Source organism: Chiloscyllium plagiosum, unplaced genomic scaffold (genome assembly GCF_037043375.1).
Source record: "Chiloscyllium plagiosum isolate Xiang-an unplaced genomic scaffold, Cpla_swu_hap1 HiC_scaffold_35, whole genome shotgun sequence".
NCBI lineage: Eukaryota > Metazoa > Chordata > Chondrichthyes > Orectolobiformes > Hemiscylliidae > Chiloscyllium > Chiloscyllium plagiosum.
In genome coordinates this window covers 6,142,693-6,203,640 of record NW_028270173.1, presented here as the reverse complement: position 1 = coordinate 6,203,640, position 60,948 = coordinate 6,142,693, and the positions used below count along the sequence as shown (strand labels likewise).

Genomic DNA, 60,948 nt, shown 5'->3' with positions numbered 1-60,948 from the left:
TTGCAGTGTGGGAGTAGGTTTTCGGGCTACCATGATGCCTTGGGGTAGTAGTAGTCTGGTGGTCATCTCTGCAATGTTTTTGTGTAGTAGGGTGACTAGAGTCACTGGGCATGTTGAACGTGTCTGGCGTTGACATCCCACTGGAGATGAAATAAATGGCACCTTATGATTCTTTGGATGCAGAGGACAGTGTCAAAAGTAGGCACAAGGGGGACCCTGTCGTTGTGGGAGGGAAGGGAAGGAGCGATGGCAGAATTGTGGGAATTGGGTTGGATACGGCTGAATGCCCTGTTAATCATGGTGCTGGGGAATGCTCGGTTGAGGACATGGATATCTCTGTGGTCCCTCTGCGGAAGTTGGCGTCATCAGAACAGATGTGATGGAGACAGAGAATGGAATGTGGTTCTTAAATAAAGCAGGATATGTGAGTGTATATTCGATGGAACTGTGGGAGTTGCTGGATTAGGGATGGTTATTGGTGACCTGCCAGTCTCAGAAATGGAAACAGAGATGTGGAGGAAGGGAAGGGAGGAGTCAGAGATGGACCAGGTGAAGGTGAGAGCAGGATTGGTCACATCTACTGTATTCGCTGCTGACAATGTCAGCTCCTCTATATTAGGGAGACAAAGTGCAGGCTGGGTGATCACTTTGCAGAACACCTACTCTCTGTAAAAATGACCTTGAGCTTCCACTTACCTGCCACTTCAACACCTCTATCCCCCATGTTGCCATTTCTGTCTCAGACCTGTTGCAGTACTCCAGTGAAGCTCATCAAAAGCTGGTGGAACAACTCCTCATCTTCCCCCTCGATATCTTACAGCCTGCAGGGCTCAGCAATGGGCTTAACAATTTCAGAGCTTGACCACCTTGTTCATTTCCCATCCCATACCACCATGTCCTGTTCCCTATGGGTTACACTCAGCATGTACAACCCATTTTCACCTGTTCCCAATTCCCATTTGTATCCCCTCAGCATTTCTCTCTCATGAATTATCATCAGTAATCCCTTTGTCTGCTACCCCATCTTTTCTCTCTCTGGGCACAGACTCCCATCAATTTTGACTTTGAGTGCGAGCAGCAGCTAAGGTAAGACAGTTTGTTTTAAAATTACTTACCGGTAGCGGGCAGCGGTTTTTTTTTCTCTCTTTACAGAAAGAGCGGGAGCAGCAGGGGGAAGTGACGAAGACCGGAGGGGCAGCCGGGTAGGTTTTTTTTCCCTTTAAAAGCTCGCAGGAGAAGAACCTGAGGCACTACAGAGGTAGTGTCTCCCACCCGCCCTCCTCCTCTAACCTAAATAATAAGACCCGTTGTGGTAAGTAGGTAAGTGTTGCATTTTGCTTGTTGTACTCTTTAGACCCAGTTTTTTTTTATAAAAGGTTACTTTCAGAGGGATGGCAGTGAAGGCAGTGCAATGTTCCTCTTGCAACATGTTTGAGGTGAGGGATGCCATGGACGTCCCTGCTGATAACACTTGCAGGAAGTGCACCCATCTCCAGCTCCTCCAAGACCGTGTTAGGGAACTGGAGCTGGAGTTGGATGAACTTAGGATCATTCGGGAGGCAGAGGGGGTCATAGATCGGAGCTTTAGGGAAGTAGTAACTCCAAATGGCAGATAGATGGGTAACAGTGAGGGGGACTGGGAGGAAGCAGCCAGTGCAGGGACCCCCTGCGGCCGTTCCCCTCAAGAACAAGTATACCGTTTTGGATACTTGTGGGGGGGGACGACTTACCAGGGGCAAGTAACGGGGCTCAGGCCTCTGGCACGGAGCCTGTCCCCGTTACTCAGAAGGGAAGGGTGGAGAAGAGCAGAGCAATAGTAATTGGGGACTCGATAGTTCGGGGCACAGATAGGAGGTTTTGTGGGAATGAGAGAGACTCACGTTTGGTATGTTGCCTCCCAGGTGCAAGGGTACGTGATGTCTCTGATCGTGTTTTCCGGGTCCTTAAGGGGGAGGGGGAGCAGCCCGAAGTCGTGGTCCACATTGGCACCAATGACATAGGTAGGAGGAGCGCTGAGGATGTTAGGCAGGCTTTCAGGGAGCTAGGTTGGAAGCTCAGAGTTAGAACAAACAGAGTTGTTGTCTCTGGTTTGTTACCCATGCCACGTGATAGAGAGTCGAGGAATAGGGAGAGAGAACAGTTAAATGCGTGGCTACAGGGATGGTGCAGGAGGGAGGGATTCCGGTATTTGGATAACTGGGGTTCCTTCTGGGGAAGGTGGGACCTCTATAAACAGGATGGTCTACATCTGAACCTGAGGGGCACCAGTATCCTTGGTGGGAGGTTTGCTAGTGCTCTTGGGGGGGGTTTAAACTAACTCTGCAGGGGCATGGGAACCCAGACTGTAGCTTTAGGGTGCAGGACCTGGAATGTAGGGAGGTTCGGAACATGGCATCAATTTCAAAGGAGGGTGCCTGTAAACAGGAAAGTGGTTTGAAGTGTGTATACTTCAATGCAAGAAGTATATGAAATAAGGTAGGTGAACTTGCAGCGTGGGTTGGTACCTGGGACTTCGATGTTGTGGCTATTACGGAGACATGGGTAGAACAGGGACAGGATTGGCTGTTGCAGGTTCCAGGGTTTAAATGTTTTAGTAGGGTCAGAGGTGGGGGTAAAAGAGGGGGAGGTGTGGCATTGCTTGTCAAAGATAGTATTACAGCTGTGGAAAGGACGATGGATGAAGACTCGCCATCTGAGGTAGTTTGGGCTGAGGTTAGGAATAGGAAAGGTGAGCTCACCCTGTTAGGAGTTTTTTACAGGCCTCCTAATAGTCCTAGAAACGTAGAAGAAAGGATTGCGAGGATGATTCAAGAGAAGAGTGAAAGTAATAGGGTGGTTGTTATGGGGGACTTTAACTTTCCTGATATTAATTGGGAAAGCTATAGCTCAAGTTCGTTAGATGGGTCAGTGTTTGTCCAATGTGTGCAGGAGGGTTTCCTGACACAATATGTAGATAGGCCAACAAGAGGTGAGGCCATACTGGATTTGGTTCTGGGTAATGAACCAGGCCAGGTGTTAGAATTAGAGGTAGGTGAGCACTTTGGGGACAGTGACCACAATTCGGTGACCTTTACTCTAGTGATGGAGAGGGATAAGTGTGCACTACAGGGCAAGAGTTATAGATGGGGGCAGGGAAATTATGATGCTGTGAGGCATGACTTAGGATGTGTGGCCTGGAAAAGTAAGCTTCAAGGCAAGGGTGTAATTGATATGTGGAGCTTGTTCAAGGAGCAACTATTGAGTGTCCTTGATAAGTATGTGCCCGTCAGACAGGGAGGAAAGGATCGTGTGAGGGAGCCGTGGTTTAATAAGGAATTGGAATCTCTTGTTAAATGGAAGAGGGCGGCCTATGTAAAGATGAGGCGTGAAGGTTCAATTGGGGCGATTGAGAGTTATAAGGTAGCCAGGAAGGACCTGAAGAGAGAGCTAAGAGCAGCAAGGAGGGGACATGAAAGGTCCTTAGTTGGTAGGATTAGGGAAAACCCTAAGGCTTTCTATAGGTATGTCAGGAATAAAAGAATGACTAGGGTAGGAATAGGTCCAGTCAAGGATAGTAGTGGGAAGTTGCGTGTGGAGGCTGAAGAGATTGGGGAGACACTGAATGAATACTTTTCGTCAGTATTCAATCAGGAACAGGACATTGTTGTCAATGTGAGTATTGAGTCACAATTAAGTAGAATGGATGGCTTTGAGGTATGTAGAGAAGAGGTGTTGGAAATTCTGGAAAGGGTGAAAATAGATACGTCCCCTGGGCCTGATGGCATTTATCCTAGGATTCTCTGGGAAGCAAGGGAAGAGATTGCAGAGCCATTGGCCTTGATTTTTATGTCCTCGTTGTCTACAGGAGTAGTGCCAGAAGATTGGAGGCTAGCAAATGTGGTTCCCTTGTTCAAGAAGGGGAGTAGGGATAACCCTAGTAACTATAGGCCGGTGAGTCTCACTTCTGTTGTGGGAAAAATCTTAGAGAGAATTGTAAGGGATAGGATTTATGAACATCTGGATAGGAATAATGTGATCAAGGATAGTCAGCATGGTTTTGTGAAGGGCAGGTCGTGCCTCACAAACCTTATTGAATTCTTTGAGAAGGTGACTAAGGAGGTGGACGAGGGGAAAGCAGTAGATGTGGTGTATATGGATTTTAGTAAGGCGTTTGATAAGGTTCCCCATGGTAGACTACTGCAAAAAATACGGAGGTATGGCATTGAGGGTGAGTTGGAGGTTTGGATTAGGAGTTGGCTGGCTGGAAGAAGACAGAGGGTAGTAGTTGATGGCAAATGTTCATCTTGGAGTGCCGTCACTAGTGGTGTTCCGCAAGGATCTGTTTTGGGACCATTGCTGTTTGTCATTTTTATAAATGACCTGGAGGAGGGGTTAGAAGGTTGGGTGAGTAAGTTTGCGGATGATACGAAAGTCGGAGGAGTTGTAGACAGTGAGGAAGGATGTGGCAGGTTACAGCGGGATATAGATAAGCTGCAGAACTGGGCAGAAAGGTGGCAAATGGAGTTCAATGTAGCTAAGTGTGAGGTGATTCACTTTGGTAAGTGTAATAAAAAGATGGGGTACTGGGCTAACGGTCAGATACTTGGTAGTGTGGATGAGCAGAGGGATCTTGGTGTCCATGTACACAAATCTTTGAAAGTTGCCACCCAGGTAAATAGTGCGGTGAAGAAGGCATATGGCGTACTGGCTTTTATTGGTAGAGGAATTGAGTTCCGGAGTACTGAGGTCATGTTGCAGTTGTATAGGAATCTGGTGCGGCCACATCTGGAGTATTGTGTGCAGTTTTGGTCGCCATACTATAGGAAGGATGTGGAGGCACTGGAACGGGTGCAGAGGAGGTTTACCAGGATGTTGCCTGGTATGGTAGAAAGATCGTATGAGGAAAGGCTGAGGCACTTGGGGTTGTTTTCATCGGAGAAAAGAAGGTTTAGGGGTGACTTGATAGAGGTGTATAAGATGATTAGGGGTTTAGATAGGGTCGACAGTGAGAATCTTTTTCCACGTATGGAGTCAGCTATTACAAGGGGGCATAGCTTTAAATTAAGGGGGGGGTAGGTATAGGACAGATGTTAGGGGTAGGTTCATTACTCAGCGAGTCGTGAGTTCATGGAATGCCCTGCCAGTAGCAGTGGTGCACTCTCCCTCATTATGGGCATTTAAGCGGGCATTGGATAGGCATATGGAGGATAGTGGGCTAGTGTAGGTTAGGTGGGCTTGGATCGGCGCAACATCGAGGGCCGAAGGGCCTGTACTGCGCTGTATTCTTCTATGTTCTATGTTCTATGTTCTAATTTGATTGACAACTTTCTCGCACGGGCGCCTACATACAGCCATCTTGCCCAGACAAATACATTCCCCAATGAGCACACCTTCACATGTATATCCTCACAAATACCCATCTCCCACTCACACACATCCCTCCACACATGCCAAAATCCTCCTCCTCCTCTCTCTCTCTCTCTTTCTCTCTCTCTTTCTCTCACACCAAAAACAGGAACAGGAGTGACCCCTGGAGCTGGCTCTGTCATTCATAAAGATGGCGGCTGATCTGATTGTGACCCTAACTCCATTTTCCTGCCTGACTCCCACAACCTTCGACTCCCTCATTGATCAAAAACCGGTTTAACTCAGCTTTGAGTCTATTCAATGAACTGGCCTCCACTGCTCTCGAGGGGGAGAGAATTCCAAAGATTAATGATTCCCGAGACACAAAATCCCTCCCCATCTCCATGTTAATTGGCAGGGCCCTTACTTTGAAATTCTGTCCCTGGTTCCATGTTCCCCCACGATGGGAAACAGCCTCTCAATGTCTACTCTGTCAACGCCTTCACCATCTTATACATTTCAGTAAGAACCTCTCGTTGCTCTAAACTCCAATGAGTACATCCCCAGCCTGAAACCTTTCATCACGAGGGAACTGCTTCAACCCAGGAACCAACCGAGTGAGCATTCTCTGACCTGTCTCCACTGTTTCAATAAAGCACTTTCCTAATGTCCCCTATTTCAATCTAACCAGTACCAGCTGAATTTCTTTCTATGACATTGGACTTCAGGTGGTTTAATTTTTTTTTGAGATCAGATTCAGCATTTTCACTTTCAACTTTCAAAATCGACATTTCGGGCAGGAACCCTTCATCAGGAATCAGCTCCTGCCTGAAACGTTGATTTTTCTGCTCCTCGGAAGCTGCCTGACCTGCCGTTCTCTTCCAGCACCAATCTAATCTTGAGTCTGATCTCCAGCATCTGCAGTCCTCACTTTTGTCTTGAACAAACAGGGGCTTGTTCTCAGTGAGGCAGCTGGAGCAATATCCCATTGAGTGTCAACTCAGAGGAAAAGCTTGGAATAGGCTGGAATAATATAAAAACTGTGGAGTTTGAAATTTTTTTCCATTTGCAGCTGTAAAGATCCACATTTATTTGCCGCCTCACACTACACTTTACAATATAATGCTGACTCATATTCTTATGATCGAAGCACACTGTCCCCTGCTATTCACACATCCGCCACCCACATCTTCCTTCACACACACACACACACGTCCCTGCCCTCACCATACACATACACACACACACACCCCAACACACATCACCCACCCCACACACACATTCTCTCTCTCTCTCTCTCACACACACACGCAAAGATATGCCCTCCCCTTTCCCCCAAGGCACTGTCTCTTAATCTGTGTTTTCTCCCAGTCTCTTTCAGCGATCATTTAGAAGGATTGGTGGTTGAGAGAGACGACACCTAGTAAGCTTGTTGCACTCTTATCGTTCCTTAGCTGAAGACAAATGCATTCCGCCCTTGGACCTTGTGGGAAATCCACTTCCTCCAGATTTGGAATGCTCTCGGCTCACCAATACAGCCAGGCCTCCTCCATCCCATTATTTTCTGAACACCTTGTCATCAGGAATATTTAGCACTCAGACCTGCCCTTCCCAGAGGCATATCTCTTGTCGTGCCGTCTAGGCCAGCTTTACTGCCCTTCCCTAATTTTCCCTGAGAAGGTGCCTTATTGAACTGATACAATCTGTCTGTTTTGGGTAGACCCACAATGCTGTTAGCGAGAGGATTTTAGGATTTTGATCTATTGTCTCTGTTAGTGCTGTCTCTTTCTCTCTCTCTCTGTCTCAGCTTTTTGTGCTTTTATATATCCTTCACTAATATTCTCTCTTGGTTCCCATGGCCTCATTTGCAGTGATCAACATTGCCACCTACTGTCCTGGTAGGGAAACTGCTGCGGAAGCTGGTCTGGGATCGCTCTTGAATTCACTGCATTGGTGCCATAGAACATAGAACGCAGAACATTACAGTGCAGTACAGGCCCTTCGGCCCGCGATGTTGCGCCGCCCTGTCATACTAATCTGAAGCCCATCCCACCTACACTATTCCGTGTACGTCCATATGCCTGTCCAATGACGACTTAACTGCACTTAAACTTGGCAAATCTACTACCGTTGCTGGCAAAGCATTCCATACCATTACTACTCTCTGAGTAAAGAAACTACCTCTAACATCTGTCTTACACCTATCTCCCCTCACTTTAATGTTGTGTCCCCTTTGCTGTTCCCATACTTGGAAAAAGGCTCCCCCTGTCCACCCTATCTAACCCTCTGATGATTTTATATGTCTCTATTAAGTCACCTCTCAACCTTCTTCTCTAACGAAAACAGCCTCAAGGCCCTCAGCCATTCCTTGTAAGACATTCCTTCCATCCTGGGCAACATCCTAGTAAATCTCCCCTGCATCCTTTCCAAAGCTTCCACATCCTTCTTATAATGCGGTGACCAGAACTGTACACAATACTCCAAGTGTGGCCATACCAGAGCTTTGTACAGTTGCAGCATAACCTCATGGTTCTGGAACTCAATCCCTCTATTAGTAAAGGCCAAACACTGTATGCCTTCTTAACAACCCTGTCAATCTGGGTGGTAACTTTCAGGGATCTGCGTACATGGACACCGAGATCTCTCTGCTCATCTGCACTCCCAAGAATCTTGCCATTAGCCCAGTACTTTGTATTCTGATTGCTATGTCCAAAGTGTATTACCTCACACTTGTCCACATTAAACTCCATTTGCAACCTCTCAGCCCAGCTGTGCTTCGTATCTATGTCTCTCTGCAACCTACTACATCCTTCGTCACTATCCACAACTCCACTGACCTTAGTATCATTCGCAAATTTACTAACCCACCCTTTTAAGCCCTCATCCAGGTCATTTATGAAAATGACAAACAGCAGTGGATCCAACACCTACCCTTGCGGTACGCCGCTAGTAACTGGACACCAAGATGAACATGTTCCATCAACTACAACCCTTGTTTTCTTTCAGCAAGCCAATTACTGATCCAAACTGCTCTGTCTCCCACAATCCCATTCCTCTGCATTTTGTAAAATAGCCTACTGTGGGGAACCTTATCAAACGTCTTGCTGAAATCCATATACACCACATCAACCGGTTTACTCTCATCTACCTGTTTCCATCCGTCACAGTCCAGTAGAGCTGGTTCATAACACAGCATTTGTTCATGGTTGATGAATGACATTATACCTGGCGGATACTAGAGCTGTAATAAATCGGCAGACTATTCACAATCCAGACTATTTGGTTTAATTGGTCTGATTTTATATAATCTCTCAGCAAAAGGCATCATAAACTACGTCAGTGGTGAGCCTGCCAATTGTGCCAATGACTGGAACAACAACAACTTATATCTGTGCAGCTTAGCTTTGTAAAACATCTCAAGGCGTTTTGCTGTAGCATTACTGGGCAAATTGTGATGGAACCAGAAAGACACATTTGAATAAATGACCTAAACCTGGTCAAAGGTGAGCCAATTAGAATACAGAGGGTCCAAGAGATTTTGGGAAGTAAATTCCTGGCCACTTCATGCATGGCAAATTACAAATGGGGACAGTGTTGGGGAACGGACAGGTTCTGGTGCAGGTTATGATACAGTCAACAAGACACATCACTCTATGGATGTGCATTAACTGCAGTAGGGAACTCAGACCAGGATTTCTTATATAGTTTGCTTGTTAGCAGGGTGTGGGCATTGCTGGCTGGGTTTATTGCCGGTCATTACTTGCTGAGAGGACAGTTAAGAATCATCTCCTTTCCTCTCATTCTGGAATCACATCAGCTAAACCAGGTAAGGATGGCTGATTCTCCCCTAAATGACAAGAGGAAGCTAGAGGTTTTGAAACCACAGTTGACAGTGATGACTTGATTGGCATTGGGCCACAGCTGTATTCCATATCGGATTGAAACTAAAATATAATTTCTCCATCTCTGGTGGTTGGATTCAAACCTATGCCCCAGAGCTGTATTCTGAACTGACAGGCTGAATCCGCCAACCCCAGCCGATTATTCAACACCACGTAACCCCCACTTGGTCACCCTGTGATGCCATGGTTGTAGTCAGCTACTCAGCACATGGTCTATCTGTACACCTTCTAAAGATACAATTTATTAATCACAGAATTTATTAATCGCCGAAATGATAATTCTGAATTTGGGCGACAATCTTGCCTTTTTGCCATAAGCAAGATTTGTCCTGAAGTTCAGTTTGAATTGAAAATAAAACATCAACATGAGAAACAGCATGTGATCACAAGCAAGCAATTCTTAAATGGCCTTTGTACAGAACGACATAGAGTCATAGAGATGTACAGCACAAAAACAGACCCTTCAGTCCAACTCATCCATGCAGACCAAATATCCCAACCCAATGTAGTTCCACCTGCCAGCACCCAGCCCATATCCCTCCAAAACCTTCCTATTCATATATGCATCCAGATGCCTTTTATATGTTGTAATTGTACCAGCGTCCGCCATTTCCTCTGACAGCTCATTCCATACACCTATCACTCTCTGCATGAAAACATTGCCCCTTAGGTCTCTTTTATATCTTTCCCCTCCCCCCAGGGAAGATCTTTGGCGATTTATGCCCCTCGTGATTTTATAAACCTCTACAAGGTCACCCTTCAGTGTCTAACACTCAAGGGAAAACAGCCCAAGTTTATTCAACTTCTCCCTATGGCTCAAAATCTCCAATCCTGGCAAGATCCTTGTAAATCTTTCCTGATCCCTATCAAGTTTCACCATATACTTGCAAGAGGAAGGAGACCAGAAGGATTTTGAACTCAAGGAAATACTAACATTTCTCAGTTTTTGGTCAGGTCGCACTTTCAGTTCTGGTTGTGACACGACAGAAAAAATGTGGAGACTTTGAAGAGGGTTCAGCAGATGGTTACCAGGACGCTACCTGGATTAGAGAGTATGAGCTATAAGGAGATGCTGGATAGACTAGGGTGGTTTTCTCTGGAGCAACAGAAATAGAGGAGAAACATAAATAGGATTGACAGATAACACTTCTTCCCCAGATATGTCTAATACTGGAAGGCATGTATTTACGCTAAGGCGAGGTGCCTGGAATGGGCAGCCTGGGGTAGTGCAGGAGGTAGACACCATAGTGACTTTTAATGGGCTTTTAGATCAGCACACGAATAAACATGCAATGGAGGCAGATAGACCAGGGGGATTGCCAGGCAGAAGGGATGAGTTTAACTTGGAGCCGTGGACGACGCTACATCATGGGTCGAAAGGCCTGTTTCTGTGCTGTACTGTTCTATGTTTCGTAATCTGGAGTAAAAATAACTCAGTGCTGGTGCAAAAATGTGTCAGAAATGCTTTGCAGTAGGAAAACAAAGAAAAATCATTCACAGTATGTGTGTCAAATCATACACCTCAGAAAGAAACATGCAGAAATCAATAAGAACATTTATTTTTTTTAAAAAAAAAGTGAATTTGTAAACAAAAATAAATATTTTTCTGTACATTAAGAATTATCCCCTATATAAATCAAATATAACAAGATTATGTTCTTCCAGAGTATTCAAAAAATTAATTCACCACATTGACAAACATATTACAAAATGTCAACAGGCTCCAAGATCAGTGACATCGTAACTGTTACAGCTGGCAGTAATTTCTGCAGCAACCCTCTCCTCTCCCTGTCACTGAAAGAGAGAGATCTTGGTGCTGACCAAGTCCCAGTCTAAAGTTCAGTCCTGGATTGCGGAGGCTCTGACTTTCTAGTCCTTTAATCCATCTCCTCCACTGTTGGTCCTGTGGAAGTGGCACATCCAGCCTGGGCTCTGCAAGAACCCCCTGCTGCTGCTGCTCCTCCTTGGTACAAGTTGGCAATGATGGGACGGCAAAGCTTTTCCAGTTCTTTCAGCTGGTACTCAAACTCCTCGTCTGCCATCTGGTTGTTCTCCAGCCACAGGATTGCATGGTTACATTGTTCAAGAATTTTCTTCCGGTCTCCCTCACTGATCTTAGTTTTCACATTCTCATCCTCCACTGTGCTCTTCATGTTGAAGGCGTAGGACTCTAGACTGTTCTTGGCTCTGATCCTTTCCCGCTGGGCTTCATCCTCATTCTTGTACTTTTCCGCATCCTGCACCATCCTCTCAATCTCCTCCTTACTCAGCCTGCCCTTGTCATTGCTGATGGTGATCTTGTTCGATTTGCCAGTGCTCTTATCAACAGCAGAGACATTCAAGATGCCATTGGCATCGATATCAAAGGTGACCTCAATCTGGGGCACACCACGAGGGGCAGGAGCAATGCCACTCAACTCAAATTTACCCAGGAGATTGTTGTCCTTAGTCATGGCTCGCTCCCCTTCATACACCTGAATAAGGACACCAGGCTGGTTATCAGAGTAGGTGCTGAAGATCTGGGTCTGCTTGGTGGGAATGGTGGTGTTGCGCTTGATGAGTGCAGTCATGACACCTCCTGCTGTCTCGAGACCCAGAGACAGGGCAGCGACATCCAGGAGAAGTAGGTCCTGAACATTCTCTGACTTGTCCCCCATCAGAATAGCTGCTTGAACAGCTGCGCCATAGGCCACAGCCTCATCAGGATTGATGCTCTTGTTCAGCTCCTTGCCACTGAAGAAATCTTGCAGCAGTTTCTGGATCTTGGGGATGCGGGTGGAGCCCCCAACCAAGACAATATCATGGATCTGTGACTTGTCCAACTTGGCATCTCTCAGAGCTTTCTCCACTGGTTCCAGAGTCCCTCTGAACAGGTCAGCATTCAGCTCCTCAAACCGAGCCCTGGTGATGGAGGTGTAGAAGTCAATGCCTTCGAACAGACAGTCAATCTCAATACTGGCTTGTGTGCTGGAAGACAGGGTTCTCTTGGCTCTTTCACAGGCTGTCCTCAGCCTCCTGACTGCCCTCTTGTTCTGACTGATGTCCTTCTTGTATTTCCGCTTGAACTCTTCAATGAAGTGATTGACCATGCGGTTATCAAAGTCCTCTCCTCCCAAGTGGGTATCACCAGCCGTTGATTTCACTTCAAAGATACCATCGTCAATGGAGAGAATAGACACATCGAAGGTGCCACCCCCCAGGTCAAAGATGAGAACGTTGTGTTCTCCTCTGCCCTTCTTGTCCAGACCGTAGGCAATGGCAGCTGCCGTTGGCTCATTGATGACACGGAGGACATTGAGGCCAGCGATCACACCAGCATCTTTGGTTGCCTGGCGCTGGGAGTCATTGAAGTAAGCAGGCACCGTGATAACAGCATTGGTGACAGGGTGTCCCAGATAGGCCTCTGCTGTCTCCTTCATCTTGGTCAGCACCATGGAAGATATTTCCTCAGGATAAAAGGCTTTACTCTCCCCCTTGTACTCAACCTTGACCCTTGGCTTCCCTCCATCATTCATCACCTGGAAAGGCCAGTGCTTCATGTCAGTTTGGACAACTGGGTCATCGAACCTTCTCCCGATGAGCCTCTTGGCATCAAAGATGGTATTCTGAGGGTTCAGAGCCACCTGGTTCTTGGCAGCATCTCCGATGAGCCTCTCAGTGTCATTGAAGGCCACGTAGCTGGGGGTGGTACGGTTGCCCTGGTCATTGGCGATGATCTCCACCTTGCCATGCTGGAAGACCCCAACACAAGAGTAGGTGGTGCCCAGGTCAATACCAATAGCTGTTCCTTGAGCTGCAGGCATGTTGATCAAAGTCTGTGGTAGAACTGAGTCTTCTCCTCTGCTGTGGAGTGCTCCCTTCTGTCTGCCGCAGTGACCGAGCTGTCACTCAGTGTCCAATCAATGCGAACGACTGTGATTGTGACGCTCAGTGGGAGCTGCGGCCCTTTAAATAGAATGTGTGGGCGGTCCCGGGCAAGAGGGGGGCCGGGTGATCGGCAGCGGCGCGGACCAATGGTGGAGCGCGGCGGTGAGGTCACGGCGGAATGTTGTGGAAGGTTCTGAGGCGGCGGCCAATGGGAGCGCGGACGGTTCCGCGAGACGCCGAGAGCCCGAGAGTGTTCTGGAAGGAGCGAGCCCGGGGGAGAAGGTTCTGGAAAGAGGCGGAAAGTTCCAGCGGGATCTGTCCCCCGCACCGCGGGAAAGGATGGGGGGAGGGGGTGTGGATGGAGGGGGATCTACTGGGGATCGAATCAGCGAGATGTGAGCAGCAGAATGTCCCAGATGCAGCGGATCCCTGTGAAGGCGGTCATTGACAAGTCCTGATGCACAAGGACAGGACAGGAACTGGACTTTACCGCCTACCTCCCCCATTCAACACACTCCTGAGAACCTGATGTTTGCATTTTAAATCTCTAGTCACTTGGGACAAAATAGAACGTATTATCCGAATGTAAAATTATTTCATGGTGCGAGCAAAACTGTCCTTTCTTTTCAGAAAAAAAGAAGCAACCTTGTCCAGGAATATTTTCAGTTAATTAACTGCTAATCTATTTGGGAAACATAGCAGCCAGTTCTCAGACAGGAAGCTCCCGTAAACAGCAATGTGAGAATGACTGAATAATTATTGAGCGTTGTTGTGGGATGGATATTGGCCAGGGAGCGGGGGACTACTCAGCATCTCCCTGACCCTCCTTCATGCGTTCAGAATGATCGTCGTTTCCTGTAAGGTGCTGAGGGGGGAAGATGAGGTGTTGTTCCACCAGCTTGTGACTAACATCACTGGAGCACTGCAGCAGGACTGAGACTGAAATGTTGACAATAGAATCATGGGGATGTGTTGAAGTGGCAGGTAACTGGAGGCTCAGGGTCATTTTTACAGACAGAGCCTAGTGTTCAGCAAAATGGTCACCCCCCCGCCCCCTCCCCAGTCTGCATATTGTCTCTCAAATGTAAAGGAGACTGCATTGTCAGCAGTGAATACAATAGACTGGACTCAGTGAAGTGAAAATGAATCAGTACTTCAGCTGGTCCGTGTTTTCTGGAACGTTGGATAGTGAGGAAGGAAGCGGGCAAGAGTTGCACTTCCTGTGGGAGCAGGGGATGGTGATGTGGGGCTCTCGGGAGGTGTGGAGGGTAGAGGGTGACTGGACCAGATGGAATAGTCCCTATGGAATGCTGAAAAAGGAAGGGGGCACAGCATGTGTCTGGTTATCGGAGAAATTAGCCCAATAAAGCAGAGATCATAAAACACAGATGGTAGTGAAATTAACAAAGATTTTATTAACACCGCGATATCACGAAAGAGAAATTGACTTAGCTGAAACAACATAGAGAGTTTGTCCAGGTAGTTGAAACTCTTTCTTCGAGCTGAAAATCAAGCCATGTTTTATACAATCTTGTACAATGATGCTAATTAAAAATATGGAAAATGCAATGTATTTGATAATTAAGTAATTCAGTTACGATGGTGATAACTGCAAAGCAGGTTAATTTCATCAGTGGTTGCTGTGGTTCTGTTCGCCCAGCTGGAAGTTTTTGTTGCAAACGTCCCCTGTCTAGGTGACATCCTCAGTGCTTGGGAGCCTCCTGTGAAGCGCTTCTGTGGTGTTTCGGCATTTATAATGGCCTGTCCCTGCCTCTTCCGGTTGTCAGTTTCAGCTGTCCACTGTAGTGGCCGGTATATTGGGTCCAGGTCTATGTGTTTGTTGATGGAGTTCGTGGATGAGTGCCAAGCTTCTAGGAATTCCCTGGCTGTTCTTTGTTTCGCTTGCCCTATAATGGTAGTGTTGTCCCAGTCTTACCACAAATTCAACCCAAACTCTGGGTCAGATAGTTGATGACACTTTTGTAATCATTAAAAACACGGAAATAGAGAATACACACCGGATCATCAACTCCACACCAACAGGAATCCGATTCACGAGAGAGGAAGAAAAGGACAACCAACTACCATTCCTCGACGTGAGTGTGCAGAGAACACCAAACGGAGAATTCACCACTAAGGTACACAGGAAAGCCACACACACAGACCAAGTCCTGAATTATGAAAGCAACCATCCCAATACACACAAACGAAGTTGCATCAAGACACTATTCAAAAGGGCCACAACACACTGCAGCACACCAGAACTGCAAAAAGAGGAAGAGGAACACCTATACAAGGTATTCGCAAAAAACGGATATCCTCGCAATTTCATCAACAGATGCCTAAGGGAGATACAACAGAACGAGGACATGCCGCAACCCAAAGGACTAGCCACACTACCATACATCAAGAACATCTCTGAACTGACAGCCAGACTACTGCGACCACTAGGACTTATAACAGCACACAAACCAACAGCCACTCTCAGACAACAACTCACCAAAACGATGGACCCGATACCCAGCATGAGCAAAACTAATGTAGTGTACAAAATCCCATGCAAGGACTGCACAAAACACTATATAGGACAAACAGGAAGACAGCTAACGATCCGCATCCACGAACATCAACTAGCCACGAAACGACACGACCAGCTATCCCTAGTAGCCACACACGCAGACGACAAGCAACATGAATTTGACTGGGACAACACTACCATTATCGGGCAAGCGAAACAAACAACAGCCAGGGAATTCCTAGAAGCTTGGCACTCATCCACAAACTCCATCAACAAACACATAGACCTGGACCCAATATACCGGCCACTACAGCGGACAGCTGAAACTGACAACCGGAAGCGGCAGGGACAGGCCACTATAAACACCGGAGGAAACATCAAAGAAGCACTTCACAGGAGGCTCCCAAGCACTGAGGATGTCACCTAGACAGGGGACGAAACGTTTGCAAGAAAAATTTCCAGCTCGGTGAACAGAACCACAGGAACGAGCACCCGAGCTATAAATCTTCTCACAAACTTTGATCATAAGTAGTTGTTGCAGTGTGGGAGTAGGTTTTCGGGCTACCATGATGCCTTGGGGTAGTAGTAGTCTGGTGGTCATCTCTGCAATGTTTTTGTGTAGTAGGGTGACTAGAGTCACTGGGCATGTTGAACGTGTCTGGCGTTGACATCCCACTGGAGATGAAATAAATGGCACCTTATGATCCTTTGGATGCAGAGGACAGTGTCAAAAGTAGGCACAAGGGGGACCCTGTCGTTGGGGAGGGAAGGGAAGGAGCGATGGCAGAATTGTGGGAATTGGGTTGGATACGGCTGAATGCCCTGTTAATCATGGTGCTGGGGAATGCTCGGTTGAGGACATGGATATCTCTGTGGTCCCTCTGCGGAAGTTGGCGTCATCAGAACAGATGTGATGGAGACAGAGAATGGAATGTGGTTCTTAAATAAAGCAGGATATGTGAGTGTATATTCGATGGAACTGTGGGAGTTGCTGGATTAGGGATGGTTATTGGTGACCTGCCAGTCTCAGAAATGGAAACAGAGATGTGGAGGAAGGGAAGGGAGGAGTCAGAGATGGACCAGGTGAAGGTGAGAGCAGGATTGGTCACATCTACTGTATTCGCTGCTGACAATGTCAGCTCCTCTATATTAGGGAGACAAAGTGCAGGCTGGGTGATCACTTTGCAGAACACCTACTCTCTGTCTGTAAAAATGACCTTGAGCTTCCACTTACCTGCCACTTCAACACCTCTATCCCCCATGTTGCCATTTCTGTCTCAGACCTGCTGCAGTACTCCAGTGAAGCTCATCAAAAGCTGGTGGAACAACTCCTCATCTTCCCCCTCGATATCTTACAGCCTGCAGGGCTCAGCAATGGGTTTAACAATTTCAGAGCTTGACCACCTTGTTCATTTCCCATCCCATACCACCATGTCCTGTTCCCTATGGGTTACACTCAGCATGTACAACCCATTTTCACCTGTTCCCAATTCCCATTTGTATCCCCTCAGCATTTCTCTCTCATGAATTATCATCAGTAATCCCTTTGTCTGCTACCCCATCTTTTCTCTCTCTGGGCACAGACTCCCATCAATTTTGACTTTGAGTGCGAGCAGCAGCTAAGGTAAGACAGTTTGTTTTAAAATTACTTACCGGTAGCGGGCAGCGTTTTTTTTTTTCTCTCTTTACAGAAAGAGCGGGAGCAGCAGGGGGAAGTGACGAAGACCGGAGGGGCAGCCGGGTAGGTTTTTTTTCCCTTTAAAAGCTAGCAGGAGAAGAACCTGAGGCACTACAGAGGTAGTGTCTCCCACCCGCCCTCCTCCTCTAACCTAAATAATAAGACCCGTTGTGGTAAGTAGGTAAGTGTTGCATTTTGCTTGTTGTACTCTTTAGACCCAGTTTTTTTTTTATAAAAGGTTACTTTCAGAGGGATGGCAGTGAAGGCAGTGCAATGTTCCTCTTGCAACATGTTTGAGGTGAGGGATGCCATGGACGTCCCTGCTGATAACACTTGCAGGAAGTGCACCCATCTCCAGCTCCTCCAAGACCGTGTTAGGGAACTGGAGCTGGAGTTGGATGAACTTAGGATCATTCGGGAGGCAGAGGGGGTCATAGATCGGAGCTTTAGGGAAGTAGTAACTCCAAAGATGGCAGATAGATGGGTGACAGTGAGGGGGACTGGGAGGAAGCAGCCAGTGCAGGGACCCCCTGCGGCCGTTCCCCTCAAGAACAAGTATACCGTTTTGGATACTTGTGGGGGGGACGACTTACCAGGGGCAAGTAACGGGGCTCAGGCCTCTGGCACGGAGCCTGTCCCCGTTACTCAGAAGGGAAGGGTGGAAAAGAGCAGAGCAATAGTAATTGGGGACTCGATAGTTCGGGGCACAGATAGGAGGTTTTGTGGGAATGAGAGAGACTCACGTTTGGTATGTTGCCTCCCAGGTGCAAGGGTACGTGATGTCTCTGATCGTGTTTTCCGGGTCCTTAAGGGGGAGGGGGAGCAGCCCGAAGTCGTGGTCCACATTGGCACCAATGACATAGGTAGGAGGAGCGCTGAGGATGTTAGGCAGGCTTTCAGGGAGCTAGGTTGGAAGCTCAGAGTTAGAACGAACAGAGTTGTTGTCTCTGGTTTGTTACCCATGCCACGTGATAGAGAGTCGAGGAATAGGGAGAGAGAACAGTTAAATGCGTGGCTACAGGGATGGTGCAGGAGGGAGGGATTCCGGTATTTGGATAACTGGGGTTCCTTCTGGGGAAGGTGGGACCTCTATAAACAGGATGGTCTACATCTGAACCTGAGGGGCACCAGTATCCTTGGTGGGAGGTTTGCTAGTGCTCTTGGGGGGGGTTTAAACTAACTCTGCAGGGGCATGGGAACCCAGACTGTAGCTTTAGGGTGCAGGACCTGGAATGTAGGGAGGTTCGGAACATGGCATCAATTTCAAAGGAGGGTGCCTGTAAACAGGAAAGTGGTTTGAAGTGTGTATACTTCAATGCAAGAAGTATACGAAATAAGGTAGGTGAACTTGCAGCGTGGGTTGGTACCTGGGACTTCGATGTTGTGGCTATTACGGAGACATGGGTAGAACAGGGACAGGATTGGCTGTTGCAGGTTCCAGGGTTTAAATGTTTTAGTAGGGTCAGAGGTGGGGGTAAAAGAGGGAGAGGTGTGGCATTGCTTGTCAAAGATAGTATTACAGCTGTGGAAAGGACGATGGATGAAGACTCGCCATCTGAGGTAGTTTGGGCTGAGGTTAGGAATAGGAAAGGTGAGCTCACCCTGTTAGGAGTTTTTTACAGGCCTCCTAATAGTCCTAGAAACGTAGAAGAAAGGATTGCGAGGATGATTCAAGAGAAGAGTGAAAGTAATAGGGTGGTTGTTATGGGGGACTTTAACTTTCCTGATATTAATTGGGAAAGCTATAGCTCAAGTTCGTTAGATGGGTCAGTGTTTGTCCAATGTGTGCAGGAGGGTTTCCTGACACAATATGTAGATAGGCCAACAAGAGGTGAGGCCATACTGGATTTGGTTCTGGGTAATGAACCAGGCCAGGTGTTAGAATTAGAGGTAGGTGAGCACTTTGGGGACAGTGACCACAATTCGGTGACCTTTACTCTAGTGATGGAGAGGGATAAGTGTGCACTACAGGGCAAGAGTTATAGATGGGGGCAGGGAAATTATGATGCTGTGAGGCATGACTTAGGATGTGTGGCCTGGAAAAGTAAGCTTCAAGGCAAGGGTGTAATTGATATGTGGAGCTTGTTCAAGGAGCAACTATTGAGTGTCCTTGATAAGTATGTGCCCGTCAGGCAGGGAGGAAAGGATCGTGTGAGGGAGCCGTGGTTTAATAAGGAATTGGAATCTCTTGTTAAATGGAAGAGGGCGGCCTATGTAAAGATGAGGCGTGAAGGTTCAATTGGGGCGATTGAGAGTTATAAGGTAGCCAGGAAGGACCTGAAGAGAGAGCTAAGAGCAGCAAGGAGGGGACATGAAAGGTCCTTAGTTGGTAGGATTAGGGAAAACCCTAAGGCTTTCTATAGGTATGTCAGGAATAAAAGAATGACTAGGGTAGGAATAGGTCCAGTCAAGGATAGTAGTGGGAAGTTGCGTGTGGAGGCTGAAGAGATTGGGGAGACACTGAATGAATACTTTTCGTCAGTATTCAATCAGGAACAGGACATTGTTGTCAATGTGAGTATTGAGTCACAATTAAGTAGAATGGATGGCTTTGAGGTATGTAGAGAAGAGGTGTTGGAAATTCTGGAAAGGGTGAAAATAGATACGTCCCCTGGGCCTGATGGCATTTATCCTAGGATTCTCTGGGAAGCAAGGGAAGAGATTGCAGAGCCATTGGCCTTGATTTTTATGTCCTCGTTGTCTACAGTAGTAGTGCCAGAAGATTGGAGGCTAGCAAATGTGGTTCCCTTGTTCAAGAAGGGGAGTAGGGATAACCCTAGTAACTATAGGCCGGTGAGTCTCACTTCTGTTGTAGGCAAATTCTTAGAGAGAATTGTAAGGGATAGGATTTATGAACATCTGGATAGGAATAATGTGATCAAGGATAGTCAGCATGGTTTTGTGAAGGGCAGGTCGTGCCTCACAAACCTTATTGAATTCTTTGAAAAGGTGACTAAGGAGGTGGACGAGGGGAAAGCAGTAGATGTGGTGTATATGGATTTTAGTAAGGCGTTTGATAAGGTTCCCCATGGTAGACTACTGCAAAAAATACGGAGGTATGGCATTGAGGGTGAGTTGGAGGTTTGGATTAGGAGTTGGCTGGCTGGAAGAAGACAGAGGGTAGTAGTTGATGGCAAATGTTCATCTTGGAGTGCCGTCACTAGTGGTGTTCCGCAAGGATCTGTTTTGGGACCATTGCTGTTTGTCATTTTTATAAATGACCTGGAGGAGGGGTTAGAAGGTTGGGTGAGTAAGTTTGCGGATGATACGAAAGTCGGAGGAGTTGTAGACAGTGAGGAAGGATGTGGCAGGTTACAGCGGGATATAGATAAGCTGCAGAACTGGGCAGAAAGGTGGCAAATGGAGTTCAATGTAGCTAAGTGTGAGGTGATTCACTTTGGTAAGTGTAATAAAAAGATGGGGTACTGGGCTAACGGTCAGATACTTGGTAGTGTGGATGAGCAGAGGGATCTTGGTGTCCATGTACACAAATCTTTGAAAGTTGCCACCCAGGTAAATAGTGCGGTGAAGAAGGCATATGGCGTACTGGCTTTTATTGGTAGAGGAATTGAGTTCCGGAGTACTGAGGTCATGTTGCAGTTGTATAGGAATCTGGTGCGGCCACATCTGGAGTATTGTGTGCAGTTTTGGTCGCCATACTATAGGAAGGATGTGGAGGCACTGGAACGGGTGCAGAGGAGGTTTACCAGGATGTTGCCTGGTATGGTAGAAAGATCGTATGAGGAAAGGCTGAGGCACTTGGGGTTGTTTTCATCGGAGAAAAGAAGGTTTAGGGGTGACTTGATAGAGGTGTATAAGATGATTAGGGGTTTAGATAGGGTCGACAGTGAGAATCTTTTTCCACGTATGGAGTCAGCTATTACAAGGGGGCATAGCTTTAAATTAAGGGGGGGGGTAGGTATAGGACAGATGTTAGGGGTAGGTTCATTACTCAGCGAGTCGTGAGTTCATGGAATGCCCTGCCAGTAGCAGTGGTGGACTCTCCCTCATTATGGGCATTTAAGCGGGCATTGGATAGGCATATGGAGGATAGTGGGCTAGTGTAGGTTAGGTGGGCTTGGATCGGCGCAACATCGAGGGCCGAAGGGCCTGTACTGCGCTGTATTCTTCTATGTTCTATGTTCTATGTTCTAATTTGATTGACAACTTTCTCGCACGGGCGCCTACATACAGCCATCTTGCCCAGACAAATACATTCCCCAATGAGCACACCTTCACATGTATATCCTCACAAATACCCATCTCCCACTCACACACATCCCTCCACACATGCCAAAATCCTCCTCCTCCTCTCTCTCTCTCTCTTTCTCTCTCTCTTTCTCTCACACCAAAAACAGGAGCAGGAGTGACCCCTGGAGCTGGCTCTGTCATTCATAAAGATGGCGGCTGATCTGATTGTGACCCTAACTCCATTTTCCTGCCTGACTCCCACAACCTTCGACTCCCTCATTGATCAAAAACCGGTTTAACTCAGCTTTGAGTCTATTCAATGAACTGGCCTCCACTGCTCTCGAGGGGGAGAGAATTCCAAAGATTAATGATTCCCGAGACACAAAATCCCTCCCCATCTCCATGTTAATTGGCAGGGCCCTTACTTTGAAATTCTGTCCCTGGTTCCATGTTCCCCCACGATGGGAAACAGCCTCTCAATGTCTACTCTGTCAACGCCTTCACCATCTTATACATTTCAGTAAGAACCTCTCGTTGCTCTAAACTCCAATGAGTACATCCCCAGCCTGAAACCTTTCATCACGAGGGAACTGCTTCAACCCAGGAACCAACCGAGTGAGCATTCTCTGACCTGTCTCCACTGTTTCAATAAAGCACTTTCCTAATGTCCCCTATTTCAATCTAACCAGTACCAGCTGAATTTCTTTCTATGACATTGGACTTCAGGTGGTTTAATTTTTTTTTGAGATCAGATTCAGCATTTTCACTTTCAACTTTCAAAATCGACATTTCGGGCAGGAACCCTTCATCAGGAATCAGCTCCTGCCTGAAACGTTGATTTTTCTGCTCCTCGGAAGCTGCCTGACCTGCAGTTCTCTTCCAGCACCAATCTAATCTTGAGTCTGATCTCCAGCATCTGCAGTCCTCACTTTTGTCTTGAACAAACAGGGCCTTGTTCTCAGTGAGGCAGCTGGAGCAATATCCCATTGAGTGTCAACTCAGAGGAAAAGCTTGGAATAGGCTGGAATAATATAAAAACTGTGGAGTTTGAAATTTTTTTCCATTTGCAGCTGTAAAGATCCACATTTATTTGCCGCCTCACACTACACTTTACAATATAATGCTGACTCATATTCTTATGATCGAAGCACACTGTCCCCTGCTATTCACACATCCCCCACCCACATCTTCCTTCACACACACACACACACACGTCCCTGCCCTCACCATACACATACACACACACACACCCCAACACACATCACCCACCCCACACACACATTCTCTCTCTCTCTCTCTCACACACACACACACACACACACACGCAAAGATATGCCCTCCCCTTTCCCCCAAGGCACTGTCTCTTAATCTGTGTTTTCTCCCAGTCTCTTTCAGCGATCATTTAGAAGGATTGGTGGTTGAGAGAGACGACACCTAGTAAGCTTGTTGCACTCTTATCGTTCCTTAGCTGAAGACAAATGCATTCCGCCCTTGGACCTTGTGGGAAATCCACTTCCTCCAGATTTGGAATGCTCTCGGCTCACCAATACAGCCAGGCCTCCTCCATCCCATTATTTTCTGAACACCTTGTCATCAGGAATATTTAGCACTCAGACCTGCCCTTTCCAGAGGCATATCTCTTGTCGTGCCGTCCAGGCCAGCTTTACTGCCCTTCCCTAATTTTCCCTGAGAAGGTGCCTTATTGAACTGATACAATCTGTCTGTTTTGGATAGACCCACAATGCTGTTAGCGAGAGGATTTTAGGATTTTGATCTATTGTCTCTGTTAGTGCTGTCTCTTTCTCTCTCTCTCTGTCTCAGCTTTTTGTGCTTTTATATATCCTTCACTAATATTCTCTCTTGGGTCCCATGGCCTCATTTGCAGTGATCAACATTGCCACCTACTGTCCTGGTAGGGAAACTGCTGCGGAAGCTGGTCTGGGATCGCTCTTGAATACACTGCATTGGTGCCATAGAACATAGAACGCAGAACATTACAGTGCAGTACAGGCCCTTCGGCCCGCGATGTTGCGCCGCCCTGTCATACTAATCTGAAGCCCATCCCACCTACACTATTCCGTGTACGTCCATATGCCTGTCCAATGACGACTTAACTGCACTTAAACTTGGCAAATCTACTACCGTTGCTGGCAAAGCATTCCATACCATTACTACTCTCTGAGTAAAGAAACTACCTCTAACATCTGTCTTATACCTATCTCCCCTCACTTTAATGTTGTGTCCCCTTTGCTGTTCCCATACTTGGAAAAAGGCTCTCCCTGTCCACCCTATCTAACCCTCTGATGATTTTATATGTCTCTATTAAGTCACCTCTCAACCTTCTTCTCGAACGAAAACAGCCTCAAGGCCCTCAGCCTTTCCTTGTAAGACATTCCTTCCATCCTGGGCAACATCCTAGTAAATCTCCTCTGCATCCTTTCCAAAGCTTCCACATCCTTCTTATAATGCGGTGACCAGAACTGTACACAATACTCCAAGTGTGGCCATACCAGAGCTTTGTACAGTTGCAGCATAACCTCATGGTTCTGGAACTCAATCCCTCTATTAGTAAAGGCCAAACACTGTATGCCTTCTTAACAACCCTGTCAATCTGGGTGGTAACTTTCAGGGATCTGCGTACATGGACACCGAGATCTCTCTGCTCATCTGCACTCCCAAGAATCTTGCCATTAGCCCAGTACTTTGTATTCTGATTGCTATGTCCAAAGTGTATTACCTCACACTTGTCCACATTAAACTCCATTTGCCACCTCTCAGCCCAGCTGTGCTTCGTATCTATGTCTCTCTGCAACCTACTACATCCTTCGTCACTATCCACAACTCCACTGACCTTAGTATCATTCGCAAATTTACTAACCCACCCTTTTAAGCCCTCATCCAGGTCATTTATGAAAATGACAAACAGCAGTGGATCCAACACCTACCCTTGCGGTACGCCGCTAGTAACTGGACACCAAGATGAACATGTTCCATCAACTACAACCCTTTGTTTTCTTTCAGCAAGCCAATTACTGATCCAAACTGCTATGTCTCCCACAATCCCATTCCTCTGCATTTTGTAAAATAGCCTACTGTGGGGAACCTTATCAAACGTCTTGCTGAAATCCATATACACCACATCAACCGGTTTACTCTCATCTACCTGTTTCCATCCGTCACAGTCCAGTAGAGCTGGTTCATAACACAGCATTTGTTCATGGTTGATGAATGACATTATACCTGGCGGATACTAGAGCTGTAATAAATCGGCAGACTATTTACAATCCAGACTATTTGGTTTAATTGGTCTGATTTTATATAATCTCTCAGCAAAAGGCATCATAAACTATGTCAGTGGTGAGCCTGCCAATTGTGCCAATGACTGGAACAACAACAACTTATATCTGTGCAGCTTAGCTTTGTAAAACATCTCAAGGCATTTTGCTGTAGCATTACTGGGCAAATTGTGATGGAACCAGAAAGACACATTTGAATAAATGACCTAAACCTGGTCAAAGGTGAGCCAATTAGAATACAGAGGGTCCAAGAGATTTTGGGAAGTAAATTCCTGGCCACTTCATGCATGGCAAATTACAAATGGGGACAGTGTTGGGGAACGGACAGGTTCTGGTGCAGGTTATGATACAGTCAACAAGACACATCACTCTATGGATGTGCATTAACTGCAGTAGGGAACTCAGACCAGGATTTCTTATATAGTTTGCTTGTTAGCAGGGTTTGGGCATTGCTGGCTGGGTTTATTGCCGGTCATTACTTGCTGAGAGGACAGTTAAGAATCATCTCCTTTCCTCTCGTTCTGGAATCACATCAGCTAAACCAGGTAAGGATGGCTGATTCTCCCCTAAATGACAAGAGGAAGCTAGAGGTTTTGAAACCACAGTTGACAGTGATGACTTGATTGGCATTGGGCCACAGCTGTATTCCATATCGGATTGAAACTAAAATATAATTTCTCCATCTCTGGTGGTTGGATTCAAACCTATGCCCCAGAGCTGTATTCTGAACTGACAGGCTGAATCCGCCAACCCCAGCCGATTATTCAACACCACGTAACCCCCACTTGGTCACCCTGTGATGCCATGGTTGTAGTCAGCTACTCAGCACATGGACTATTTGTACACCTTCTAAAGATACAATTTATTAATCTCAGAATTTATTAATCGCCGAAATGATAATTCTGAATTTGGGCGACAATCTTGCCTTTTTGCCATAAGCAAGATTTGTCCTGAAGTTCAGTTTGAATTGAAAATAAAACATCAACATGAGAAACAGCATGTGATCACAAGCAAGCAATTCTTAAATGGCCTTTGTACAGAACGACATAGAGTCATAGAGATGTACAGCACAAAAACAGACCCTTCAGTCCAACTCATCCATGCAGACCAAATATCCCAACCCAATGTAGTTCCACCTGCCAGCACCCAGCCCATATCCCTCCAAAACCTTCCTATTCATATATGCATCCAGATGCCTTTTATATGTTGTAATTGTACCAGCGTCCGCCATTTCCTCTGACAGCTCATTCCATACACCTATCACTCTCTGCATGAAAACATTGCCCCTTAGGTCTCTTTTATATCTTTCCCCTCCCCCCAGGGAAGATCTTTGGCGATTTATGCCCCTCGTGATTTTATAAACCTCTACAAGGTCACCCTTCAGTGTCCAACACTCAAGGGAAAACAGCCCAAGTTTATTCAACTTCTCCCTATGGCTCAAAATCTCCAATCCTGGCAAGATCCTTGTAAATCTTTCCTGATCCCTATCAAGTTTCACCATATACTTGCAAGAGGAAGGAGACCAGAAGGATTTTGAACTCAAGGAAATACTAACATTTCTCAGTTTTTGGTCAGGTCGCACTTTCAGTTCTGGTTGTGACACGACAGAAAAAATGTGGAGACTTTGAAGAGGGTTCAGCAGATGGTTACCAGGACGCTACCTGGATTAGAGAGTATGAGCTATAAGGAGATGCTGGATAGACTAGGGTGGTTTTCTCTGGAGCAACAGAAATAGAGGAGAAACATAAATAGGATTGACAGATAACACTTCTTCCCCAGATATGTCTAATACTGGAAGGCATGTATTTACGCTAAGGCGAGGTGCCTGGAATGGGCAGCCTGGGGTAGTGCAGGAGGTAGACACCATAGTGACTTTTAATGGGCTTTTAGATCAGCACACGAATAAACATGCAATGGAGGCAGATAGACCAGGGGGATTGCCAGGCAGAAGGGATGAGTTTAACTTGGAGCCGTGGACGACGCTACATCATGGGTCGAAAGGCCTGTTTCTGTGCTGTACTGTTCTATGTTTCGTAATCTGGAGTAAAAATAACTCAGTGCTGGTGCAAAAATGTGTCAGAAATGCTTTGCAGTAGGAAAACAAAGAAAAATCATTCACAGTATGTGTGTCAAATCATACACCTCAGAAAGAAACATGCAGAAATCAATAAGAACATTTATTTTTTTAAAAAAAAAGAAGTGAATTTGTAAACAAAAATAAATATTTTTCTGTACATTAAGAATTATCCCCTATATAAATCAAATATAACAAGATTATGTTCTTCCAGAGTATTCAGAAAATTAATTCACCACATTGACAAACATATTACAAAATGTCAACAGGCTCCAAGATCAGTGACATCGTAACTGTTACAGCTGGCAGTAATTTCTGCAGCAACCCTCTCCTCTCCCTGTCACTGAAAGAGAGAGATCTTGGTGCTCACCAAGTCCCAGTCTAAAGTTCAGTCCTGGATTGCGGAGGCTCTGACTTTCTAGTCCTTTAATCCATCTCCTCCACTGTTGGTCCTGTGGAAGTGGCACATCCAGCCTGGGCTCTGCAAGAACCCCCTGCTGCTGCTGCTCCTCCTTGGTACAAGTTGGCAATGATGGGACGGCAAAGATTTTCCAGTTCTTTCAGCTGGTACTCAAACTCCTCCTTGTCTGCCATCTGGTTGTTCTCCAGCCACAGGATTGCCTGGTTACATTGTTCAAGAATTTTCTTCCGGTCTCCCTCACTGATCTTAGTTTTCACATTCTCATCCTCCACTGTGCTCTTCATGTTGAAGGCGTAGGACTCTAGACTGTTCTTGGCTCCGATCCTTTCCCGCTGGGCATCATCCTCATGCTTGTACTTTTCCGCATCCTGCACCATCCTCTCAATCTCCTCCTTACTCAGCCTGCCCTTGTCATTGCTGATGGTGATCTTGTTCGATTTGCCAGTGCTCTTATCAACAGCAGAGACATTCAAGATGCCATTGGCATCGATATCAAAGGTGACCTCAATCTGGGGCACACCACGAGGGGCAGGAGCAATGCCACTCAACTCAAATTTACCCAGGAGATTGTTGTCCTTAGTCATGGCTCGCTCCCCTTCATACACCTGAATAAGGACACCAGGCTGGTTATCAGAGTAGGTGCTGAAGATCTGGGTCTGCTTGGTGGGAATGGTGGTGTTGCGCTTGATGAGTGCAGTCATGACACCTCCTGCTGTCTCGAGACCCAGAGACAGGGCAGCGACATCCAGGAGAAGTAGGTCCTGAACATTCTCAGACTTGTCCCCCATCAGAATAGCTGCTTGAACAGCTGCACCATAGGCCACAGCCTCATCAGGATTGATGCTCTTGTTCAGCTCCTTGCCACTGAAGAAATCTTGCAGCAGTTTCTGGATCTTGGGGATGCGGGTGGAGCCCCCAACCAAGACAATGTCATGGATCTGTGACTTGTCCAACTTGGCATCTCTCAGAGCTTTCTCCACTGGTTCCAGAGTCCCTCTGAACAGGTCAGCATTCAGCTCCTCAAACCGAGCCCTGGTGATGGAGGTGTAGAAGTCGATACCTTCGAACAGACAGTCAATCTCAATACTGGCTTGTGTGCTGGAAGACAGGGTTCTCTTGGCTCTTTCACAGGCTGTCCTCAGCCTCCTGACTGCCCTCTTGTTCTGACTGATGTCCTTCTTGTATTTCCGCTTGAACTCTTCAATGAAGTGATTGACCATGCGGTTATCAAAGTCCTCTCCCCCCAAGTGGGTATCACCAGCTGTTGATTTCACTTCAAAGATACCATCATCAATGGAGAGAATAGACACATCGAAGGTGCCACCCCCCAGGTCAAAGATGAGAACATTGTGTTCTCCTCTGCCCTTCTTGTCCAGGCCGTAGGCAATGGCAGCTGCCGTTGGCTCATTGATGACACGGAGGACATTGAGACCAGCGATCACACCAGCATCTTTGGTTGCCTGGCGCTGGGAGTCATTGAAGTAAGCAGGCACCGTGATAACAGCATTGGTGACAGGGTGTCCCAGGTAGGCTTCTGCTGTCTCCTTCATTTTGGTCAGCACCATGGAAGATATTTCCTCAGGGTAAAAGGCTTTATTCTCCCCTTTGTACTCAACCTTGACCTTGGGCTTCCCTCCATCATTCACCACCGGGAAGGGCCAGTGCTTCATGTCAGTCTGGACAACTTGGTCATCGAATCTCCTCCCGATGAGCCGCTTGGCATCGAAGATGGTATTCTGGGGGTTCAGAGCCACCTGGTTCTTGGCAGCATCTCCGATGAGCCTCTCAGTGTCATTGAAGGCCACGTAGCTGGGGGTGGTACGGTTGCCCTGGTCATTGGCGATGATCTCCACCTTGCCATGCTGGAAGACCCCAACACAGGAGTAGGTGGTGCCCAGGTCAATACCAATAGCTGTTCCTTGAGCTGCAGGCATGTTGATCAAAGTCTGTGGTAGAACTGAGTCTTCTCCTCTGCTGTGGAGTGCTCCCTTCTGTCTGCCGCAGTGACCGAGCTGTCACTCAGTGTCCAATCAATGCGAACGACTGTGATTGTGACGCTCAGTGGGAGCTGCGGCCCTTTAAATAGAATGTGTGGGCGGTCCCGGGCAGGTGGGGCCGGGTGATTGGCAGCGGCGCGGACCAATGGTGGAGCGCGGCGGTGAGGTCACGGCGGAACGTTGTGGAAGGTTCTGAGGCGGCGGCCAATGGGAGCGCGGACGGTTCCGCGAGACGCCGAGAGCCCGAGAGTGTTCTGGAAGGAGCGAGCCCGGGGGAGAAGGTTCTGGAAAGAGGCGGAAAGTTCCAGAGGGATCTGTCCCCCGCCCCCGCCCGGCGGCAGCGGGAAAGGATGGGGGGAGGGGGTGTGGATGGAGGGGGATCTACTGGGGATCGAATCAGCGAGATGTGAGCAGCAGAATGTCCCAGATGCAGCGGATCCCTGTGAAGGCGGTCATTGACAAGTCCTGATGCACAAGGACAGGACAGGAACTGGACTTTACCGCCTACCTCCCCCATTCAACACACTCCTGAGAACCTGATGTTTGCATTTTAAATCTCTAGTCACTTGGGACAAAATAGAACGTATTATCCGAATGTAAAATTATTTCATGGTGCGAGCAAAACTGTCCTTTCTTTTCAGAAAAAAAGAAGCAACTTGTCCAGGAATATTTTCAGTTAATTAACTGCTATTCTCTTTGGGAAACATAGCAGCCAGTTCTCAGACAGGAAGCTCCTGTAAACAGCAATGTGAGAATGACTGAATAATTATTGAGCGTTGTTGTGGGATGGATATTGGCCAGGGAGCGGGGGACTACTCAGCATCTCCCTGACCCTCCTTCATGCGTTCAGAATGATCGTCGTTTCCTGTAAGGTGCTGAGGGGGGAAGATGAGGTGTTGTTCCACCAGCTTGTGACTAACATCACTGGAGCACTGCAGCAGGACTGAGACTGAAATGTTGACAATAGAATCATGGGGATGTGTTGAAGTGGCAGGTAACTGGCTCAGGGTCATTTTTACAGACAGAGCCTAGTGTTCAGCAAAATGGTCACCCCCCGCCCCCTCCCCAGTCTGCATATTGTCTCTCAAATGTAAAGGAGACTGCATTGTCAGCAGTGAATACAATAGACTGGACTCAGTGAAGTGAAAATGAATCAGTACTTCAGCTGGTCCGTGTTTTCTGGAACGTTGGATAGTGAGGAAGGAAGCGGGCAAGAGTTGCACTTCCTGTGGGAGCAGGGGATGGTGATGTGGGGCTCTCGGGAGGTGTGGAGGGTAGAGGGTGACTGGACCAGATGGAATAGTCCCTATGGAATGCTGAAAAAGGAAGGGGGCACAGTATGTGTCTGGTTATCGGAGAAATTAGCCCAATAAAGCAGAGATCATAAAACACAGATGGTAGTGAAATTAACAAAGATTTTATTAACACCGCGATATCACGAAAGAGAAATTGACTTAGCTGAAACAACATAGAGAGTTTGTCCAGGTAGTTGAAACTCTTTCTTCGAGCTGAAAATCAAGCCATGTTTTATACAATCTTGTACAATGATGCTAATTAAAAATATGGAAAATGCAATGTATTTGATAATTAAGTAATTCAGTTACGATGGTGATAACTGCAAAGCAGGTTAATTTCATCAGTGGTTGCTGTGGTTCTGTTCGCCCAGCTGGAAGTTTTTGTTGCAAACGTCCCCTGTCTAGGTGACATCCTCAGTGCTTGGGAGCCTCCTGTGAAGCGCTTCTGTGGTGTTTCGGCATTTATAATGGCCTGTCCCCGCCTCTTCCGGTTGTCAGTTTCAGCTGTCCACTGTAGTGGCCGGTATATTGGGTCCAGGTCTATGTGTTTGTTGATGGAGTTCGTGGATGAGTGCCAAGCTTCTAGGAATTCCCTGGCTGTTCTTTGTTTCGCTTGCCCTATAATGGTAGTGTTGTCCCAGTCTTACCACAAATTCAACCCAAACTCTGGGTCAGATAGTTGATGACACTTTTGTAATCATTAAAAACACGGAAATAGAGAATACACACCGGATCATCAACTCCACACCAACAGGAATCCGATTCACGAGAGAGGAAGAAAAGGACAACCAACTACCATTCCTCGACGTGAGTGTGCAGAGAACACCAAACGGAGAATTCACCACTAAGGTACACAGGAAAGCCACACACACAGACCAAGTCCTGAATTATGAAAGCAACCATCCCAATACACACAAACGAAGTTGCATCAAGACACTATTCAAAAGGGCCACAACACACTGCAGCACACCAGAACTGCAAAAAGAGGAAGAGGAACACCTATACAAGGTATTCGCAAAAAACGGATATCCTCGCAATTTCATCAACAGATGCCTAAGGGAGATACAACAGAACGAGGACATGCCGCAACCCAAAGGACTAGCCACACTACCATACATCAAGAACATCTCTGAACTGACAGCCAGACTACTGCGACCACTAGGACTTATAACAGCACACAAACCAACAGCCACTCTCAGACAACAACTCACCAAAACGATGGACCCGATACCCAGCATGAGCAAAACTAATGTAGTGTACAAAATCCCATGCAAGGACTGCACAAAACACTATATAGGACAAACAGGAAGACAGCTAACGATCCGCATCCACGAACATCAACTAGCCACGAAACGACACGACCAGCTATCCCTAGTAGCCACACACGCAGACGACAAGCAACATGAATTTGACTGGGACAACACTACCATTATCGGGCAAGCGAAACAAACAACAGCCAGGGAATTCCTAGAAGCATGGCACTCATCCACAAACTCCATCAACAAACACATAGACCTGGACCCAATATACCGGCCACTACAGTGGACAGCTGAAACTGACAACCGGAAGCGGCAGGGACAGGCCACTATAAACACCGGAGGAAACATCAAAGAAGCACTTCACAGGAGGCTCCCAAGCACTGAGGATGTCACCTAGACAGGGGACGAAACGTTTGCAAGAAAAATTTCCAGCTCGGTGAACAGAACCACAGGAACGAGCACCCGAGCTATAAATCTTCTCACAAACTTTGATCATAAGTAGTTGTTGCAGTGTGGGAGTAGGTTTTCGGGCTACCATGATGCCTTGGGGTAGTAGTAGTCTGGTGGTCATCTCTGCAATGTTTTTGTGTAGTAGGGTGACTAGAGTCACTGGGCATGTTGAACGTGTCTGGCGTTGACATCCCACTGGAGATGAAATAAATGGCACCTTATGATCCTTTGGATGCAGAGGACAGTGTCAAAAGTAGGCACAAGGGGGACCCTGTCGTTGGGGAGGGAAGGGAAGGAGCGATGGCAGAATTGTGGGAATTGGGTTGGATACGGCTGAATGCCCTGTTAATCATGGTGCTGGGGAATGCTCGGTTGAGGACATGGATATCTCTGTGGTCCCTCTGCGGAAGTTGGCGTCATCAGAACAGATGTGATGGAGACAGAGAATGGAATGTGGTTCTTAAATAAAGCAGGATATGTGAGTGTATATTCGATGGAACTGTGGGAGTTGCTGGATTAGGGATGGTTATTGGTGACCTGCCAGTCTCAGAAATGGAAACAGAGATGTGGAGGAAGGGAAGGGAGGAGTCAGAGATGGACCAGGTGAAGGTGAGAGCAGGATTGGTCACATCTACTGTATTCGCTGCTGACAATGTCAGCTCCTCTATATTAGGGAGACAAGGTGCAGGCTGGGTGATCACTTTGCAGAACACCTACTCTCTGTCTGTAAAAATGACCTTGAGCTTCCACTTACCTGCCACTTCAACACCTCTATCCCCCATGTTGCCATTTCTGTCTCAGACCTGTTGCAGTACTCCAGTGAAGCTCATCAAAAGCTGGTGGAACAACTCCTCATCTTCCCCCTCGATATCTTACAGCCTGCAGGGCTCAGCAATGGGCTTAACAATTTCAGAGCTTGACCACCTTGTTCATTTCCCATCCCATACCACCATGTCCTGTTCCCTATGGGTTACACTCAGCATGTACAACCCATTTTCACCTGTTCCCAATTCCCATTTGTATCCCCTCAGCATTTCTCTCTCATGAATTATCATCAGTAATCCCTTTGTCTGCTACCCCATCTTTTCTCTCTCTGGGCACAGACTCCCATCAATTTTGACTTTGAGTGCGAGCAGCAGCTAAGGTAAGACAGTTTGTTTTAAAATTACTTACCGGTAGCGGGCAGCGTTTTTTTTTTTCTCTCTTTACAGAAAGAGCGGGAGCAGCAGGGGGAAGTGACGAAGACCGGAGGGGCAGCCGGGTAGGTTTTTTTTCCCTTTAAAAGCTCGCAGGAGAAGAACCTGAGGCACTACAGAGGTAGTGTCTCCCACCCGCCCTCCTCCTCTAACCTAAATAATAAGACCCGTTGTGGTAAGTAGGTAAGTGTTGCATTTTGCTTGTTGTACTCTTTAGACCCAGTTTTTTTTAATAAAAGGTTACTTTCAGAGGGATGGCAGTGAAGGCAGTGCAATGTTCCTCTTGCAACATGTTTGAGGTGAGGGATGCCATGGACGTCCCTGCTGATAACACTTGCAGGAAGTGCACCCATCTCCAGCTCCTCCAAGACCGTGTTAGGGAACTGGAGCTGGAGTTGGATGAACTTAGGATCATTCGGGAGGCAGAGGGGGTCATAGATCGGAGCTTTAGGGAAGTAGTAACTCCAAAGATGGCAGATAGATGGGTGACAGTGAGGGGGACTGGGAGGAAGCAGCCAGTGCAGGGACCCCCTGCGGCCGTTCCCCTCAAGAACAAGTATACCGTTTTGGATACTTGTGGGGGGGACGACTTACCAGGGGCAAGTAACGGGGCTCAGGCCTCTGGCACGGAGCCTGTCCCCGTTACTCAGAAGGGAAGGGTGGAGAAGAGCAGAGCAATAGTAATTGGGGACTCGATAGTTCGGGGCACAGATAGGAGGTTTTGTGGGAATGAGAGAGACTCACGTTTGGTATGTTGCCTCCCAGGTGCAAGGGTACGTGATGTCTCTGATCGTGTTTTCCGGGTCCTTAAGGGGGAGGGGGAGCAGCCCGAAGTCGTGGTCCACATTGGCACCAATGACATAGGTAGGAGGAGCGCTGAGGATGTTAGGCAGGCTTTCAGGGAGCTAGGTTGGAAGCTCAGAGTTAGAACGAACAGAGTTGTTGTCTCTGGTTTGTTACCCATGCCACGTGATAGAGAGTCGAGGAATAGGGAGAGAGAACAGTTAAATGCGTGGCTACAGGGATGGTGCAGGAGGGAGGGATTCCGGTATTTGGATAACTGGGGTTCCTTCTGGGGAAGGTGGGACCTCTATAAACAGGATGGTCTACATCTGAACCTGAGGGGCACCAGTATCCTTGGTGGGAGGTTTGCTAGTGCTCTTGGGGGGGGTTTAAACTAACTCTGCAGGGGCATGGGAACCCAGACTGTAGCTTTAGGGTGCAGGACCTGGAATGTAGGGAGGTTCGGAACATGGCATCAATTTCAAAGGAGGGTGCCTGTAAACAGGAAAGTGGTTTGAAGTGTGTATACTTCAATGCAAGAAGTATACGAAATAAGGTAGGTGAACTTGCAGCGTGGGTTGGTACCTGGGACTTCGATGTTGTGGCTATTACGGAGACATGGGTAGAACAGGGACAGGATTGGCTGTTGCAGGTTCCAGGGTTTAAATGTTTTAGTAGGGTCAGAGGTGGGGGTAAAAGAGGGGGAGGTGTGGCATTGCTTGTCAAAGATAGTATTACAGCTGTGGAAAGGACGATGGATGAAGACTCGCCATCTGAGGTAGTTTGGGCTGAGGTTAGGAATAGGAAAGGTGAGCTCACCCTGTTAGGAGTTTTTTACAGGCCTCCTAATAGTCCTAGAAACGTAGAAGAAAGGATTGCGAGGATGATTTAAGAGAAGAGTGAAAGTAATAGGGTGGTTGTTATGGGGGACTTTAACTTTCCTGATATTAATTGGGAAAGCTATAGCTCAAGTTCGTTAGATGGGTCAGTGTTTGTCCAATGTGTGCAGGAGGGTTTCCTGACACAATATGTAGATAGGCCAACAAGAGGTGAGGCCATACTGGGATTTGGTTCTGGGTAATGAACCAGGCCAGGTGTTAGAATTAGAGGTAGGTGAGCACTTTGGGGACAGTGACCACAATTCGGTGACCTTTACTCTAGTGATGGAGAGGGATAAGTGTGCACTACAGGGCAAGAGTTATAGATGGGGGCAGGGAAATTATGATGCTGTGAGGCATGACTTAGGATGTGTGGCCTGGAAAAGTAAGCTTCAAGGCAAGGGTGTAATTGATATGTGGAGCTTGTTCAAGGAGCAACTATTGAGTGTCCTTGATAAGTATGTGCCCGTCAGGCAGGGAGGAAAGGATCGTGTGAGGGAGCCGTGGTTTAATAAGGAATTGGAATCTCTTGTTAAATGGAAGAGGGCGGCCTATGTAAAGATGAGGCGTGAAGGTTCAATTGGGGCGATTGAGAGTTATAAGGTAGCCAGGAAGGACCTGAAGAGAGAGCTAAGAGCAGCAAGGAGGGGACATGAAAGGTCCTTAGTTGGTAGGATTAGGGAAAACCCTAAGGCTTTCTATAGGTATGTCAGGAATAAAAGAATGACTAGGGTAGGAATAGGTCCAGTCAAGGATAGTAGTGGGAAGTTGCGTGTGGAGGCTGAAGAGATTGGGGAGACACTGAATGAATACTTTTCGTCAGTATTCAATCAGGAACAGGACATTGTTGTCAATGTGAGTATTGAGTCACAATTAAGTAGAATGGATGGCTTTGAGGTATGTAGAGAAGAGGTGTTGGAAATTCTGGAAAGGGTGAAAATAGATACGTCCCCTGGGCCTGATGGCATTTATCCTAGGATTCTCTGGGAAGCAAGGGAAGAGATTGCAGAGCCATTGGCCTTGATTTTTATGTCCTCGTTGTCTACAGTAGTAGTGCCAGAAGATTGGAGGCTAGCAAATGTGGTTCCCTTGTTCAAGAAGGGGAGTAGGGATAACCCTAGTAACTATAGGCCGGTGAGTCTCACTTCTGTTGTAGGCAAATTCTTAGAGAGAATTGTAAGGGATAGGATTTATGAACATCTGGATAGGAATAATGTGATCAAGGATAGTCAGCATGGTTTTGTGAAGGGCAGGTCGTGCCTCACAAACCTTATTGAATTCTTTGAGAAGGTGACTAAGGAGGTGGACGAGGGGAAAGCAGTAGATGTGGTGTATATGGATTTTAGTAAGGCGTTTGATAAGGTTCCCCATGGTAGACTACTGCAAAAAATACGGAGGTATGGCATTGAGGGTGAGTTGGAGGTTTGGATTAGGAGTTGGCTGGCTGGAAGAAGACAGAGGGTAGTAGTTGATGGCAAATGTTCATCTTGGAGTGCCGTCACTAGTGGTGTTCCGCAAGGATCTGTTTTGGGACCATTGCTGTTTGTCATTTTTATAAATGACCTGGAGGAGGGGTTAGAAGGTTGGGTGAGTAAGTTTGCGGATGATACGAAAGTCAGAGGAGTTGTAGACAGTGAGGAAGGATGTGGCAGGTTACAGCGGGATATAGATAAGCTGCAGAACTGGGCAGAAAGGTGGCAAATGGAGTTCAATGTAGCTAAGTGTGAGGTGATTCACTTTGGTAAGTGTAATAAAAAGATGGGGTACTGGGCTAACGGTCAGATACTTGGTAGTGTGGATGAGCAGAGGGATCTTGGTGTCCATGTACACAAATCTTTGAAAGTTGCCACCCAGGTAAATAGTGCGGTGAAGAAGGCATATGGCGTACTGGCTTTTATTGGTAGAGGAATTGAGTTCCGGAGTACTGAGGTCATGTTGCAGTTGTATAGGAATCTGGTGCGGCCACATCTGGAGTATTGTGTGCAGTTTTGGTCGCCATACTATAGGAAGGATGTGGAGGCACTGGAACGGGTGCAGAGGAGGTTTACCAGGATGTTGCCTGGTATGGTAGAAAGATCGTATGAGGAAAGGCTGAGGCACTTGGGGTTGTTTTCATCGGAGAAAAGAAGGTTTAGGGGTGACTTGATAGAGGTGTATAAGATGATTAGGGGTTTAGATAGGGTCGACAGTGAGAATCTTTTTCCACGTATGGAGTCAGCTATTACAAGGGGGCATAGCTTTAAATTAAGGGGGGGGGTAGGTATAGGACAGATGTTAGGGGTAGGTTCATTACTCAGCGAGTCGTGAGTTCATGGAATGCCCTGCCAGTAGCAGTGGTGGACTCTCCCTCATTATGGGCATTTAAGCGGGCATTGGATAGGCATATGGAGGATAGTGGGCTAGTGTAGGTTAGGTGGGCTTGGATCGGCGCAACATCGAGGGCCGAAGGGCCTGTACTGCGCTGTATTCTTCTATGTTCTATGTTCTATGTTCTAATTTGATTGACAACTTTCTCGCACGGGCGCCTACATACAGCCATCTTGCCCAGACAAATACATTCCCCAATGAGCACACCTTCACATGTATATCCTCACAAATACCCATCTCCCACTCACACACATCCCTCCACACATGCCAAAATCCTCCTCCTCCTCTCTCTCTCTCTCTTTCTCTCTCTCTTTCTCTCACACCAAAAACAGGAGCAGGAGTGACCCCTGGAGCTGGCTCTGTCATTCATAAAGATGGCGGCTGATCTGATTGTGACCCTAACTCCATTTTCCTGCCTGACTCCCACAACCTTCGACTCCCTCAGAGATCAAAAACCGGTTTAACTCAGCTTTGAGTCTATTCAATGAACTGGCCTCCACTGCTCTCGAGGGGGAGAGAATTCCAAAGATTAATGATTCCCGAGACACAAAATCCCTCCCCATCTCCATGTTAATTGGCAGGGCCCTTACTTTGAAATTCTGTCCCTGGTTCCATGTTCCCCCACGATGGGAAACAGCCTCTCAATGTCTACTCTGTCAACGCCTTCACCATCTTATACATTTCAGTAAGAACCTCTCGTTGCTCTAAACTCCAATGAGTACATCCCCAGCCTGAAACCTTTCATCACGAGGGAACTGCTTCAACCCAGGAACCAACCGAGTGAGCATTCTCTGACCTGTCTCCACTGTTTCAATAAAGCACTTTCCTAATGTCCCCTATTTCAATCTAACCAGTACCAGCTGAATTTCTTTCTATGACATTGGACTTCAGGTGGTTTAATTTTTTTTTGAGATCAGATTCAGCATTTTCACTTTCAACTTTCAAAATCGACATTTCGGGCAGGAACCCTTCATCAGGAATCAGCTCCTGCCTGAAACGTTGATTTTTCTGCTCCTCGGAAGCTGCCTGACCTGCCGTTCTCTTCCAGCACCAATCTAATCTTGAGTCTGACCTCCAGCATCTGCAGTCCTCACTTTTGTCTTGAACAAACAGGGGCTTGTTCTCAGTGAGGCAGCTGGAGCAATATCCCATTGAGTGTCAACTCAGAGGAAAAGCTTGGAATAGGCTGGAATAATATAAAAACTGTGGAGTTTGAAATTTTTTTCCATTTGCAGCTGTAAAGATCCACATTTATTTGCCGCCTCACACTACACTTTACAATATAATGCTGACTCATATTCTTATGATCGAAGCACACTGTCCCCTGCTATTCACACATCCCCCACCCACATCTTCCTTCACACACACACACACACGTCCCTGCCCTCACCATACACATACACACACACACACCCCAACACACATCACCCACCCCACACACACATTCTCTCTCTCTCTCTCTCACACACACACGCAAAGATATGCCCTCCCCTTTCCCCCAAGGCACTGTCTCTTAATCTGTGTTTTCTCCCAGTCTCTTTCAGCGATCATTTAGAAGGATTGGTGGTTGAGAGAGACGACACCTAGTAAGCTTGTTGCACTCTTATCGTTCCTTAGCTGAAGACAAATGCATTCCGCCCTTGGACCTTGTGGGAAATCCACTTCCTCCAGATTTGGAATGCTCTCGGCTCACCAATACAGCCAGGCCTCCTCCATCCCATTATTTTCTGAACACCTTGTCATCAGGAATATTTAGCACTCAGACCTGCCCTTTCCAGAGGCATATCTCTTATCGTGCCGTCCAGGCCAGCTTTACTGCCCTTCCCTAATTTTCCCTGAGAAGGTGCCTTATTGAACTGATACAATCTGTCTGTTTTGGATAGACCCACAATGCTGTTAGCGAGAGGATTTTAGGATTTTGATCTATTGTCTCTGTTAGTGCTGTCTCTTTCTCTCTCTCTCTGTCTCAGCTTTTTGTGCTTTTATATATCCTTCACTAATATTCTCTCTTGGTTCCCATGGCCTCATTTGCAGTGATCAACATTGCCACCTACTGTCCTGGTAGGGAAACTGCTGCGGAAGCTGGTCTGGGATCGCTCTTGAATACACTGCATTGGTGCCATAGAACATAGAACGCAGAACATTACAGTGCAGTACAGGCCCTTCGGCCCGCGATGTTGCGCCGCCCTGTCATACTAATCTGAAGCCCATCCCACCTACACTATTCCGTGTACGTCCATATGCCTGTCCAATGACGACTTAAATGCACTTAAACTTGGCAAATCTACTACCGTTCCCGGCAAAGCATTCCATACCATTACTACTCTCTGAGTAAAGAAACTACCTCTAACATCTGTCTTATACCTATCTCCCCTCACTTTAATGTTGTGTCCCCTTTGCTGTTCCCATACTTGGAAAAAGGCTCTCCCTGTCCACCCTATCTAACCCTCTGATGATTTTATATGTCTCTATTAAGTCACCTCTCAACCTTCTTCTCGAACGAAAACAGCCTCAAGGCCCTCAGCCTTTCCTTGTAAGACATTCCTTCCATCCTGGGCAACATCCTAGTAAATCTCCTCTGCATCCTTTCCAAAGCTTCCACATCCTTCTTATAATGCGGTGACCAGAACTGTACACAATACTCCAAGTGTGGCCATACCAGAGCTTTGTACAGTTGCAGCATAACCTCATGGTTCTGGAACTCAATCCCTCTATTAGTAAAGGCCAAACACTGTATGCCTTCTTAACAACCCTGTCAATCTGGGTGGTAACTTTCAGGGATCTGCGTACATGGACACCGAGATCTCTCTGCTCATCTGCACTCCCAAGAATCTTGCCATTAGCCCAGTACTTTGTATTCTGATTGCTATGTCCAAAGTGTATTACCTCACACTTGTCCACATTAAACTCCATTTGCCACCTCTCAGCCCAGCTGTGCTTCGTATCTATGTCTCTCTGCAACCTACTACATCCTTCGTCACTATCCACAACTCCACTGACCTTAGTATCATTCGCAAATTTACTAACCCACCCTTTTAAGCCCTCATCCAGGTCATTTATGAAAATGACAAACAGCAGTGGATCCAACACCTACCCTTGCGGTACGCCGCTAGTAACTGGACACCAAGATGAACATGTTCCATCAACTACAACCCTTTGTTTTCTTTCAGCAAGCCAATTACTGATCCAAACTGCTATGTCTCCCACAATCCCATTCCTCTGCATTTTGTAAAATAGCCTACTGTGGGGAACCTTATCAAACGTCTTGCTGAAATCCATATACACCACATCAACCGGTTTACTCTCATCTACCTGTTTCCATCCGTCACAGTCCAGTAGAGCAGGTTCATAACACAGCATTTGTTCATGATTGATGAATGACATTATACCTGGCGGATACTAGAGCTGTAATAAATCGGCAGACTATTCACAATCCAGACTATTTGGTTTAATTGGTCTGATTTTATATAATCTCTCAGCAAAAGGCATCATAAACTATGTCAGTGGTGAGCCTGCCAATTGTGCCAATGACTGGAACAACAACAACTTATATCTGTGCAGCTTAGCTTTGTAAAACATCTCAAGGCATTTTGCTGTAGCATTACTGGGCAAATTGTGATGGAACCAGAAAGACACATTTGAATAAATGACCTAAACCTGGTCAAAGGTGAGCCAATTAGAATACAGAGGGTCCAAGAGATTTTGGGAAGTAAATTCCTGGCCACTTCATGCATGGCAAATTACAAATGGGGACAGTGTTGGGGAACGGACTGGTTCTGGTGCAGGTTATGATACAGTCAACAAGACACATCACTCTATGGATGTGCATTAACTGCAGTAGGGAACTCAGACCAGGATTTCTTATATAGTTTGCTTGTTAGCAGGGTTTGGGCATTGCTGGCTGGGTTTATTGCCGGTCATTACTTGCTGAGAGGACAGTTAAGAATCATCTCCTTTCCTCTCGTTCTGGAATCACATCAGCTAAACCAGGTAAGGATGGCTGATTCTCCCCTAAATGACAAGAGGAAGCTAGAGGTTTTGAAACCACAGTTGACAGTGATGACTTGATTGGCATTGGGCCACAGCTGTATTCCATATCGGATTGAAACTAAAATATAATTTCTCCATCTCTGGTGGTTGGATTCAAACCTATGCCCCAGAGCTGTATTCTGAACTGACAGGCTGAATCCGCCAACCCCAGCCGATTATTCAACACCACGTAACCCCCACTTGGTCACCCTGTGATGCCATGGTTGTAGTCAGCTACTCAGCACATGGACTATTTGTACACCTTCTAAAGATACAATTTATTAATCTCAGAATTTATTAATCACCGAAATGATAATTCTGAATTTGGGCGACAATCTTGCCTTTTTGCCATAAGCAAGATTTGTCCTGAAGTTCAGTTTGAATTGAAAATAAAACATCAACATGAGAAACAGCATGTGATCACAAGCAAGCAATTCTTAAATGGCCTTTGTACAGAACGACATAGAGTCATAGAGATGTACAGCACAAAAACAGACCCTTCAGTCCAACTCATCCATGCAGACCAAATATCCCAACCCAATGTAGTTCCACCTGCCAGCACCCAGCCCATATCCCTCCAAAACCTTCCTATTCATATATGCATCCAGATGCCTTTTATATGTTGTAATTGTACCAGCGTCCGCCATTTCCTCTGACAGCTCATTCCATACACCTATCACTCTCTGCATGAAAACATTGCCCCTTAGGTCTCTTTTATATCTTTCCCCTCCCCCCAGGGAAGATCTTTGGCGATTTATGCCCCTCGTGATTTTATAAACCTCTACAAGGTCACCCTTCAGTGTCTAACACTCAAGGGAAAACAGCCCAAGTTTATTCAACTTCTCCCTATGGCTCAAAATCTCCAATCCTGGCAAGATCCTTGTAAATCTTTCCTGATCCCTATCAAGTTTCACCATATACTTGCAAGAGGAAGGAGACCAGAAGGATTTTGAACTCAAGGAAATACTAACATTTCTCAGTTTTTGGTCAGGTCGCACTTTCAGTTCTGGTTGTGACACGACAGAAAAAATGTGGAGACTTTGAAGAGGGTTCAGCAGATGGTTACCAGGACGCTACCTGGATTAGAGAGTATGAGCTATAAGGAGATGCTGGATAGACTAGGGTGGTTTTCTCTGGAGCAACAGAAATAGAGGAGAAACATAAATAGGATTGACAGATAACACTTTTTCCCCAGATATGTCTAATACTGGAAGGCATGTATTTACGCTAAGGCGAGGTGCCTGGAATGGGCAGCCTGGGGTAGTGCAGGAGGTAGACACCATAGTGACTTTTAATGGGCTTTTAGATCAGCACACGAATAAACATGCAATGGAGGCAGATAGACCAGGGGGATTGCCAGGCAGAAGGGATGAGTTTAACTTGGAGCCGTGGACGACGCTACATCATGGGTCGAAAGGCCTGTTTCTGTGCTGTACTGTTCTATGTTTCGTAATCTGGAGTAAAAATAACTCAGTGCTGGTGCAAAAATGTGTCAGAAATGCTTTGCAGTAGGAAAACAAAGAAAAATCATTCACAGTATGTGTGTCAAATCATACACCTCAGAAAGAAACATGCAGAAATCAATAAGAACATTTATTTTTTTAAAAAAAAAGTGAATTTGTAAACAAAAATAAATATTTTTCTGTACATTAAGAATTATCCCCTATATAAATCAAATATAACAAGATTATGTTCTTCCAGAGTATTCAGAAAATTAATTCACCACATTGACAAACATATTACAAAATGTCAACAGGCTCCAAGATCAGTGACATCGTAACTGTTACAGCTGGCAGTAATTTCTGCAGCAACCCTCTCCTCTCCCTGTCACTGAAAGAGAGAGATCTTGGTGCTCACCAAGTCCCAGTCTAAAGTTCAGTCCTGGATTGCGGAGGCTCTGACTTTCTAGTCCTTTAATCCATCTCCTCCACTGTTGGTCCTGTGGAAGTGGCACATCCAGCCTGGGCTCTGCAAGAACCCCCTGCTGCTGCTGCTCCTCCTTGGTACAAGTTGGCAATGATGGGACGGCAAAGATTTTCCAGTTCTTTCAGCTGGTACTCAAACTCCTCCTTGTCTGCCATCTGGTTGTTCTCCAGCCACAGGATTGCCTGGTTACATTGTTCAAGAATTTTCTTCCGGTCTCCCTCACTGATCTTAGTTTTCACATTCTCATCCTCCACTGTGCTCTTCATGTTGAAGGCGTAGGACTCTAGACTGTTCTTGGCTCCGATCCTTTCCCGCTGGGCATCATCCTCATGCTTGTACTTTTCCGCATCCTGCACCATCCTCTCAATCTCCTCCTTACTCAGCCTGCCCTTGTCATTGCTGATGGTGATCTTGTTCGATTTGCCAGTGCTCTTATCAACAGCAGAGACATTCAAGATGCCATTGGCATCGATATCAAAGGTGACCTCAATCTGGGGCACACCACGAGGGGCAGGAGCAATGCCACTCAACTCAAATTTACCCAGGAGATTGTTGTCCTTAGTCATGGCTCGCTCCCCTTCATACACCTGAATAAGGACACCAGGCTGGTTATCAGAGTAGGTGCTGAAGATCTGGGTCTGCTTGGTGGGAATGGTGGTGTTGCGCTTGATGAGTGCAGTCATGACACCTCCTGCTGTCTCGAGACCCAGAGACAGGGCAGCGACATCCAGGAGAAGTAGGTCCTGAACATTCTCAGACTTGTCCCCCATCAGAATAGCTGCTTGAACAGCTGCACCATAGGCCACAGCCTCATCAGGATTGATGCTCTTGTTCAGCTCCTTGCCACTGAAGAAATCTTGCAGCAGTTTCTGGATCTTGGGGATGCGGGTGGAGCCCCCAACCAAGACAATGTCATGGATCTGTGACTTGTCCAACTTGGCATCTCTCAGAGCTTTCTCCACTGGTTCCAGAGTCCCTCTGAACAGGTCAGCATTCAGCTCCTCAAACCGAGCCCTGGTGATGGAGGTGTAGAAGTCGATACCTTCGAACAGACAGTCAATCTCAATACTGGCTTGTGTGCTGGAAGACAGGGTTCTCTTGGCTCTTTCACAGGCTGTCCTCAGCCTCCTGACTGCCCTCTTGTTCTGACTGATGTCCTTCTTGTATTTCCGCTTGAACTCTTCAATGAAGTGATTGACCATGCGGTTATCAAAGTCCTCTCCCCCCAAGTGGGTATCACCAGCTGTTGATTTCACTTCAAAGATACCATCATCAATGGAGAGAATAGACACATCGAAGGTGCCACCCCCCAGGTCAAAGATGAGAACATTGTGTTCTCCTCTGCCCTTCTTGTCCAGGCCGTAGGCAATGGCAGCTGCCGTTGGCTCATTGATGACACGGAGGACATTGAGACCAGCGATCACACCAGCATCTTTGGTTGCCTGGCGCTGGGAGTCATTGAAGTAAGCAGGCACCGTGATAACAGCATTGGTGACAGGGTGTCCCAGGTAGGCTTCTGCTGTCTCCTTCATTTTGGTCAGCACCATGGAAGATATTTCCTCAGGGTAAAAGGCTTTATTCTCCCCTTTGTACTCAACCTTGACCTTGGGCTTCCCTCCATCATTCACCACCTGGAAGGGCCAGTGCTTCATGTCAGTCTGGACAACTTGGTCATCGAATCTCCTCCCGATGAGCCGCTTGGCATCGAAGATGGTATTCTGGGGGTTCAGAGCCACCTGGTTCTTGGCAGCATCTCCGATGAGCCTCTCAGTGTCATTGAAGGCCACGTAGCTGGGGGTGGTACGGTTGCCCTGGTCATTGGCGATGATCTCCACCTTGCCATGCTGGAAGACCCCAACACAGGAGTAGGTGGTGCCCAGGTCAATACCAATAGCTGTTCCTTGAGCTGCAGGCATGTTGATCAAAGTCTGTGGTAGAACTGAGTCTTCTCCTCTGCTGTGGAGTGCTCCCTTCTGTCTGCCGCAGTGACCGAGCTGTCACTCAGTGTCCAATCAATGCGAACGACTGTGATTGTGACGCTCAGTGGGAGCTGCGGCCCTTTAAATAGAATGTGTGGGCGGTCCCGGGCAGGTGGGGCCGGGTGATCGGCAGCGGCGCGGACCAATGGTGGAGCGCGGCGGTGAGGTCACGGCGGAACGTTGTGGAAGGTTCTGAGGCGGCGGCCAATGGGAGCGCGGACGGTTCCGCGAGACGCCGAGAGCCCGAGAGTGTTCTGGAAGGAGCGAGCCCGGGGGAGAAGGTTCTGGAAAGAGGCGGAAATTTCCAGCGGGATCTGTCCCCCGCCCCCGCCCGGCGGCAGCGGGAAAGGATGGGGGGAGGGGGTGTGGATGGAGGGGGATCTACTGGGGATCGAATCAGCGAGATGTGAGCAGCAGAATGTCCCAGATGCAGCGGATCCCTGTGAAGGCGGTCATTGACAAGTCCTGATGCACAAGGACAGGACAGGAACTGGACTTTACCGCCTAGCTCGCCCATTCAACACACTCCTGAGAACCTGATGTTTGCATTTTAAATCTCTAGTCACTTGGGACAAAATAGAACGTATTATCCGAATGTAAAATTATTTCATGGTGCGAGCAAAACTGTCCTTTCTTTTCAGAAAAAAAGAAGCAACTTGTCCAGGAATATTTTCAGTTAATTAACTGCTATTCTCTTTGGGAAACATAGCAGCCAGTTCTCAGACAGGAAGCTCCCGTAAACAGCAATGTGAGAATGACTGAATAATTATTGAGCGTTGTTGTGGGATGGCTATTGACCAGGGTGCGGGGGACTACTCAGCATCTCCCTGACCCTCCTTCATGCGTTCAGAATGATCGTCGTTTCCTGTAAGGTGCTGAGGGGGGGAAGATGAGGTGTTGTTCCACCAGCTTGTGACTAACATCACTGGAGCACTGCAGCAGGACTGAGACTGAAATGTTGACAATAGAATCATGGGGATGTGTTGAAGTGGCAGGTAACTGGAGGCTCAGGGTCATTTTTACAGACAGAGCCTAGTGTTCAGCAAAATGGTCACCCCCCCTCCCCCGCCCACAGTCTGCATATTGTCTCTCAAATGTAAAGGAGACTGCATTGTCAGCAGTGAATACAATAGACTGGACTCAGTGAAGTGAAAATGAATCAATACTTCAGCTGGTCCGTGTTTTCTGGAACGTTGGATAGTGAGGAAGTAAACGGGCAAGAGTTGCACTTCCTGTGGGAGCAGGGGATGGTGCTGTGGGGCTCTCGGGAGGTGTGGAGGGTAGAGGGTGACTGGACCAGATGGAATAGTCCCTATGGAATGCTGAAAAGGGAAGGGGGCACAGCATGTGTCTGGTTATCGGAGAAATTAGCCCAATAAAGCAGAGATCATAAAACACAGATGGTAGTGAAATTAACAAAGATTTTATTAACACCGCGATATCACGAAAGAGAAATTGACTAAGCTGAAACAGAGTTTGTCCAGGTAGCTGAAACTCTTTCTTCGAGCTGAAAATCAAGCCATGTTTTATACAATCTTGTACAATGATGCTAATTAAAAATATGGAAAATGCAATGTATTTGATAATTAAGTAATCCAGTTACGATGGTGATAACTGCAAAGCAGGTTAATTTCATCAGTAGTTGCTGTGGTTCTGTTCGCCCAGCTGGAAGTTTTTGTTGCAAACGTTTCGTCCCCTGTCTAGGTAACATCCTCAGTGCTTGGGAGCCTCCTGTGAAGCGCTTCTGTGGTGTTTCCTCCGGCATTTATAGTGGCCTGTCCCTGCCTCTTCCGGTTGTCAGTTTCAGCTGGCCGGTATATTGGGTCCAGGTCTATGTGTTTGTTGATGGAGTTCGTGGATGAGTGCCATGCTTCTAGGAATTCCCTGGCTGTTCTTTGTTTCGCTTGCCCTATAATGGTAGTGTTGTCCCAGTCTTACCACAAATTCAACCCAAACTCTGGGTCAGATAGTTGATGACACCTTTGTAACAATTAAAAACACGGAAATAGAGAATACAGACCGGATCATCAACTCCACACTCACAGGAATCCGATTCACGAGAGAGGAAGAAAAGGACAACCAACTCCCATTCCTCGACGTGAGTGTGCAGAGAACACCAAACGGAGAATTCACCACTAAGGTACACAGGAAAGCCACACACACAGACCAAGTCCTGAATTATGAAAGCAACCATCCCAAAACACACAAACGAAGTTGCATCAAGACACTATTCAAAAGGGCCACAACACACTGCAGCACACCAGAACTGCAAAAAGAGGAAGAGGAACACCTATACAAGGTATTCGCAAAAAACGGATATCCTCGCAATTTCATCAACAGATGCCTAAGGGAGATACAACAGAACGAGGACATGCCGCAACCCAAAGGACTAGCCACACTACCATACATCAAGAACATCTCTGAACTGACAGCCAGACTTCTGCGACCACTAGGACTTATAAGAGCACACAAACCAACAGCCACTCTCAGACAACAACTCACCAAAATGAAGGACCCGATACCCAGCATGAGCAAAACTTTGGATGCAGAGGACAGTGTCAAAAGTAGGCACAAGGGGGATCCTTTCGTTGTGGGAGGGAAGGGAAGGAGCGATGGCAGAATTGTGGGAATTGGGTTGGATACGGCTGAAGGCCCTGTTAATCATGGTGCTGGGGAATGCTCGGTTGAGGACATGGATATCTCTGTGGTCCCTCTGTGGAAGTTGGCGTCATCAGAATAGATGTGATGGAGACAGAGAATGGAATGTGGTTCTTAAATAAAGCAGGATATGTGAGTGTATATTCGATGGAACTATGGGAGATGCTGGATTAGGGATGGTTATTGGTGACCTGCCAGTCTCAGAAATGGAAACAGAGATGTGGAGGAAGGGAACGGAGGAGTCAGAGATGGACCAGGTGAAGGTGAGAGCAGGATTGGTCACATCTACTGTATTCGCTGCTGACAATGTCAGCTCCTCTATATTAGGGAGACAAAGTGCAGGCTGGGTGATCACTTTGCAGAACACCTACTCTCTGTCTGTAAAAATGACCTTGAGCTTCCACTTACCTGCCACTTCAACACCTCTATCCCCCATGTTGCCATTTCTGTCTCAGACCTGTTGCAGTACTCCAGTGAAGCTCATCAAAAGCTGGTGGAACAACTCCTCATCTTCCCCCTCGATATCTTACAGCCTGCAGGGCTCAGCAATGGGCTTAGCAATTTCAGAGCTTGACCACCTTGTTCATTTCCCATCCCATACCACCATGTCCTGTTCCCTATGGGTTACACTCAGCATGTACAACCCATTTTCACCTGTTCCCAATTCCCATTTGTATCCCCTCAGCATTTCTCTCTCATGAATTATCATCAGTAATCCCTTTGTCTGCTAACCCATCTTTTCTCTCTCTGGGCACAGACTCCCATCTATTTGATTGACAACTTTCTCACACGGGCGCCTATATACAGCCATCTTGCCCAGACAAATACATTCCCCAATGAGCACACCTACACATGTATATCCTCACAAATACCCATCTCCCACTCACACACATCCCTCCACACGTACCAAAATCCTCCTCCTCCTCTCTGTCTCTTTCTCTTTCTCTCACACCAAAAACAGGAGCAGGAGTGACCCCTAGAGCTGGCTCTGTCATTCATAAAGATGGTGGCTGATCTGATTGTGACCTTGACTCCATTTTCCTGCCTGACTCCCACAACCTTTGACTCCCTCATTGATCAAAAACTGGTTTAACTCAGCTTTGAGTCTATTCAATGAACTGGCCTCCATTGCTCTCGAGGGGGAGAGAATTCCAAAGATTAATGATCCCGAGAGCTGGCTCTGTCATTCATATAGATGGTGGCTGATCTGATTGTGACGCTAACTCCATTTTCCTGCCTGACTCCAAAGATTAATGATCCCGAGACACAAAATCCCTTCTCATCTCCATGTTAATTGGCAGGGCTCTTACTTTGAAATTCTGTCCCTGGTTCCATGTTCTCCCACGATGGGAAACAGCCTCTCAATGTCTACTCTGTCAACACCATCATCATCTTATACATATTAATAAGAACCTCTCATTCCTCTAAACTCCAATGAGTACAGCCCCAGCCTGAAACCTTTCATCACAAGGGAACTGCTTCAACCCAGGAACCAACCGAGTGAGCATTCTCTGACCTGTCTCCACTGTTTCAATAAAGCACTTTCCTAATGTCCCCTATTTCAATCTAACCAGTACCAGCTGAATTTCTTTCTATGACATTGGACTTCAGGTGGTTTAATTGTTTTTTTGAGATCAGATTCAGCATTTTCACTTTCAACTTTCAAAATCGACGTTTCGGGCAGGAACCCTTCATCAGGAATCAGCTCCTGCCTGAAACGTTGATTTTCCTGCTCCTCGGAAGCAGCCTGACCTGCCGTTCTCTTGCAGCACCAATCTAATCTTGAAGTCTGATCTCCAACATCTGCAGTCCTCACTTTTGTCTTGAACAAACAAGGCTTGTTCTCAGTGAGGGAGCTGGAGCAATATCCCATTGAGTGTCAACTCAGAGGAAAAGCTTGAAATAGGCTGGAATAATATAAAAGCTGTGGAGTTTGAATTTTTTTTCCATTTGCAGCTGTAAAGATCCACATTTATTTGCCGCCTCAAACTACACTTTACAATATAATGCTGACCCATATTCTTATGATCTAAGCACACTGTCCCCTTCTATTCACACATCCCCCACCCACACCTTCCTTCACACACACACACACATATCCCTGCCCTAACCATACACATACACACACACACCCCAACACACATCACCCACCCCACACACACATTCTCTCTCTCTCACACACACACGCAAAGATATGCCCTCCCCTTTCCCCCAAGGCACTGTCTCTTAACCTGTGTTTTCTCCCAGTCTCTTTCAGAGATCATTTAGAAGGATTGGTGGTTGAGAGAGACGACACCTAGTAATCTTGTTGCACGGTTATCGTTCCTTAGCTGAAGACAAATGCATTCCGCCCTTGGACCTTGTGGGAAATCCACTTCCTCCAGATTTGGAATGCTCTTGGGTCACCAATACAGCCAGGCCTCCTCCATCCCATTCTTTTCTGAACACCTTGTCATCAGGAATATTTAGCACTCAGACCTGCCCTTCCAAGAGGCATATCTCTTGTCGTGCCGTCCAGGCCAGCTTTACTGCCCTTCCCTAATTTTCCCTGAGAAGGTGCCTTATTGAACTGATACAATCTGTCTGTTTTGGGTAGACCCACAATGCTGTTAGCGAGAGGATTTTAGGATTTTGATCTATTGTCTCTGTTAGTGCTGTCTCTTTCTCTCTGTCTCTGTCTCAGCTTTTTGTGCTTTTATATATCCTTCACAAATATTCTCTCTTGGTTCCCATGGCCTCATTTGCAGTGATCAACATTGCCACCTACTGTCCTGGTAGGGAAACTGCTGCGGAAGCTGGTCTGGGATCGCTCTTGAATTCACTGCATTGGTGCCATAGAACATAGAACATTACAGTGCAGTACAGGCCCTTCGGCCCTCGTTGTTGCGCCGCCCTGTCATACTAATCTGAAGCCCATCCCACCTACACTATTCCGTGTACGTCCACATGCCTGTCCAATGACGACTTAACTGCACTTAAACTTGGCAAATCTACTACCGTTGCCGGCAAAGCATTCCATACCATTACTACTCTCTGAGTAAAGAAACTACCTCTGACATCTGTCTTATACCTATCTCCCCTCACTTTAAAGTTGTGTCCCCTCGTGTTTGCCGTTCCCATATATGGAAAAAAGGCTCTCCCTGTCCACCCTATCTAACCCTCTGATGATTTTATATGTCTCTATTAAGTCACCTCTCAACCTTCTTCTCTCTAACGAGAACAGCCTCAAGGCTCTCAGCCTTTCCTTGTAAGACATTCCTTCCATACCGGGCAACATCCTAGTAAATCTCCTCTGCATCCTTTCCAAACCTTCCACATCCTTCTTATAATGTGGTGACCAGAACTGTAGACAATACTCCAAGTGTGGCCATACCAGAGCTTTGTACAGCTGCAGCATAACCTCATGGTTCTGGAACTCAATCCCTCTATTAGTAAAGACCAAACACTGTATGCCTTCTTAACAACCCTGTCAATCTGGGTGGCAGCTTTCAGGGATCTGCGTACATGGACACCGAGATCTCTCTGCTCATCTGCACTCCCAAGAATCTTACCATTAGCCCAGTACTTTGTATTCTGATTGCTACATCCAAAGTGTATTACCTCACCCTTGTCCACATTAAACTCCATTTGCCACCTCTCAGCCCAGGTCTGCTTCCTATCTATGTCTCTCTGCAACCTACTACATCCTTTGTCAATATCCACAACTCCACTGACCTTAGTGTCATCCGCAAATTTACTAACCCACCCTTTTAAACCCTCATCCAGGTCATTTATAAAAATGACGAACAGCAGTGGATCCAACACCTACCCTTGCGGTACGCCGCTAGTAACTGGACACCAAGATGAACATGTTCCATCAACTACAACCCTCTGTTTTCTTTCAGCAAGCCAAATACTGATCCAAACTGCTCTGTCTCCCACAATCCCATTCCTCTGCATTTTGTATAATAGCCTACTGTGGGGAACCTTAACGAATGTCTTGCTGAAATCCATATGCACCACATCAACCGGTTTACTCTCATCTACTTGTTTCCATCTGTCACAGTCCAGTAGAGCAGGTTCATAACACAGCATTTGTTCATGGTTGATGAATGACATTATACCTGGCGGATACTAGAGCTGTAATAAATTGGCAGACTATTCACAATCCAGACTATTTGGTTTAATTGGTCTGATTTTATATAATCTCTCAGCAAAAGGCATCATAAACTATGTCAGTGGTGAGCCTGCCTATTGTGCCAATGACTGGAACAACAACAACTTATATCTGTGCAGCTCAGCTTTGTAAAACATCTCAAGGCGTTTTGCTATAGCATTACTGGGCAAATTGTGATGGAACCAGAAAGATACATTTGAACAAATGACCAAAACCTGGTCAAAGGTGAGCCAATTAGAATACAGAGGGTCCAAGAGATTTAGGGAAGTAAATTCCTGGCCACTTCATGCATGGCAAATTACAAATGGGGACAGTGTTGGGGAATGGACAGGTTCTGGTGCAGGTTATGATACAGACAACAAGACACATCACTCTATGGATGTGCATTAACTGCAGCAGGGAACTCAGACCAGGATTTCTTACATAGTTTGCTTGTTAGCAGGGTGTGGGCATTGCTGGCTGGGTTTATTGCTGGTAATTACTTGCTGAGAGGACAGTTAAGAATCATCTCCTTTCCTCTCGTTCTGGAATCACATCAGCTAAAGCAGGTAAGGATGGCTGATTCCTCCCCTAAATGACAAGAGGAAGCCAGAGGTTTTGAAACCACAGTTGACAGTGATGACTTGATTGGCATTGGGCCACAGCTGAATTCCATATCGGATTGAAACTGAAATATAATTCCTCCATCTCTGGTGGTTGGATTCAAACCTATGCCCCACAGCTGTATTCTGAACTGACAGGCTGAATCCGCCAACCCCAGCCGATTATTCAACACCACCTAGCCCTTACGTGTTCACCCTGTGATGTCATGGTTATAGTCAGCTATTCAGCACATGGACTATCTGTACACCTTCGAAAGATACAATTTATTAATCTCAGAATTTATTAATCACCGAAATGATAATTCTGAATTTGGGCGACAATCTTGCCATTTTGCCATAAGCAAGATTTGTCCTGAAGTTCAGTTTGAATTGAAAATAAAACATCAGCATGAGAAACAGCATGTGATCACAAGCAAGCAATTCTTAAATGGCCTTTGTACAGAACGACATAGAGTCATAGAGATGTACAGCACAAAAACAGACCCTTCAGTCCAACTCATCTATGCTGACCAAATATCCCAACCCAATGTAGTTCCACCTGCCAGCACCCAGCCCATATCCCTCCAAAACCTTCCTATTCATATGTGAATCCAGATGCCTTTTATATGTTGTAATTGTACCAGCGTCCACCATTTCCTCTGGCAGCTCATTCCATACACCTATCACTCACTGCGTGAAAACATTGCCCCTTAGGTCTCTTTTATATCTTTCCCCTCCCCCCAGGGCAGATCTTTGGTGATTTATGCCCCTCGTGATTTTATAAACCTCTACAAGGTCACCCTTCAGTGTCCAGTGTCCAACACTCAAGGGAAAACAGCCCAAGTTTATTCAATTTTTCCCTTTGGCTCAAAATCTCCAATCCTGGCAAGATCCTCGTAAATCTTTCCTGAACCCTTTCAAGTTTCACCATATACTTGCGAGAGGAAGGAGACCAGAAAGATTTTGAACTCAAGGAAATACTAACATTTCTCAGTTTTTGGTCAGGTCAGTTCTGATTGTGACACGACAGAAAGAATGTGGAGACTTTGAAGAGAGTTCAGCAGATGTTTACCAGGACGCTACCTGGATTAGAGAGTATGAGCTATAAGGAGATGCTGGGCAGACGAGGGTGGTTTTCTCCGGAGCAGCAGAAATAGAGGAGAAACATAAAAAGGATTGACAGACAACACTTCCGCAGATATGTCTAATACTGGAAGGCATGTATTTACGCTAAGCTGAGGTGCCTGGAATGGGCAGCCTGGGGTAGTGCAGGAGGTAGACACCATAGTGACTTTTAATGGGCTTTTAGATCAGCACAGGAATAAACATGCAATGGAGGCAGATAGACCAGGGGGATTGCCAGGCAGAAGGGATGAGTTTAACTTGGAGCCGTGGATGACGCTACATCATGGGTCGAAAGGCCTGTTTCTGTGCTGTACTATTCTATGTTTCGTAACCTGGAGTAAATGTAACTCAGTGCTGGTGTGAAAATATGTCAGAAATGCTTTGCAGTAGGAAAACAAAGAAAAATCATTCACAGTATGTGTGTCAAATCATATACCGCAGAAAGAAACATGCAGAAATCAATAAGAACATTTATTTTTTTTAAAAAAGTGAATTTCGAAACAAAAATAAATATTTTTCTGTACATTAAGAATTATCCCCTATATAAATCAAATATAACAAGATTATGTTCTTCCAGAGTATTCAGAAAATTAATTCACCACATTGACAAACAAATTACAAAATGTCAACAGGCTCCAAGATCAGTGACATCATAACTGTTACAGCTGGCAGTAATTTCTGCAGCAACCCTCTCCTCTCCCTGTCACTGAAAGAGAGAGATCTTGGTGCTGACCCCAAGTCCCAGTCTAAAGTTCAGTCCTGGATTGCGGAGGCTCTGACTTTCTAGTCCTTTAATCCACCTCCTCCACTGTTGGTCCTGTGGAAGTGGCACATCCAGCCTGGGCTCTGCAAGAACCACCTGCTCCTCCTTGGTACAAGTTGGCAATGATGGGACAGCACAGCTTTTCCAGTTCTTTCAGCTGGTACTCAAACTCCTCCTTGTCTGCCATCTGGTTGTTCTCCAACCACAGGATTGCCTGGTTACATTGCTCAAGAATTTTCTTCTTGTCTCCCTCACTGATCTTAGTTTTCACATTCTCATCCTCCACTGTGCTCTTCATGTTGAAGGCGTAGGACTCCAGACTGTTCTTGGCTCCGATCCTTTCCCACTGGGCTTCATCCTCATTCTTGTACTTTTCCGCATCCTGCACCATCCTCTCAATCTCCTCCTTACTCAGCCTGCCCTTGTCATTGCTGATGGTGATCTTGTTCGATTTGCCAGTGCTCTTATCAACAGCAGAGACATTCAAGATGCCATTGGCATCGATATCAAAGGTGACCTCAATCTGTGGCACACCACGAGGGGCAGGAGCAATGCCACTCAACTCAAATTTACCCAGGAGATTATTGTCCTTGGTCATGGCTCGCTCCCCTTCATACACCTGAATAAGGACACCAGGCTGGTTATCAGAGTAGGTGGTAAAGATCTGGGTCTGCTTGGTGGGAATGGTGGTGTTGCGCTTGATGAGTGCAGTCATGACACCTCCTGCTGTCTCGAGACCCAGAGACAGGGCAGCGACATCCAGGAGAAGTAGGTCCTGAACATTCTCAGACTGGTCTCCCATCAGAATAGCTGCTTGAACAGCTGCCCCATAGGCCACAGCCTCATCAGGATTGATGCTCTTGTTCAGCTCCTTGCCACTGAAGAAATCTTGCAGCAGTTTCTGGATCTTGGGGATGCGGGTAGAGCCCCCAACCAAGACAATGTCATGGATCTGTGACTTGTCCAACTTGGCATCTCTCAGAGCTTTCTCCACTGGTTCCAGAGTCCCTCTGAACAGGTCAGCATTCAGCTCCTCAAACCGAGCCCTGGTGATGGAGGTGTAGAAGTCAATGCCTTCGAACAGACAGTCAATCTCAATACTGGCTTGTGTGCTGGAAGACAGGGTTCTCTTGGCTCTTTCACAGGCTGTCCTCAGCCTCCTGATTGCCCTCTTGTTCTGACTGATGTCCTTCTTGTATTTCCGCTTGAACTCTTCAATGAAGTGATTGACCATGCGGTTATCAAAGTCCTCTCCTCCCAAGTGGGTGTCACCTGCTGTTGATTTCACTTCAAAGATACCATCGTCAATGGAGAGAATAGACACATCGAAGGTGCCACCCCCCAGGTCAAAGATGAGAACGTTGTGTTCTCCTCTGCCCTTCTTCTCCAGACCGTAGGCAATGGCAGCTGCCGTTGGCTCATTGATGACACGGAGGACATTGAGGCCAGCGATCACACCAGCATCTTTGGTTGCCTGGCGCTGGGAGTCATTGAAGTAAGCAGGCACCGTGATAACAGCATTGGTGACAGGGTGTCCCAGATAGGCCTCTGCTGTCTCCTTCATCTTGGTCAGCACCATGGAAGAGATTTCCTCAGGGTAAAAGGCTTTATTCTCCCCTTTGTACTCAACCTTGACCTTGGGCTTCCCTCCATCGTTCACCACCTGGAAGGGCCAGTGCTTCATGTCAGTTTGGACAACTGGGTCATCAAACCTTCTCCCGATGAGCCTCTTGGCATCGAAGATGGTATTCTGAGGGTTCAGAGCCACCTGGTTCTTGGCAGCATCTCCGATGAGCCTCTCAGTGTCATTGAAGGCCACGTAGCTGGGGGTGGTACGGTTGCCCTGGTTATTGGCGATGATCTCCACCTTGCCATGCTGGAAGACCCCAACACAGGAGTAGGTGGTGCCCAGGTCAATGCCAATGGCTGTTCCTTGAGCTGCAGGCATGTTGATCAAAGTCTGTGGTAGAACTGAGTCTTCTCCTCTGCTGTGGAGTGCTCCCTTCTGTCTGCCGCAGTGACCGAGCTGTCACTCAGTGTCCAATCAATGCGAACGACTGTGATTGTGACGCTCAGTGGGAGCTGCGGCCCTTTAAATAGAATGTGTGGGCGGTCCCGGGCAGGTGGGGCCGGGTGATTGGCAGCGGCGCGGACCAATGGTGGAGCGCGGCGGTGAAGTCACGGCGGAATGTTGTGGAAGGTTCTGAGGCGGCGGCCAATGGGAGCGCGGACGGTTCCGCGAGACGCCGAGAGCCCGAGAGTGTTCTGGAAGGAGCGAGCCCGGGGGAGAAGGTTCTGGAAAGAGGCGGAAAGTTCCAGCGGGATCTGTCCCCCGCACCGCGGGAAAGGATGGGGGGAGGGGGATCTACTGGGAGCCCGGGGCTGGGTCCCGGGGGAAGGGAAGGGGAGCGGGTATGTGCTGTCAGGAGGGGCTTTACCAACTGTCAGGGAGTGTCCAGGAATTGGAGTAAATCTCATGGACAGTGCAGCCGGGAAAACCTGGGAGAAAGAGGGAAAAGAAACACACACATGGGCTGCTTGAAAAAGTTGATCTGTGATTGTCATCTTCTTGTAAAAAAATCTTCCTATAATATTATTGGATCAGGTTTGGGGGTGAGGGTTAAATCTGTTTAATTGTCCCTCTGATAAGTTGTGGGCATCAGCTGTAAGGTCTATAATCATTGCCAGCCCTGTATTTGCTCTGGGTCAGAGTGTCTGTGGGTCATTTTCAGAGGGCACTGAGGATTTATTTTGGAATAGTAAAGCAGTTTAGGTCAGTATGAGAGATAATAATAGTTAATAATAGTGTGGATAATGTGGTCAGAGGCTTATCTTGGGATGAGGGTTGATGTACATTTTACAGTCTCTGTGAATTGCCTCAAAGCGTTATGGGCAAAGCTTTCTACTTGCTGGATCTCTCCACCTCACTCTTGATACAGAACACCTAAAATCTACCGTCAACGTACAGGTTTGGTAAGTTGCCGTAATGTATTCTAGTCAGAGAGTCATGGAGATGTACAGCATGGAAACAAAACCCTTTGGTCCAACTTGTCCATGCCGACCAGATATCCCAACCCAATCTAGTCTCACCTGCCAGCACGTGGCCCATATTCCTCTAAACCCTTCCTATTCATATACCCATCCAAATGCCTGCTAAATGTTGCAATTGTACTAGCCTCCACCACTTCCTCTGGCAGCTCATTCCATACACGTACCACCGTCTGCGTGAAAACGTTGTCCCTTAGGTCTCTTTCATATCTTTCCCCTCTCATCCTAAACCTATGGCCTCTAGTTCTGCACTCCCCCACCCCAAGGAAAATACTTTGTCTATTTATCCTATCCATGCCCCTCATGATTTTATAAACCTCTATAAGGTCACCCCTCAGCCTCCGACGCTCCAAGAATAGAATAATCCTCGCCTGTTCAACCTCTCCCTATAGCTCAAATCCTCCAACCCTGGCAACATCCTTGTAAGTCTTTTCTGAACCATTTCAAATTTCACAACATCTTTCCGATAGGAAATAGACCAGAATTGCATGCAATATTCCAAAAGTGGCCTTACCCATTTCCTCTACAGTCGCAACATAACCTCCTCAATACTCTGACCAATAAAGGAAAGCATACCAAACGCCGCCTTCACTATCCTGTCTACCTGCAACTCCACTTTCAAGGAGCTATGAGCCTGCACTCAAAGATCTGTTCAGTGACACTCCGTAGGACCTTACCATTAAGTGTTTGAGTCCTGCTAAGATTTGCTTTCCCAAAATGCAGCACCTCACATTTATCTAAATTAATCTCCATCTGCCACTTCTCAGCCCATTGGCCCATCTGGTCAAGATCCCATTGTAATCTGAGATAAACTTCTTCGCTGTCCACTACACCTCCAATTTTCTGAAATGATTCCTGCTTGACATTTGTTTCATAGTGCTCCTGTAGATGAGAACTGGCTGACCAGGCAAGTGAAATATTCCCCATTTGGGAGCATTTCTCTATTGACCTTAACAGAGGATGGACTGGAACTTTCTTTGGAATTATATTAGAGGTCATTGTACACAAAATACATTGCAGTTCTGGTCAGATATTCATTGGAAAGGAAATGTATAAAGTACACAGGATTTCACCAAAAATGATGCCACACTCTGGTAATTTAACTCTTATTTTCCATACATAGCGATATTCATCAATATTTAATTCTCACGAATTAGGTCATAAGACTGAGGAGGAGATTGTAGACCATTGAACTCCCAGAATCAGTGCCGCCATTTGATGAAATGAATAAATAATTTATCTGGAAAGATAGACTGAAACGTGTTCTGTTGCCACAATCCGGTATCAATTTGAAAGAGTAAAAATAAAGTATAGTCATAGAGTCATGAAACTGGAAACAGACCTTTTGGTCCAACCAGTCCATGCCAGGCATAATCCCAAACTAAACTCACCTCTCCTACCTGCTCGTTATCCATATCCCACCAGTTCGTATTCATAAACTTATCTTAGTACTTAAATAGAGTTCATCTTCATTGGCTGGGTTCACAAACACAGCATCAGGGCTTAGACAAAGTCTCTGCAAGTTCCCCTTTCTGGATAGAATGCAGCCAGAAATCTTGTTCTGCCTTTGCTACAGCTGCTGCCTCACCAACAATTCCAGGAATCCATGCATTGGGCCTACAATGCCAGGATACCCCACACGAGTCACCGATGACACCACTCTGGCCTGCTTGCGATCTCAGAAAGAAAAAGCAAAGTCACAAGGAGAGAGAGAGTAAAAGGAGGTGGCTGGTCTAGAGCAGTTGGGCCTATCTAGAAAAGCTGGGCTCGCTGTCCCCTCCATGCTGCCTGGCTCGCCCTCTCTCACACCATAACCCTTAATTTCTTTACTATTCAAAATTCTATCTACCTTTGCCTTAAAAACATTCAAGGTCAGAGACAAAAACAATGCAGATGTTGGTTTCCAAGGAAAACAAGCAGGAGGCTGGAAGAACACAGCAAGCGGGGCAGCATCGGAACATGGAGAAGTCAACATTTTGGGATACTCGAAATGTTGACTCTTCCACGTCCTGATGCTGCCTGGCTTGCTGTATTCTTCCAGTCTCCTGTTTGTCTACATTAAAAACAGTCAATGCTGTAGCCTCAACTGCTTCACTGGGCAGGGAATTGCACAGAGGTACCACTGAAGTATTAGAGGTGTCCTGGGAATAGAATATGCTACTTCATTGGTTAGTTGCATATTGCAGATAAAATCTGTAAAGTGCAGAGGAATTCACAGAGTAAAAAATGCCACATGATGTTTTGAAGTGTTGTTTGAGAGTAAGTTTTGGGAGTTTCATGCTTAATTTTTTGATAGTGTGAAACCCATCAGCAGAAAAGCCTCATTATTGAAACATCTTATTTCTCTGAGAAACATGGTGGTTGTCTTGTCTTTTTAAACAGCTGTAATTCCATGATGTTTAGTTACATCCACAATGCTGTTAGGATATTTTCAGTGAAAGTGAGAGAATTGTTAGATATTTCAAGCGAGTGTCATTGGAGGGTCTTCCCACTGATTTACTTTGTCCAAAGGTGAATGTTTGGCTGACTGTTTTCATAGAGTCCCTACAGTGTGAAAACAGGCTAATTGGCCCAACAAGTCCACACTGACCCTCTGATGAGTAACCCACCCAGACCCATTCCCCTACCCTATTACTCTACAGTTACCCTTGACTAATGCACCTAGCCTAGACATCGCTGAACATTATGGGCAATTTAGTTTGGCCAGTTCAGCTAACCTGCACATCTTTTGACTGTGGGAGGAAACGAGGAGCACCCAGAGGAAACTCATGCAGACACAGCGAGAACGTGCAAAGTCCACACAGTTGCCCGAGGCTAGAATCGAACCTGGGTAACTGTTGCTGTGAGGCAGCAGTGCTCAACACTGAGCCACAGTGCTGTCCGAAAGTTTTCAAGTAGTCTGAAAGTTGCACTCTAACCATTCACTGCAACCAAAGTTCAGCAACATGTTCCCAGGATGGTGAGACTGACTAATAAACAGAGTTTGGACAAGTCGGCTTATGTCCTGTAAAGTTAAAAATCACACAACGCCAGGTTATAGTCCAACAGGTTTAATTGGAAGCACACTAGCTTTCGGAGCGATGCTCCTTCGCTCTGAAAGCTAGTGTGCTTCCAATTAAACCTGTTGGACTATAACCTGGTGTTGTGTGATTTTTAACTTTGTACACCCCAGTCCAACACCGGTAT

General features: G+C 46.7%; 4 protein-coding genes across 4 annotated transcripts; all 4 read right to left on the bottom strand.

Annotated features, from left to right (window-relative positions):
* Nucleotides 1-10,762: 10,762 nt before the first annotated feature.
* LOC148139999 (heat shock 70 kDa protein 1B-like) lies at nucleotides 10,763-13,137 on the bottom strand. Its single transcript, XM_087979147.1, has one exon. It carries the CDS (start codon nucleotides 13,028-13,030, stop codon nucleotides 11,105-11,107), a length of 1,926 nt encoding a protein of 641 aa, XP_087835273.1. The 5' UTR covers nucleotides 13,031-13,137; the 3' UTR covers nucleotides 10,763-11,104.
* A 13,796-nt stretch (nucleotides 13,138-26,933) lies between these two features.
* Nucleotides 26,934-29,313, bottom strand: LOC148139998 (heat shock 70 kDa protein 1B-like). Its single transcript, XM_087979146.1, has one exon. The coding sequence runs from the start codon at nucleotides 29,204-29,206 to the stop codon at nucleotides 27,278-27,280; it is 1,929 nt and encodes a 642-aa protein (XP_087835272.1). The 5' UTR covers nucleotides 29,207-29,313; the 3' UTR covers nucleotides 26,934-27,277.
* A 13,785-nt stretch (nucleotides 29,314-43,098) lies between these two features.
* On the bottom strand, nucleotides 43,099-45,497 carry LOC122545136 (heat shock 70 kDa protein 1A-like). The gene has a single exon (XM_043684286.2). The coding sequence runs from the start codon at nucleotides 45,366-45,368 to the stop codon at nucleotides 43,440-43,442; it is 1,929 nt and encodes a 642-aa protein (XP_043540221.2). The 5' UTR covers nucleotides 45,369-45,497; the 3' UTR covers nucleotides 43,099-43,439.
* An 8,904-nt stretch (nucleotides 45,498-54,401) lies between these two features.
* Nucleotides 54,402-56,769, bottom strand: LOC148139997 (heat shock 70 kDa protein-like). Its single transcript, XM_087979145.1, has one exon. It carries the CDS (start codon nucleotides 56,660-56,662, stop codon nucleotides 54,743-54,745), a length of 1,920 nt encoding a protein of 639 aa, XP_087835271.1. The 5' UTR covers nucleotides 56,663-56,769; the 3' UTR covers nucleotides 54,402-54,742.
* Nucleotides 56,770-60,948: the final 4,179 nt, after the last annotated feature.

What these genes read in the sequence shown, in the direction of transcription:
- LOC148139999 (XM_087979147.1), bottom strand. Translation starts at nt 13,030, where the DNA reads ATGCCTGCAGCTCAAGGAACAGCTATTGGTATTGACCTGGGCACCACC.
- LOC148139997 (XM_087979145.1), bottom strand. Translation starts at nt 56,662, where the DNA reads ATGCCTGCAGCTCAAGGAACAGCCATTGGCATTGACCTGGGCACCACC.
- LOC148139998 (XM_087979146.1), bottom strand. Translation starts at nt 29,206, where the DNA reads ATGCCTGCAGCTCAAGGAACAGCTATTGGTATTGACCTGGGCACCACC.
- LOC122545136 (XM_043684286.2), bottom strand. Translation starts at nt 45,368, where the DNA reads ATGCCTGCAGCTCAAGGAACAGCTATTGGTATTGACCTGGGCACCACC.